Raw genomic sequence first — 72,089 nt, 5'->3', positions numbered from 1 at the left:
GTGGAACTTGGTAAGGAAACATTTATATAGTGTGCTGAAATTTTTTGTTACTTGTCACTATGGAAACTAATCCTTTGAGGGGCTTGTTCGGGGTATCTTCACCCCGACTAGAAGAGCATAGAGTTGCTCCTCAACCTGCTGAACTTATTGAAAATATTTACTTTGAGATTCCTTCGGGTATGATAGAGAAACTGCTATCTAATCCATTTGCAAAAGATGGACCATTGCATCCCGATTTACACCTTATCTTTGTGGATGAAGTTTGTGGATTATTTAAGCTTGCAGGTATTCTCGATGATGTTGTCAAAAGGAAGGTCTTCCCTTTATCTTTGAAGGGATATGCATTGACATGGTATAGGCTATGTGATGATACGGGATCTTGGAACTATAAACGATTGAAGTTGGAATTTCACCAGAAGTTCTATCCTATGCATCTTGTTCATCGTGATTGTAATTACATATATAATTTCTGGCCTCGCAAAGGAGAAAGCATCGCTCAAGCTTGGGGCAGGCTCAAATCAATGTTATATTCATGCCCCAATCATGAGCTCTCCAGAGAAATGATTATTCAAAAAAATTATGCTCGGCTTTCTCTCAATGATCGCAACATGCTTGATACTTCCTGTGCTGGTTCTTATATGCTGAAGACTATTGATTCAAATGGAACTTATTGGAAAGAATTAAACGCAACTCTGAAGATTGGGGTTCCGACAATGGTAAGGAGTCAGGTATGACACCTAAGTTTGATTGTGTTAAATCTTTTATGGATACCGATGCTTTTCTTGGATTTAGTGCTAAGTATGGACTTGACTCTGAGATAGTAGCTTCTTTCTATGAATCTTTTGCTACTCACGTTGATCTCCCTAAGGGGAAGTGGTTTAAATATAATCCTCCCGTTGAAGTAAAAGTAGTTGCACCTATTACAGTTGAAGAAAAGACTGTCACCTATAGTGATCCTATTGTTCCTACTACTTATGTTGAGAAACCTCCTTTTCCTGTTAGGATAAAGGATCATGCTAAAACTTTGACTGTTGTTCGTAAGAGTAATACTAGGACTTATACACCTCCTGAGCAAATCAAAGTTGAACCTAGTATTGATATGGTTAAAGATCTCTTGGATGATGATTTAGATGGGCATGTTATTTATTTCTATGGTGAGACTGCTAATATTGTTAGACCAGATACTAAGATACATAGACCTGTGGTAGGCATGCCTGTTATTTCTGTTAAAATAGGAGATCATTGTTATCATGGCTTATGTGATATGGGTGCTAGCGCTAGTGCAATACCCTATGAGTTATATAAAGAAATTATGCATGACATTGCACCCGTTGAATTGGAAGGTATTGATGTTACTATCAAACTTGCCAATAGAGATACTATTTCACCAATTGGGATTGTTAGAGATGTTGAAGTCTTGTGTGGGAAGGTTAAATACCCTGCTGATTTTCTTGTTCTTAGTTCCCCACAAGATGACTTTTGTCCCATTATTTTTGGTAGACCCTTCTTAAATACAGTTAATGCTAGGATTGATTGTGAAAAGGATACTGTTACAATTGGCTTAGAGGGCATGTCTCATGAGTTTAATTTTACTAAGTTTCGTAGACAACCTCGTGATAGAGAATCACCTAGTAAGGATGAGATTATTGGTCTTGCTTCTATTGCCGTACCTCCTACTGATCTATTAGAACAATATTTGCTAGACCATGAAAATGATATGTTTATGAAGGAAAGAAGGGAAATAGATAAAGTGTTCCTTCAACAGGAACCTATGCTGAAACACTACCTACCCGTTGAAATTCTTGGGGATCCCCCTCCACCCAAGGGTGATCCGTGTTTGAACTCAAACCATTACCTGATAATCTTAAGTATGCTTATCTTGATGAAAATAAAATATATCATGTTATTATTAGTGCTAACCTTTCAGAGCAAGAAGAAGAAAGATTATTGAAAACTCTGAAGAAGCACCGTGCTGCTATTGGATTACTCTGGATGATCTTAAGGGCATTAGTCCCATGTTATGCCAACACATAATTAATTTAGAGGACGGTGCCAAACCAGTTAGAGATCCTCAACGACGACTGAATTCCAAGATGAAAGAAGTGGTAAGAAAGGAGATACTAAAGCTCCTTGAGGCAGGTATAATTTATCCCGTTGGTGATAGTGATTGGGTAAGCCCTGTCCATTGTGTTCCTAAAAAGGGAGGTATTACTGTCGTTCCTAATGATAAAGATGAATTGGTCCCGCAAAGAATTATTACAGGTTATAGGATGGTAATTGATTTCCGTAAATTAAATAAAGCTACTAAGAAAGATCATTACCCTTTACCTTTTATCGATCAAATGCTAGAAAGACTATCCAAACACACACATTTTTGCTTTCTAGATGGTTATTCTGGTTTCTGCAGATACCTGTGTCAGCAAAGGATCAATCTAAAACTACTTTTACGTGCCCTTTCAGTACTTTTGCTTATAGACGTATGCCTTTTGGTTTATGTAATGCACCTGCTACCTTTCAAAGATGTATGATGGCTATATTCTCTGACTTTTGTGAAAAGATTTGTGAGGTATTCATGGATGATTTCTCCGTTTATGATCCTCTTTTGATGATTGCTTGAGCAACCTTGATCGAGTTTTGCAGATATGCGAAGACACTAGTCTCGTCTTGAATTGGGAAAAGTGCCACTTTATGGTTAATGGAGGCATTGTCTAGGGGCATAAGATTTCCGAGAGAGGTATTGAAGTTGATAAAGCTAAAGTTGATGCTATTGAAAAGATGCCATGTCCCAAGGACATAAAAGGTATAAGAAGTTTCCTTGGTCATGCCGGTTTTTATAGGAGGTTCATTAAGGACTTTTCTAGAATCTCTAGGCCTCTGACTAATTTATTGCAAAAAGATATTCCTTTTGTCTTTGATGATGATTGTGTAGAAGCATTTGAAATACTTAAGAAAGCTTTGATCACTGCACCTATTGTTCAGCCACCTGATTGGAATTTACCCTTTGAAATTATGTGTGATGCTAGTGATTATGTTGTAGGTGCTGTTCTAGGGCAAAGAGTTGATAAGAAATTGAAGTTATCCAGTATGCCAGTAAAACTCTTGATACTACCCAGAGAAATTATGCTACTACTGAAAAAGAGTTCTTAGCAGTTGTGTTTGCATGTGATAAGTTTAGACCTTATATAGTTGATTCCAAAGTTACTATTCACACTGATCATGCTGCTATTAAATATCTTATGGAAAAGAAAGATGCTAAGCCTAGACTCATTAGATGGGTTCTCTTGTTACAAAAATTTGATTTGCATATTATTGATAGAAAGGGAGCTGAGAACCCCGTTGTAGACAACTTGTATAGGTTAGAGAATGTTCTTGATGACCCACTGCCTATTGATGATAGCTTTCCTGATGAACAATTAGCGGTCGTTAATGCTTCTTGTACTGCTCCTTGGTATGCTGATTATGCTAATTACATTGTTGCTAAAATTATACCACCTAGTTTCACATAGCAGCAAAAGAAAAAGTTCTTTTATGATTTAAGACATTACTTCTGGGATGACCCACACCTTTATAAAGAAGGAGTAGATGGTGTTATTAGACGTTGTGTACCTGAGCATGAACAAGAACAGATCCTACGCAAGTGTCACTCTGAATCCTATGGAGGACACCACGCTGGAGATAGAACTGCACATAAGGTACTACAATCTGGTTTTTATTGACCTACTCTCTTCAAAGATGCTCGTAAGTTTGTCTTATCTTATGATGAATGTCAAAGAATTGGTAATATTGGTAGACGTCAAGAAATGCCTATGAATTATTCTCTTGTTATTGAACCATTTGATGTTTGGGGCTTTGATTATATGGGACCCTTTCCTGCCTCTAATGGTTATACACATATTTTAGTTGTTGTTGATTACGTTACTAAGTGGGTAGAAGCTATTCCAACTAGTAGTGCTGATCATAACACCTCTATTAAGATGCTTAAAGAAGTTATTTTTCGAGGTTTGGAGTCCCTAGATATCTTATGACTGATGGTGGTTCACATTTTATTCACGGTGCTTTCCTTAAGATGCTTGCTAAGTATGATGTTAATCATAGAATCGCATCTCCTTATCATCCGCAGTCTAGTGGTCAAGTAGAGTTGAGCAATAGAGAGCTCAAATTAATTTTGCAAAAGACTGTCAATAAATCTAGAAAGAATTGGTCCAAAAAACTTGATGATGCATTATGGGCCTATAGAACTGCATACAAAAATCCTATGGGTATGTCTCCGTATAAGATGGTTTATGGAAAAGCATGTCATTTACCTCTAGAACTTGAACATAAAGCATATTGGGCTATCAAAGAGCTCAACTATGACTTCAAACTTGCTGGTGAGAAGAGGTTATTTGATATTAGCTCACTTGATGAATGGAGATCTCAAGCCTATGAGAATGCCAAGCTATTCAAAGAAAAAGTCAAACACTGGCATGACAAAAGGATACAAAAGCGTGAGCTTAATGTAGGTGATTATGTGTTATTATTGAACTCTCGTTTAAGATTTTTTGCAGGAAAACTTCTCTCTAAATGGGAAGGTCCTTTTGTTATCGAGGAGGTCTATCGTTCCGGTGCCATAAAAATCGACAACTTCAAAGGCACAAGTCCGAGGGTGGTGAACGATCAAAGAATTAAACATTATATCTCAGGTAATCCTATCAATGTTGAAACTAATATTATTGAGACCGTAACCCTGGAGGAATACATAAGGGACACTTTCCAGAACGTTTCAGACTTCGAAAAGGAATAGGTATGTGGTACGGTAAGTAAACTGACTCCAAAATAATTCTAATGGCAATTTTTATCAGTTTTGGAATATTTAAGAATTTTAGAAAGAAAGAAGTAGTCCGGGAAGGACACGAGGCCTCCACGAGGGTGGAGGGCGCGCCCACCCTTCCTAGGCGCGCCCCCTGTCTCGTGGCCACCTCGTGTGCCTCCCGGACTCCGTTTTCTTGCACGTTACGTATTTTGGTCGGTAAAAATTCATTATATAAACTCCCGAAGGTTTTGACCATCATATCACGCAAATATCCTCTGTTTTCGTTTCGAGATTTTCCTGTTGCAGTTTAAGAGCAAGATGTCTTCTCAAGAGTCAGTCGGGGAGAGTCGGGTGTCTCACCCGACACCAGGTCCAGGAGCAAATAGCGATATCACTTTGGACCATCAACGGAGGATGAGATGGAGGCCGACTTGAAAAGGATAGATGCCATGGAGGAAGATCAAGAAGTCACCTCTCGTCTCCAAGCAAAATTCATGATGGGGGAACTACATAGCTCGGCTATTCCAAATTCGGTCATCCCTTCCAACTTTAGATTTCTTTCTTATGAAAATATGAAAAAGAGCGTCACTTGTTCACTACTAGGGAAAAGCCTAGCAGCAGTGCGGGTTTTGGGCCTCTCAGTAGCGCGGGGACAGGCGCTACTAATAAGGCGCTACAGCTAACGTATAGCAGTAGCGCCTGTTGTCCCACGCTACTGCTATACGTGAATAGCTGTAGCGCTGTTTAGAAAAGGGCGCTGCTGATATTATCTGCAGCGATGTTTACCAAAAAGCGCTACTGGTAATGCGGCGCTACTGCTAAATTTCCCCCCCTCGCTACTACTAGTTTTATTAGTTTTTTTCCTGCATATTTGTTTTTGTATTTGTTTTGTATTTGAATAGGCTTTATACAATAATCTTTAGCATATCATACACATACAAATGTAATCATAGCATATACATACAATTAGTCTCATCAAATCATGTCATCATCATAATCATCATCCAACACAAGGTGGTCTCTCGTCATCATCTCGAAAATAGCGATACAAGTCTCGATTACTTGCAAATACATCGTCATCCATCTAAACAATGGTATACGCGAGAAGAGCTATCACTTTGAGTACATGAGTTCGTATCCCTCTCTCGCATTAGCGTGAACCTAAACTAACTACTGCCTGTCGCTCGGAAACCGGAAACCGGTACACCTGGGCCTGACACTCCGGCCACTTGTCGTATATATACTCCTGGCGTAGCACTTCTTCGCCATCGATGATCTATGCACCTGCATCGTCACATGAGTCGATGATATGCAACATATATAGTTGAGCAACAGAAAGAGACAGACTTGGCAAAAATAGAAACAACATATCATAAGCATAAATAACAAAGTTCATCGTACCCAAAATGCCCTAACTAGAGTGATTTTCGCTAGTCGAGGAGGAGGACGGTTTAATTACATCACAAATAAAGTTTCACCGTGCATAACTCAAAGTTTTGTCATACAGAAAGTATGGACTAAACGGACACATTGTCATATATCGACAATCACTCCAACATGTCGTGCCATCCATCCATGTCAGGGAGATAGTCCCCGAGCTTAGTGAAAGGCTTCATGTCGAGACGCTGAGAGGCTACCCATGTTCGGACGTCTTCCCGCGACATTTGTCCTTCTTCGTAGAACATCCCTGTTTTTCCGACGACCTCCTTCATGATGATTTGGGCAAGTTCGCGCTGGATGTGATAGAACTCAGCTCGAAGTCGATGATCCTCGATATCTCCTATGTTCTTTGCCCATTGCAGAATATGGGCATCGCCGGATCTAGGTGACATGCGAAGGTTCTGGTGATCCCGTCTGTACTCCAGCATGTGGTGTAGGACATAGAATCCATCATTAAGAGAATTGTTCGGTTGCTGTATGCAGCAGAAGTCGGTCTTATGGCCGAAGGCGACCCTGCCACCCCTTCTCTTCTTGTCCCTGACCTCTCCACCCCTTGCTTGGTAGTAAAACATAGCACTGTCGAGAACATCCTTGATGTGGGTGTAATCCTTTTTATGAATGTTCTTCGACGAGTCCAAGTAAAGAGCGTGGGAGAATCGGGGGTATAGGATGATGAGGACGGCGCGCCCGCCGCTGCGCAAAATAAGTACACCTCAAATTACTTAGCCTCCACCGTGCAAATGAATGATTGAAATCGAAGGAAGGATAGCAGCGCGGATGAATTACACGGGATCATAAGGCACGAGAATCGCCCCCTTGTCCTTATTGGCGAGCATGAAATTGACGATGTATTCCCTCGCGTATACACGGTGCTCTGCGCAGACTCCCAAGAAGGCCTCGTGCATGTAGTACGGGTCAGCGACACAGATATGAGATATCTGCTCAAACCCGATATGTAGTTCATGTGCAAGGCATAAAGGCGGACAAACGTAAAATCCAGCTTCTTCACGTGAAACATGTCGAATATGTAATCGAATCGGAGGAAGAACTTATCCGCGGGGAACCTGTCGACGTATGACATTTGCCACGGAATGTTAACCATGTAGAGTGGGTATCCTGGATCTGTCGAGGCGATGAGGCCTCTCTCTACCCGCAGCACATCGTCATGAAGTCTCCTTAGATCGTCGAATCTGGCCTGTAGCGCTGTTGCAGGTAGGATTGGTTGACCGGGGATATGCCATTTATCCGCATCGGGGATATCTATACGGTCCTGAAGCCGAGGCTGCTGAGGCGGCTGGATCATAGACTCAACTTTTTTGCCTTTCCTCGCTCTCTTCCTAGACTTCTTTACTACCAGAAGGTCGTCCATAATACGTTGAGACGGCAATTCAGGCACCGACTCATGACGCTCAAACCCTGAGGAGGCGCCAGTATAGACATATTGTTCAGCGCCACCGTTGTCCTCATCCTCATCCATGGCGACGTCATCAGCGACTAATGGAGCCTCCTCCTTACCCCGTCCGCTATCACCCAACCCGACACTCGACGCTAATTGGATAGGTGGGGTGTTGATGTTCATACCTTGCTGAGGCTGCGTGCTCGTGGGTGTGCTCCCGACCGCCTCCAAACGAAGCAGACTCTTTGGCCACAACAGGACCCACCCATTGCAACAATCACCAAGCTGCCACGGTGTCTCCTCGTCATCCACCAGTAGTATTGGAGGAGGCAAATTCTCGTGGCCCGGTTCGACACTAGCCACGGAAACCTTGAAGACGTTCGGGGGGATCGGCCGGCTGTGGAACAATGGTTCCTTCGGCTCCATTATCGTTGCCTTCCCCACGTCCACCTTCTGGTCGCCGATGGTGTACAATATGGTGCACGGGGTTTCGTCGGCCTGCAAAGAAAAGTCTGGGATGTGAGACATCCGAAAGGCAACGAAAACGGGAGATTATACATTTATATTGAAGGGGGGCGGTGTGACAGATACCGTGAGGGCGTCGAGCTCAGCCAAAGAAGAAGCACCGCCGAGCACGTCCAATGCGGGAGCCGATGCGGGAGCAGGTGCTCCCAAGAAGTCAGCAAGGGGAAAGTCCTCTGCATTTGTTTTCTGGATTTTGCCTTGTCCAAGTGAAAACGCCTGTCACCAAAGAAGTAGACAAATCTGCAACCACCTGTTTTGTGGCAGCTACCGCTGTTGCGATTGTCTGAGATGATTTGTTCTCAACCTTCTTGTCGATGTTTTCTTCAGTTAACCTCCGTCTTTCCTTTCTCTCCTCTGTGGTCTCACGGTAGTACTTCTTCCACGTGGCGCCGTCTCTGACACCGTGCACGCGTCCATACGACGGTCGAGTATCCATCGGTTGTCGTTTCAATATGTTCAACGCCCGCTTGAATGGAGTGTCCCACTTGGGCCTCGCCAATGCCTCACATGGCGAGTCGCTTTCGGCCGCAATCCGGTGCTGCTCTCTCTGCAAAAGGCACAAGGATCGTTTACAAATATGACTAACGTGTGCAGTTGAATTGATCAAAAACTAAAATTACCAGCAGTCTCATGAACTCCGTAATGACCGGTGTTGTCTCGTAAACCTCTTCACTGGGTCCCAACGGTGCCGGGCCCTCAGGACGTCACGCTCCTGCTGGACGGTGAAATTCGCCAAGGGGTCTGGGATGCCCAGACTCGCGGTTTATGCGTCCTCCTTGGCCCATTTGGACCTCTTTCCGCCGTAACCACGGCTTCCGAGGTGGTGGCTCCCAATGTTCCTCTCTTGAAGCCCCTTCATGTACTTAGACTTTTTTTGGCAGCTTCGGCCTCGCAAGCCTCCTTGAATATTTGAAACTGCTCTTCCGTGATTGTCGGATTATCCTTTACAATCTCGGAGTAGGGTTCCTTCTTGTCGATGATCCTTGCTTTCACTCGAGTTTTCCAGGCGGCCAACGCGTCGCTAAACTTGGTCATGGCGTGTTTGTTTATCTTCTTCATTGTCGGGTCCTCGTCTGGATCTTCATAATCCTTCTCATTCCGGCCCGGGAACAAGAATATCTGGTGAAACTTCATTAGGAGGGAGCTCCTCATATTTTCTATCTTCTGTAGTTTCTCATCATTGATGGTGGCGGTTGTCCGTACGATGCAGCCCATTTGATTGCCGTAGCATCGACGCGCTTCCTCGGGCGTCTTTGGCTCAAAAATGCCGTCGTCCACCTCCGTGACCACCAGTCTAGTAGTCCTGAGTTTGTTAGGAAGCCGTTGCCTCTTTGCTTTCGGTTCTACACCGGCTCCACTCCCCGAGGCAGCACCGGTCTCAGTCTCAACGCCGGTCTCGATGCCGGTCTGAGTCTCAGCGCCTGTCTCGATGCCGGTCTGAGTCTCAGCGCCGGTCTCAGTCTCAGCACCGGTCTGCGTGTCGGTCTCAGTCCGCGATGCCACCGGTGGGCCCAGCAACAGCATCGGTTGATCGTCGGTAAGGCTAAAAAAATTGTCTATCGCCCGATAGACGTCGTCGCAATCACCAGAACCCTGTCCTTCATCATTGCTAGCCATGTTTCCTATGATTAAATCTAGTCAATTAATTCTAAACCTAATAAAATGAATAATGACATAAAAAAGGCCTATTGTTTTGCAGGAATGTTGACTCCTTCCTGGTGCGGCAAATCCCGGGCACTCGATATGTCCTAGTTTGTAGCACAAGTCATGCCAAAATTCACGGAAAATTTCGGCATGACCTTAGCTAAAAAGTGGACAAATCGAGAACCTGAAATTTGCCAGAACAGAAATGAATCAACATTCCGGCAAAACATAGGCCACTCAGCATCATTCCCTGGAAACAGTGTTCAAATATCCCTCTTCGACACCGCAACACATGTCCAAATATACACGAGCAACCACATGTCCAAATTTCACAAGCTAATTCAAAAACAAAGTGTAGAAGAAAATTCATTTAACTACTAATAGAACAAAATTCAGTTAACTTTAGTGCTCTATAATGATGAAAGGAAAAAAATTCAGTTAACTACTAATTTCATTCATTTAGGTTATTCATTTAACATCACCTAATTAACCTACTGTACCACTACTACTAGCAGCACTACTAACCTAATTAACCTAGCAAAACTCTAGTGCCCTAACTGAAAAACATTTAATTAACATCTACTAGTACCACTATTGCCCTAACCTAATTAACATCTACTAGTATCACTATATACTATACAAGCAGCATCTACCCTAATTAAACCCTACTGCCCTAACTAACTTTTGTTGTAAACCAAATTTTTTGCTCTAAACTAATTTTTGCTCTAACATCTACTACTTAACATCCTTTGCTCTAAACTAAATTTTTTGCTATAAACAAACTTTTGCTCTACTAATTTTTTCTCTAAAATGCAGAGAGAGAGGAGTCGGGGGGAGGGGTGGGGGACTTACAGAGAGGGGAGAGACGGTGCCGGGGAAGTGCTCGGTGACGGAGGCAGGGGCGGAGAGGGCGGGCTCGGGCACAGGCAATGGCGGTCCTGGGCGGGCTCGGGCGGCGGTGAGGTGGAGGGCACCGACGGTGACGTCGAGGGCGGCCTTGGGCGGCGGCGGTGTGGCTGAGAGCGGCCTCGGGCGGCGGCGGTGAGGATGACGACGGCCTCTGGGGGAGACGGTGAGGTTGCGGGCGTCCACGACGGCAGGAGACAGCGGTGAAGTGGGGCGACGGCGAATTGGAGAGACGGCGGCGAGGGCGAGAGATTTGGGGAAGAAGTATGGTGGCCGGGGGGCTGGGGGGGGGGACCGCTGTTTAAGTGAAACGTAACGGTAGCGCGTTTCCGAAACGCGCTATAGCTAAGTTAGCTACAGCGCGTTTCCTGAAACTCGCTACTGCTATTCCTTTCTCCTTTTCCCTTTTTTATTTACATTTTATTTTTTTCCTTTTTCCTTTTTCTATTTCTTTCATTTTCATTTACTTTTCTACTTGTTTTTCACTTTATTTTATTTCTGTTAGCAGCAGCGTCTTACACGTAAGCGCGCTACAGCTAAGGAGAGTAGCAGTAGCGCTGGGCCAGTATACGCGCTACTGCTAGGTTGGGCTAGCCATGTGCACCCAGTTCAAACATAGCAGCAGCGCATTTCGCTTGTACGTGCTACTGCTAAATTCATAGCAGTAGCGCGGTTTATTTACGCGCGCTGCTACTAAGTAGCAGTAGCGTTTGATTTTGTACAGCGCTACTGGTAACATTCTATGTATAAAGTTTTCCCTAGTAGTGATTCTCCAGAAGCTATGCATCATCCTTGGGTAAAGGGAGCTTTAGCCATTACGGGCAAGCTCCGCAAAGAAATTATGGACCTCAAACAACAAGTCAATAAGCTCGAGGAGGAGAATCGTATCCTGAGGGGCATCATTGCCAAGAAGATCATAACACCAACCGTGAAGAAGGAGGCATAATTACATGGGTATGGGCACTCCCCTTGGCAACTGCCAAGCTTGGGGGAGGTGCTCCGGTATCGTATCACCATCACACTCCTATCATTACCGTTTTACTTAGTTCGATCCTTTTAGTAGTATCTTGATCTAGTAGATTGAAGTCTTAGCATCAAGTAGTTTTGAGTTTTGCTTTCTGATCTCTTTATGTAATCGAGTCCGGGAGCTATCTATAACAAAGATTAGTGTTGAGTCAAGTGCTTTGCTATGTTGCTATGATCTTGAGAAAGTAGAAAGAATAAAAGAAGTTCATATTGATCTTATGGATAGTAATGACTTCACACATAGAAAGTATGAGGCATAAAAAAGTTGTTGAGAGTTGATAAACGTAGTTTTGGTCATCATTGCAATTAATAGGATGTAATAAGGAAAGAGAGGTTTCACAAACAAATATATTATCTTGGACATCTTTTATGATTGTGAAGCACTCATTAAGTATGACATGCTAAAAGAGTTGATGTTGGACAAGGAAGACAACGTAATGGTTTATGTTTTATCACATCTCAGTTAAAGTATATTGTCATTGACCTTCCAAACATGTTGAGCTTGCCTTTCCCTCTCATGCTAGCCAAATTCCTTGCACCAAGTGGAGATACTACTTGTGCTTCCAAGTATCCTTAAACCCAGTTTTGCCATGAGAGTCCACCATACCTACCTATGGATTGAGTAAGATCCTTCAAGTAAGTTGTCATGTTGCAGGCAATAAAAATTGCTATCTAAATATGTATGACTTATTAGTGCAGAGAAAATAAGCTTTATACGATCTTGTTGTGGAAGCTAAAAGCGATGCACTGCATAATAAAGGTCCACATACAAGTGGCAATATAGGGTGACGTTCTTTTGCATTAAGATTTTATGCATCCAACCCTAAAAGCACATGACAACCTCTGCTTCCCTCTGTGAAGGGACTATCTTTTACTTTACGTTTTTTTACTTTATGATTGAGTCAAGGTGATCTTCACCTTTCCCTTTTTCATTTTATCCTTTGGCAAGCTCCTCATGTTTGAAAGATCATGATATATATATCCAATTGGGTGTAAGTTAGCATGAACTATTATTGTTGACATCACCTAAAGGTGAATACGTTGGGAGGCAACATGATAAGCCCCTATCTTTCTCAGTGTTCGGCTGAAACTCCATAACCACAAGTATTGCATGAGTGTTAGCAATTATAGAAGACTACATGATAGTTGAGTATGTGGACTTACTGAAAAGCTCTATTCTTGACTCTTTCTGATGTTATGATAAATTGCAATTGCTGACTATGATTATAGTTTGTTAGCTTTCAATGAAGTTTCTGAACCATACTTGACATTGTGAATTCATTGTTACTTGAGCATAAGAAGTCATATGACAAAATCTATTTATGTTGTTGTTATAAGAATGATCATGATGCCCTCATGTCCGTATTTTATTTTTATCGACACCTCTATCTCTAAACATGTGGACCTATTTTTCGATATCGGCTTCCGCTTGAGGACAAGCGAGGTCTAAGCTTGGGGGAGTTGATACGTCCATTTTGCATCATGCTTTTATATCAATATTTATTGCATTATGGGTTCTTATTACACATTATATCTCAATACTTATGGCTATTCTCTCTTATTTTACAAGGTTTACCATGAAGAGGGGGAATGCCGGCAGCTGGAATTCTGGCTGGAAAATGAGCAAACATTGGAAACCTATTCTGCACTGCTCCAAAAATCCTGAAACTCCACGGAACTTATTTTTGGAATTAATAAGAATTATTGAGCAAAAGAAACACCTGAGGGGGCCCACACCCTGGACAGGAGGGTGGGGGCGCGCCCACCCCTACTGGGCGCGCCCCTTGTCTCCTGGGCCCCCTGGTGGCCCTCCGATATCCATCTTCTGCTATATGAAGGCTTTTACCTTGGAAAAAAATCATGGGCAAGCTTACGGGATGAAACTCCGCCGCCACGAGGCGGAACCTTGGCGGAACCAATCTAGAGCTCCGACAGAGCTGTTCTGCCGGGGACACTTCCCTCCGTGAGGGGGAAATCATCATCATCGTCATCACCAACGATCCTCTCATCGGGAGGGGGTCAATCTCCATCAACATCTTCACCAGCACCATCTCCTCTCAAACCCTAATTCATCTCTTGTATCCAATCTTGTATCAAAACCACAAATTGATACTTGTGGGTTGCTAGTAGTGTTGATTACTCCTTGTAGTTGATGCTAATTGGTTTACTTGGTGGAAGATCATATGTTCAGATCCTTAATGCATATTATTACTTCTCTGATTATGAACATGAATATGCTTTGTGAGTAGTTACGTTTGTTCCTGAGGACATGGGTGAAGTCTTGCTATTAGTAGTCATGTGAATTTGGTATTCGTTCGATATTTTGATGAGATGTATGTTGTCTTTCCTCTAGTGGTGTTATGTGAACGTCGACTACATGACACTTCACCATTATTTGGGCCTAGAGGAAGGCATTGGGAAGTAATAAGTAGATGATGGGTTGCTAGAGTGACAGAAGCTTAAACCCTAGTTTAAATGTGCTTTTAATTTGTCAGACATCCCTGACAACATAGATTCTGTGGTAGGATCTTGGGTTATGAAATTTGGTAAGGAAGAGAGATGCCTAGTGATGGTGGGTATTCTGCCATATGTTGGACCCTTTGGAAATTCCGTAATGGTATGATTTTTGATAATAACAAGATGGATGATCCTTCTACCCTAGTTAATCTTTTTCTGAAATGGCTTCATGATTTGAATATTTTGCAAAAAAAAAACATGGAAGAAGTGAGCTAATGGCGGCAGGAGTAATACGGGTTGGAAGAGTTGCAGAGGACGTATTCAGGGCAGCTCATGGTTGGCGTTTGGGTGTGAGAAGAATTACAACGGGATGAACTTGCTGGTGTTCTGCACTCTGGAGGCTGACTTCGTTCTGGAGCACACACCTGCGATACACCTCTTCTTTTGATGTCTCTCCTTTTGCTCATTTGTTTAGTGTTATGATGTAATATGGAAAATCTACCCCTTCGCTTTTAATACTTTGTTATGTTGGTTTCTGGTACCGGACCTATATATGAGCCCAGGCCTTAGGTCTTGAGTTTGCTGGAGAGAGAATTGTGAGGGAGGGAGGGGTGGCTCCTTCTCTTGTTTCTCTGTAGTGGACTGAGATGCATAGTTAAGATGCCCTTTATTTTGCTCTTCTAATACTTGGTGATTTCTAGTAATGAAACTCCGAGAGGGGAGCTCTCTTTTATCAAAAAAAATAAAGTGGTTGCATGAACTCTGCTTCTCTTGGTTTCATTTTGGGCTGAAGTGACTAATGGTGTGTTGATGCTAAAATTTCAAAGTAATTTTGCTCTGATTTGAAATATTTTCTCACTGAACCGAATCATGTGTCTATTTTCTTTGGCTGAGGAATTGATTGCTTTATTTTACTTATCTAGTGGTCTGCTTAGTACCAAATTGTTAGCTATCCCTATTTGTATGCCTCATGTCACTTTTTCTTGTACTGAATAATTGACGTTGCCTTTTATCCTGTAAGTCTTCTGAAAATGGTCAGCATTTTGTGTGTTTTATGCTTCTAACCTATGTTGAAGCTGACGATGAACAGAGGCATATTTTCCTCTTTGTTGACTTGCAAGTTGCATCTGATTTTTAGAGGACCTTGGGGTACTGCTCATCAAATTAAATGATTCCATCATATCCAGCTTCGCATACAAATGTTCTGTTATAATTGATTTTTCTTCATCAATCATATTATCTTGTTAGCTCGCCATTATAACAAGGAGTTGTAGTGTTCTCTTGAAAAAAACTGGTACTGACGCGCAACCTGAAAATCTTTCAGATTAATTGATCCAGTAGTGAGAAACATGTCTTGATTGGACCATACTAAGGAGCAAATTTGTTTAGAATGAGCATGGTCATGGAGATGTAAGGCAAGAGTAAGCTGAGAATTCGGACTAGTAGTTGGAACATCGACCCATGGGGCCTAGTTACCCAACACTGATGTTATTTCAGTAACTGAATGAAATAATCAGGGTCCTACTGTACTTTGTACCTTGTCAGTAAACCAGCATGTTAAATCAGATATAGACTCGTAGTTCACAAATTGATACCAACCAGAGTAGGAAAACAGAGTACTCCAATGGATCTTCTGATCAGCACGTGCTCATGCGTTCCTGGTTTCAATTTAATGGGACTTGTGTTTCGTCAGTTTGTTCTTTCACTTTCCAGCATTCATTGCAGGAAGGTTGCCACTGAAAGTTTCTTATTCTTGTAGCCCTCAAAGATAACTGCTGGGATGGTGGTACAATCTGATGCACTGAAAACAGAGGATGGAGTGTACGGGCCAACGTTGTCGTTTGCTTATCCCCCCCCCCCCCCCCCCCCCCCACTTCATCCAAGTGCATCTATGCAGTGTGATGCGTAGCCGAGTCTCTTGTGCTCTTTCCGATTGATTAATCCAAGTGGTCAAGTGCATCGTCGTTGCAAATCTGGCATCATCGTCAGTGAAGTGGCCACCGTACAGCCGTACCATACATGTAGATCTTCCAGGTCCCAATTGCATAGATGCTCGACAGCCACCGGGCAACCAGCAGCCGCTGGGCGTATCATATCATATACACGGTGAGACATGGACGTGGTTGGGGGCAGCAGACACCACTATCATCTATGGACGCAAGTGGACTGGATCGGGGGTGAACCCACCTTTCTACCCATGCATCCCGGATCATCTTTGCTTGGACAGTGCACAAACCTGCAATTTCTAGCGTGCTTGTTCAGGTTCCGATGTCATTGGAGACACTGAAACTTCATTAGCTGCACAGCATGCAGTGGAAAGCAGGAAAAACAGGATGCAGCAGGGAGTTTTCTCTCGTGTGTGCAATTCCTCTTCCCCATTCATCTGTGTTGTGGCAAGGTGATGTGGTCCGAGGAATTCAGCGAGAACCATGTGGCGAATGGGCTGGCGGCTGCAGGAGAATAGCAGATACGCCTACCGGCTGTGATCTCTGGACTGCTCACCTTTGCTGGCATGTTTGGTCTCCTTCTGAACCTCAACACATTTTTATTCGCAGCAAAAATCATGTGTGATAAATGGTCCACCACGACCTCTACTACTCTAGTCCTTTTTGGTCTACTTTCAGTTTGGGTACAGTCTTGCAATGGATCTTCCTTCTTGAGCCTCTTATTGGCAACTTGCAACAAGTACAGCATCTGCATGTGATTGTCTCTGTTTTTCCCTTTCAGATCCTGGCAACTCGTAACTTCCTGGCGTTCCGTTATCTTTGATAGTGGAATGCGGAGAAAGTGTTTGCCTTCGTATGGGAAGAAAAAACTGTAGTTTCTTGTTGTTCTTGTCAGATTCTAACACTGGTTCGTTCAATGAAAAGCGGATTTGAACCAGTTTCTCGTCACTTTCACATACATAATGTAGAACTGATGCATGCATCTTACTAGAAAACAAGATGGACTAACCGAAAAACGCTTTCGCCCCGCTTTATATATAAAGCCATAACCGTCAACAAGTCGATACAAACACACGCCACCCCAACACGCGCACACACCCAAGGCTAGATACATAGGCGCTGAGCGCAGGTACACCACCCCTATCGCTACAAGAGCTACCAGGGTCCTCAACCGTGAACACCATCGCGAAGAGACGAAGCCGCATACGACGAATTATGAGCTCCAAGGCGGCGCCTTCAAGAAGGTCACGACACCAGAGCGCCGCCACCTCCCGATCCTCGAATCAGGGTTTCCCCTGGAGCAACACAATGGGACCGCGGCGACGCCTTCAAGAAGGGAACGAACTCGCCGCCGCCGGCCTACACGAAGACAAAACAGGTTTTCATCCTGGCCAACACTCACCGCCCCTGGCAAGGTACGGACGCCGCACCACCACCACCGATCGACGCACCCCAGTCACCATGCCGCCCACACGGCCATGGCCACCGGGCAGCACCTGAGCCACGGGCTCCGCCCACGAGCACCGTGCTCCCACCTCCAGAGCCGCCGCTCCGGAATCCAAGACCACCCCAACCCCTTCAACCTAAGCCACCGACACTGCAGTCGGAAAAGCACACCCTTTTGGCAAGAACGGGGACCAGCCGGCCGAAGCAGGGCAGGGGAAGCCATCGGCGGCTGCCGGCCACGCCGCAGCCACCACGCTATTTCACGAACCGGGGCCAGGTCTCTGTCGCCACCTCTGGCAACAGCAAGACCCGGAGGAGCATCTCCAACGGCAGCCGAACACGCGGCGTGCTAAAAATCAATTTGCAGCGCGCCGATTGCCTGCTTTGGCGCGGCGGGGAGCGCTGGCTCCAGCGGCCGCGGTAAATTTGGCACGCGCGTAGCTCCAGTAGGTGCGCTAAAATACAGCGCGCACGCTCTCACACAAACAGTCTGGACTATGGTGCATATGCATAGATAGATAGATTACGATACATAGATATTTCACAATACATAGATAAAACGGTACATCGTATAAATAAATAAAAGAACTACGGTGCAACTAGATAAAAAAAACTACGGTGCAACTAGAACCTACTCCAAGTCGTCCTCATCATCATCATCATCATCATCATCATCCTTGGTGGTGTTGTCCAAGGTATCGAGCCAAATGTCATCCCAACGTTCATTGTCTGTCCCGAAGAACGACTTCCCACCGGCGTTGATGAGATCGCACTGCGATATGGCCAGTGCCTTGTGCCGACGCCTGTCCGCCTGCTCCGCGCGGCGCCTTGCTGTCCTCTCCGCCTAGAAGGCGTTCTCGGCGGCGACGTCCTCTGGGTGGCGCCGGCGCCACTCCGCCATGGCTCGCTCGTCCTCCTCGGTGATGAGAAGGCGGCGTTGTCGCCGACGGTGGTACTCAAGGTCCTGGTATATTATCAGACGAGGCGGAGGGGTGACGGACTGCGCCTGCTCGCGCGTGTAGACGTCGTGGAAGTTCATCTGCGCGTGAGGCCTCCCTATGAGCCACGCCACCGCGTCGTACGCGCGAGCGGCCTCGTGCGAGGTCTCGAACGTGCCGAGGCCGAGGCGGACATCGCCAGACCAGATCTCGGCGTAGTAGGCGCCGGAGGGGCGCTCGCGGACGCCGTGGTAGCCCGAAGATCCCCGGCGGCGCGACGGCATGGTGGCTCGGTGGGGGCGGGTTGGTGGCGGGGCGGGGAAGCGGCGACGAAGTGGTAGAGGAAGCGGCAGAGCATGCGTGGTAGTGTGGAGGGCGATGGGTAGCCGCGTGGCGAGCGCCGCAATTTATAGGCGTGCCGGAAGCGATGCGCCAAATCTAGTGCGCGGCTGCCCGCTTTCTCCCCCACGCGCGCAATCATTTCTAGCGCGCTCTACTTTCCTGCCTCCGCTGGAGCACGCGAAAACGTCACGCGCGAACTAAAAGGCCAGTTTACCACGCGCGCGTCTTTTGGCGCCGCTGTTGTTGATGCTCTAATCGAGTCACCCAGCCTCTTTCTTTCATGATACCATCTTAGTTTCAGTGGAAGCTGCAAAATACACCAGATTCAACAAAGCAATGCAGGTAGAATTACAAGTTAATATGCTGCAACTTTTGACGGTGTCTAGACCAAGGTTTTGGTTATTGAATGGTGCATTTTTACCCAGGGGAGTTGGTAAACGTGGTTACCATGATTACCATGAAATTTCAAGCAAATTTCACAAATTTCGAACGAATTTTGTAATTGAATTTTGAATTGAAATTCTTTCAGAAAAGATATGGATAGCACTTGAACTTATATTATAATAAAAGAACTACTAGCTAGTGGAATGTTGTCTACACGCGTGTTATCAAGTGCTGCCATACCTTACTATACATTGAGCGTTTGAATTCAAAAAATTCATTTTTTTTGCTTGAAATGCCCATTTATTGAGGGGGACCGAACTATACGGTAACCATGATAAATCTCGAAATTTCGAGCGGTAACCAAAACCATGGTCTAGACACTATATATAAGAACCTGACCTCAACATGCAAGAATCATCAGCCCTATTGAAATTTCTAAAAAGTACACCTGCGAAAGAAACCAATAATTGGCAGGGAGAGAGGATAAACCTGTCACACGACAGCTCTCCCTCCCGCGCCGCCTCCGCGCGCCGGCAGGGAGGGCTTCCGGCACGGCCACCCCCGAGTACTCCCTCCTCCCTCCTCCTCCCTCGCCGCCGCTAGAGGGCCTGGCCGGGCAAAGCTTTCCCGGGCCGGCGGTGGCGGGGCCATCTTGTTCCCCCGCGTTCAGAGGAGCGGCGCGGGCCCTTCTCTTCGGCTGGGGGCGCGACGTGGGCGTCGGGCGTCGCGGCGCGATGTTGCCTGGCGTGCTGGCGGCACTGGGTGGTGGCCACGTGGCCGGCGGTGCGGCCGGTGGTGGGTCATGCGGGGCCCTGCCGTGGCGGCGGATCTGGCGCGATGGGGCTCCTGCGGCGACGGCTACGGGCGGCTCGACCCGACGGCCCTGGGCGTCGGGCGGCGGCTGCTGACAGCGAGGGGACCGGCGCATCAGAGACTTGGTGGCGGTGGTGGTGGAGCGTTTCGGCCGGATCTGGCGATTTTCGGTGGGCGTCGCAGGTTGGGGCGCTGGCCCGGTGTGGCTGCTCCGGCTGCGGGCGAGGCGGCTCAGCCCTGTGGTGGAGGCTTCCATTCGTCGTGCCGGCACCACGGCGGCTCGACGGGTTGCCTGCGGCGGCGGCTGGATTTCTAGCGTCAGTTCGTTTGTGGGCAGCCTGGTTCAACCTTCGAGCCATCTTCGCGGCGCCAGCCGCTATCTTCGTCAAAGGGCTGGCCCTCCCCCGCTGCGGTCCATCACTCGTTTCGCACCCGGCAGTAGGACCGAGCTCATCTCACGCCCGGCAGCAGGACCGAGCTTGTCTCGCACCCGGCAGCAGGACCGAGCTCGTCTCGTGCCCGGCAGCAGGATCGAGCTCGTCTCGCGCCCGGTGCCGCAGAACGGGTCGATGAAGGCCAAGTTTGGCTGGCCTATTGGGTCTCGGCACTGGGGGCCGTCCATGTGCTTTGGTTGGGGTAGCGGCGGATTTTGGGTGAGGTGGTGTCAAGGTCTTGGATGCCGGGGCGGCGGCCCTGGTGGTGGTTCCGCGGTGCTCATGGGCAGAGCCCATGGCTTGGTGCTGCCCGATTGTCACGGCCGTGTGGGCGGCGTGGTAGCCGGGGTGTGGCGCTCGATGGCGGTGAGTGGTGGCCGAGGTGAAAACCTGCTCTATCTTCGGACGGATCGGCGGCGAAACTTGTTCCCTTCTTGAAGGCGTTGTCGCGTCTCTCATTGCGCGTCGTGCTGCTCTAGGAGAAACTCTGATCCTCGGATCAGGCGGTGGCGGCGCTCCGGTGTCAATCCCTTCCTGAAGGCGCCGCCTTGGAGCCCACGGTTTGTCATATGCGGCTTCACCTCTTAGTGTAATGCTTGGGTTGGTGTTGCTGCGCTCAGCGCTTATGTATCCTATCTTGGGTGCGTGTCAGCCTGTGTGCGTGTGTTGTGAGGGTGTGCTTATATCGGGTGATGTTGATCATTGCTTTATATATAAAGCGGGGTGAAAGCCTTTTTATAAAAGTACACCTGCCATTAAGGTTTTTTGTGCAGACTTTCAATTGCTAGCTAGTTGGAATCCTTGCATCTAATTATTATAGTTAAACTATCATCGTGCTTAATATAGACGACAATGAATCTAGTAGATCCAACAGTTCTGCGCGATCCATGCTGGACATCGGATTCTCATCTACACAAGTGCATGAATGAAAGATGCATGTGCCTGCCCTCTTCATTTATTTATTTATTTTGTTCTCTTTGGCTTTCGTGCAGTAATTTGGGCACCCTGCCTGAAGATGTTTCTATTGATATATGCTATGTCATCAGGAGAACAACTGAAACAGTGCATCCGGTATCATTTCCATGAGAACTCCAGGTTCACTGAAGTTGATATGTTCATGTAAGCATAGACTAGTTTACTTTACTGCTCATATTATATACTAAAGTGCTAAGATTTATTCTATCAGAATTGACTTTACTTTCGCGAGTGTTCGAACACATAAATGTGTAGAAAACTGAGTCATGGTGACGAGCGTCCGAACTAGTCGATCTTCTGATCAGCAGGTGCCGGTTTGTTCCTGATGCCATGTTACTGGTGTTGTTACTTCTTAGTTTGTTTTCTCACTTCCCAGCGTTAATTGCCAGGAGCTTTCAAGTGATACTAATTCTTGTAGAACTTGAAGACAGTTGCTGGAGTCATTGCCAGGAGCTTTCAAGTGATACTAATTCTTGTAGAACTTGAAGACAGCTGCTGGAGTCATCACCAGGAAGTGGGCTTTTTTTTGCGGGGCCAGGAAGTGGGCTTTTGATATACTTGAAGCTGCTCTTGCTAGTCATGGCCAAGAACACGATAGCGTACGTTGATCTGTTCTTTTCTTTTACAGAAAAGGCATGCGCCCGATTTTATAGATAAAGCCATAAGGCAGGTAGCGAACATCCATAAGTTCAGAACAAGCAAGTAGCAAGACCCTAACCAGGGTCCAAGACAGAAAGTTTAACATAGGTACATGGCTCCCTAGCTAATACGCGGCGCACAGGCCGGAAGGAACTCCCAGAAAATACTAGCCACCGAAACAAAAACCAGCTAAGCATCCTGCTCTTGTCTGGAAAGAATAGGCGCCGAGGCCCGAAAGATGAACGCAGACAGCGCCTCCTGGTCGTCCACCTTAGTCAATGATTTCCACTGCTGCAAGAAGGCACATGATTTAAACAAGCAGTCAGCAGGTTTAGCCGGAAAGATATGTTCAATAGTAAACTTGTTCCTAATCGTCCAAAGAGACCAGCAAATCGCTTCTAAGCCCACCCAAAAGATGCGTCTATTGAGGCCCGACAGGGTCTTAGCGAGAGCCCGGATGTCATAGAAAGAGGCAAGATCCCATGCAACGTGAAACCACTCTCTGACGCAACTCCACATAAGCTTAGCCAGAACACAGTGAAAGAAGATATGGTTCGTATCCTCCAAGGCACCACATAAAGAGCAAGATTGACACCCCGGGCCATTCCTCTTACGAATTTGGTCAGCCGAAGGCAGCCTACCCCTAAAAGCTTGCCAAAGAAAAATCTTAATTTTGGGAGGAATCCTAGCCTTCCAGACCTGGGTGAATTTATTAGTAGGGGTGCCACCAATGAGCCTAGCGTATAGAGATTTAACAGAAAAGCGACCAGACGAAGAATGAGGCCAGATCACCGAATCCATGTTCGTCGAGAGTGAGGGGAAGACGGAAATAAGGCGTTGCTAGTCTTCGAACTCTTCAGGAGACAGGGAACGACGAAAGGCCAAGTCCCAGCCATTAGCAGCTAGCTCCGCGATGGAGATATCCGGATCAGGGCAATAGGAGAATAAGGTGGGGAAGGTCACGGAGAGAGGTGAATCTCCACACCACCAGTCAAGCCAAAATCTAATGGACAAGCCATCACCAACAACAAACTTCACATGAGCCTGGAAAGGAGGCCTAACTTTCACCAAGGCCTTCCAAAATTGAGAGCTGCCACGTTCGCTGGCGAACATCGGGCTAGACATGGGGAAGTACTTAGCTTTTAGAATGTGGAACCAAAAGGACTGGACCCCACTACTCATAATCTTCCACCACCATTTGATTATAAGACATTGGTTCATGATGGTGGTGTTGATAATACCCAACCCTCCAAGGTTTTTGGGTCGACACATCAACTTCCATTTGACAAAGCCATACTTACGGTGGTTATCATCGGCGTTCCCGTAAAAAGCCCCACGGTGCTTGTCAAAGCCAGCGTGAATCCCTCCCGAAAGCAAGTAGAAGCCCATCAGGAACATAGGAAGGGAAGACAGGCAGGCATTGATCAAATCCACTTTGCCCGCATTGGTATTATATCGGCCACGCCAGGGCAAAACTTTGTTTCCCACCTTGGTTACCACCGGGGCAAAATCTCTCGCATGAAGGACATCCAGGGAGATAGGGAGGCCCAAATATTTGAAAGGAAATGATCCTAACTTACAGTTAAGGAGATGGGCCACCCTTAAGGCCTCACAATCATCCACACCGGTGACAATCACCTCACTTTTCACAAAATTAATTTTAAGGCCCGACATGGCTTCGAAGCAAAGGAGGATGAATTTAAGGTTTGCAAGGCAAGAATCATCCAACTCAACCATTATTATGGTGTCGTCCGCATACCGTAAATGAGTTACCCCTTCCGGAACAAGATTAGAAATAACCGGAGAAATATGCCCATGGTTGGCAGCTTTGGACAGAATACGTGATAGAGCGTCTGCAATGAAGTTAAACAGGATTGGAGAGGTTGGGTCACCTTGTCTAAGGACCCTACCATTGACAAAAAACTTACTGACTTGGCCATTAACAGATATTGTAGTATGGCCCCCCGAGACCATCTGCATAATTCAATGGACAAACGAGCCATCAAACCCTTTGGCCAAGAGGACATTCCTCAAAGGTCAGCTCACAGAGTCATAAGCTTTCTCAAAATCAAGCTTTAAGACCACGGCTTTAGATTTACGAATTTTGAGATCATGCACAATTTCATGGAGGCAAAGGATCCCATCCACAATGAATCGGCCTTTGATAAAGGCATTTTGGAAAGGACTAATGGTGCGATGAGCAATGGGGGGAAGACGAGTAGCGAACCCTTTAGCAGGAAGTTTAGCGAAGTTATTAATAAGAGCAATAGGCCGAAACTGCGAGATCAGATCCGCACCTTTATGAAGGAAATATGCCCTAGAGGCAATAATAAAGTTATTATGCATTTCCTTATTTCATGATAAATGTTTATTATTCATGCTAGAATTGTATTAACCAGAAACTTGATACATGTGTGAATACATAGACAAACAGAGTGTCACTAGTATGCCTCTACTTGACTAGCTCATTGAATCAAAGATGGTTAAGTTTCCTAGCCATAGACATGAGTTGTCATTTGATTAACGGGATCACATCATTAGGAGAATGATGTGATTGACTTGACCCATTCCGTTAGCTTAGCACTTGATCGTTTAGTATGTTGCTATTACTTTCTTCATGACTTATACATGTTCCTATAACTATGAGATTATGCAACTCCCGTTTACCAGAGGAACACTTTGTGTGCTACCAAACGTCACAACATAACTAGGTGATTATAAAGGTGCTCTACAGGTGTCTCCGAAGGTACTTGTTGGTTTGGCGTATTTCGAGATTAGGATTTGTCACTCCGATTGTCGGAGAGATATCTCTGGGCCCACTCGGTAATGCACATCACTATAAGCCTTGCAAGCATTGTAACTAATGACTTAGTTGCGGGATGATCTATTATGGAACGAGTAAAGAGACTTGCCGGTAATAAGATTGAACTAGGTATTGAGATACCGACGATCGAATCTCGGGCAAGTAACATACCGATGACAAAGGGAACAACATATGTTGTTATGCGGTTTGACCGATAAAGATCTTCGTAGAATATGTGGGAGCCAATATGAGCATCCAGGTTCCACTATTGGTTATTGACCGGAGACGTGTCTCGGTCATGTCTACATTGTTCTCAAACCCGTAGGGTCCGCACGCTTAAAGTTCGGTGACGATTGGTATAATGAGTTTATGTGTTTTGATGTACCGAAGGTAGTTCGGAGTCCCGGATGAGATCGGGGACATTACAAGGAGTCTCGAAATGGTCGAGACATAAAGATCGATATATTGGACGACTATATTCGGACTTCGGAAAGGTTCCGAGTGATTCGGGTATTTTTTGGAGTAACGGAGAGTTACGGGAATTTGTCGGGGAGTATATGGGCCTTATTGGGCCATACGGGAATAGAGGAGAGAGGTCAAAAGGAAGGAGGCGTGCGCCCCCCATCTGGTCCGAGGAGGAAGGAGGAGGCCCGCTTTTCCTTCTCCCTCTCCCCTTCTTTCCTTCTCTCCTACTCCGGAAAGGAAAGGGGAATCCTACTAGGACTTTGGGAGTCCTAGTAGGACTCCCCACACTTGACGCGCCCCCTCTAGGGCCGGCCTTTCCCTCCCTCCTTTATATACGGGGGCAGGGGGCACCTCTAGACACAACAATTGATCTCTTGATCTCTTAGCCGTGTGCGGTGCCCCCCTCCACCATATTTCACCTCGGTAATATCGTAGCGGTGCTTAGGCGAAGTCCTGTGTCGGTAGCATCATCAACACCGTCATCACGCCGTCGTGCTGACGGAAATCTCCCGCAAAGCTCTGCTGGATCGGAGTTCGTGGGACGTCATCGAGCTGAACGTGTGCTGAACTTGGAGGTGTCGTACGTTCGGTACTTGATCGGTCAGATCGTGAAGACGTATGACTACATCAACCGCGTTGTGCTAACGCTTCCGCTTTCTTTCTACAAGGGTACATGGACAACACTCTCCCCTCTCGTTGCTATGCATCACCATGATCTTGCGTGTGCGTAGGAATTTTTTTGAAATTACTACGTTCCCCAACAGTGGTATCAGAGCCTGATTTTATGCATAGATGTTATATGCACGAGTAGAACACAAGTAAGTTATGGGCGATACAAGTCATACTGCTTACCAGCATGTCATACTTTGGTTCGGCGGTATTATTGGATGAAGCGACCCGGACCGACCTTACACGTACGCTTATGCGAGACTGGTTCTACCGACGTGCTTTGCACATAGGTGGCTGGCGGGTGTTAATTTCTCCAACTTTAGTTGAACCGAGTGTGGTTACGCCCGGTCCTTGAGAAGGTAAAAACAGCTCTAACTTGACGAACTATCCTTGTGATTTTGATGCGTAGGTAAGAACGGTTCTTGCTCGGCCCGTAGCAGCCACGTAAAACTTGCAACAACAAAGTAGAGGACGTCTAACTTATTTTTGCAGGGCATGTTGTGATGTGATATGGTCAAGACATGATGCTAAATTTTATTGTATGAGATGATCATGTTTTGTAACCAAGTTATCGGCAACTGGCAGGAGCCATATGGTTGTTGCTTTATTGTATGCAATGCAATCGCCCTGTAATTGCTTTACTTTATCACTAAGCGGTAGCGATAGTCGTAGAAGCAATAGTTGGCGAGACGACAACGATGCTACGATGGAGATCAAGGTGTCGAGCCGGTGACGATGGTGATCATGACGGTGCTTCGGAGATGGAGATCACAAGCACAAGATGATGATGGCCATACATATCACTTATATTGATTGCATGTGATGTTTATCTTTTATGCATCTTATCTTGCTTTGATTGACGGTAGCATTATAAGATGATCTCTCACTAAATTTCAAGATAAAAGTGTTCTCCCTGAGTATGCACCGTTGCCAAAGTTCGTCGTGCCCAGACACCACGTGATGATCGGGTGTGATAAGCTCTACGTCCATCTACAACGGGTGCAAGCCAGTTTTGCACACGCAGAATACTCAGGCTAAACTTGACGAGCCTAGCATATGCAGATATGGCCTCGGAACACTAAGACCGAAAGGTCGAGCATTTATCATATAGTAGATATGATCAACATAGTGATGTTCACCATTGAAAACTACTCCATTTCACGTGATGATCGGTTATGGCTTAGTTGATTTGGATCATGTGATCACTTAGATGATTAGAGGGATGTCTATCTAAGTGGGAGTTCTTAAGTAATATGATTAATTGAACTTTAATTTATCATGAACTTAGTCCTGATAGTATTTTGCAAATTATGTTGTAGATCAATAGCTCGGGTTGTTGCTTCCCTATGTTTTATAAGTGTTCCTAGAGAAAACTATGTTGAAAGATGATAGTAGCAATGATGCGGACTAGGTCCGTGATCTGAGGTTTATCCTCATTGCTGCATAGAAAAATTATGTCCTTGATGCACCGCTAGGTGACAGACCTATTGCAGGAGCAGATGCAGACGTTATGAACGTTTGGCTAGCTCAATATGATGACTACTTGATAGTTTAGTGCACCATGCTTAACGACTTAGAATCGGGACTTCAAAGACGTTTTGAACGTCATGGACCATATGAGATGTTCCAGGAGTTGAAGTTAATATTTCAAGCAAATACCCAAATTGAGAGATATGAAGTCTCCAACAAGTTCTATAGCAAAAAGATGGAGGAGAATAGCTCAAGCAGTGAGCATGTGCTCATATTGTCTGGGTACTACAATCGCTTGAATCAAGTGGGAGTTAATCTTCCAGATAAAATAGTGATTGACAGAGTTCTCTAGTCACCATCACCAAGCTATTGGAACTTCGTGATGAACTATAGAATGCAAGGGATGACAAAAATGATTCCCGAGTTTTTCATGATGATGAAATCGATGAAGGTAGAAATCAAGAAAGAGCATCAAGTGTTGATGATTGACAAGACCACTAGTTTCAAGAAAAGGGCAAAGGGAAAGAAAGGAACTTCAAGTAGAATGGCAAGCAAGTTTTCACTCCCGTGAAGAAGACCAAAGCTGGACCAAAGCCTGAAACTGTGTGCTTCTACTGCAAAGGAAATGGTCACTGGAAGCGGAAATACCCTGAATATTTGGTGGATAAGTAGGATGGCAAAGTGAACAAGGGTATATTTGATATACAGGTTATTGATGTGTACCTTACTAGTGTTTATAGTAGCCCCTGAGTATTTGGTACTTGTTCGGTTGCTAAAAATTAGTAACTCGAAATAGGAGTTACAGAATAAACAGAGACTAATTGAGGGTGAAGTGACGATGTGTGTTGGAAGTAGTTTCAAGATTGATATGATCATCATCGCACACTCCCTATACTTTCGGGATTAGTATTAAACCTAAATAAATGTTATTTGGTGTTTGTGTTGAGCATGAATATGATTTGATCATGTTTTTTGCAATACGGTTATTAACTTAAAGTCAAAGAATAATTGTTGTTCTGTTTACATGAATAAAATCTTCAATGGTCATACACCCAGTGAAAATAGTTTGTTGGATCTCGATCGTAGTGATACACATAATCATAATATTGATGCCAACAAATGCAAAGTTAATAATGATAGTGCAACTTATTTGTGGCACTGCCGTTTGGGTCATATTAGTGTAAAGCACATGAAGAAACTCCATAAAGATAGATTTTTGGAATCACTTGGTTATGAATCATTTGATGCTTGCGAACTGTGCCTTTTGGGCAAGATGACTAAAACTCCGTTCTCCGGAACAATGGAACGAGCTACTGACTTGTTGGAAATAATACATACCGATGTATATGTGTTAGAATAAATCTGAGGCGCTCCGTCGATTTACCGAGGACCAAGCAATCACACAAGCACGACACCGAGATTTGTTAACGAGGTTCACCGATATGGCTACATCCCCGGGGCTTGACTACGGGCGCTCCTCCCCATGACACCGTCACAATACCGCACCCCGGCCGCCCGGGATCCGGCACACGCCGCCGGCTCCCCCGCGTGTCTGTGCTATTATGTTGGCATAGGTTACATCGTGTGTCTAGCCCCACTATATATGAGAGGCCTAGGATACAAGTGTCCTACTTGGACACGACTCCATATCCTATCTAAACACAATACAACTACAAGTCCAATTGTAACCTACCTTGTACACTATATTCGACACAACTCCAACAAACTCCACCTTGGCGAATATTCTCCACCATCCTGAATTTGTCCATGCGTCAAACTTCCATGTACATTGGACTTGAGCTTATCCTGTGAGTACCGCTACTACTTCAAAGACTCCATGTGACTCCACCTGCAACTTGTAGTCCCTTCTTTTCTTGATTACAGTCAACACTCGAGCAAAATTAAGTTCCTTGTTACTCTAGGTTGTGCTCCCAACTTCCAGAGTATCAGTCCAACACCATCACACACTGATCACTGACCTGCGCGAAAGTGAACAACTCACATATTGGGTGTCACACATAAGAGTTACCTGAACTCAAAGTCACCGCTCATTTCTTGACCGCCTGTCTAAAACTTGAAGGAATTTCACCGTTGCTTGTAGTCATCCTGAGTCAAAGTCGCAGTTGTCTCACCACATGTACGACCACCAGAGCCCTGGCCCGTCTCCATGCCCCGTGCATACCGCACGCCTCGCCGTTATTACTGCGTTGAGCCTCTGCTGTCCCGGTCGAGTCTCAAGGGTCGCAAAACCACACCACTCAACCCCCACTGTAGAGTACCACCGATCATCACCGGTCGATGACGAGTTTCACGCTTCCATGAAACCACTGGGCTCCAGTACGAATTGCATGTCACTCGCTTTTTTCCGCCGCTAAATAGGCTTCGACTCTCTCTGCACTTACGCCGTAGCCCCTCAATTCAGCTCCACCTTCAACATGACTCCATGGTGGTTGTACGTGCCACCCCGCGCCTCGTCGACTTCAAGCTCTCATGCGTACGCCGTCTTGAATCAACCCCGCGCCATAGCCTTGTCGAAGCCACACAAGCACTCAGGACTGTGCCACGTGTTTCCATGCCCCAGAAGTCGGTCACCATCAGCATCACGCTCCTATGTCGCTGTCGCTGATCCCACCACCATCTTCTGTTCCAATTGACTCACGTCGATCCGTCAGACTGCCAAGTCCAACCCCGCCGAACTCGGTCGACTGTATGACACACTCAAAGCTCCCAAATTGCCTTCCACGAAATTTTCATCCGTCACAAGATAATTCCATCTCAACTGACATGACTTCCTGCAATGCCTTCAAGCATCCCTGTTGTGCCAACAAATCTTTCACTCTTATCTGCCATAACCCAAGGTTTTCAGTTCCGTTGAACTTCCTGCAACTTAAACCTGGTACCCATTGGCGCCATGGTCCTTTGTACGGCTGACCATGTGAAAAATTATCTGAGCTTTTCTCACATGATTCCCCAAGTACACGAACAGAACCTCCGCATACTACTAGAAATTCCAACTAGCTAGTCTTCACCTGATCTGCTCTTGGCTCAACCCCGATGCTGCTGTTGCTTTGTCAACGCCCCTGTTTCAATGGATGCGTATCACCATATGGATATTTCCCTTTGCTTGAAACGATCTGCCTCTCTCCCTATCACATGAGGACTCGGTCCTCTTTTTTTTTCCAAAAACAAATCTCACAAACGAGCAGCACACGTCCCTCAAGTGGGCCTCGTCCACCAGCGTCACTCTTGGACTAGCACATGAATGCCACCGCGACGCGTTACTTCCTTGCCAACCGTGCCTACGCACAACCCTCATGCACCGTATGCTAAGGCTGCGCAGCACCGCCGCCTACATTCATACACTCATTCGGCGCCTGATCCGATTGATATCGCCGAGAGCCCGAGACTGAATCCTAATGCTCGTGTTATGTCACCGCAGGATGTACGCTCGCCCGACCGATCCGTCAAATCGATCGCCGCATGTCACGCCTCCTGCTTCCGAGTCAGACTCGCCGGCTCTGCTTCCAATTGCTTTTCCCAATCTCGTCAAGAACCACACCGCCATCGGCTGCATCTCAAACTTGATTTTTTTCTCTGGTCAACAATCCATAACCTCCGAACAACCTAGCTCATGATACCACTTGTTAGAATAAATCCGAGGCGCCCCGTCGATCTACCGAGGACCAAGCAATCACACAAGCACGACACCGAGATTTGTTAACGAGGTTCACCGATATGGCTACATCCCCGGGGCTTGACTACGGGCGCTCCTCCCCATGACACCATCACAATACCGCACCCCGGCCGCCCGGGCGCCGGCACACGCCGCCGGCTCCCCCGCGTGCATGTGCTATTATGTTGGCATAGGTTACATCGTGTGTCTAGCCCCGCTATATATGAGAGGCCTAGGATACAAGTGCCCTACTTGGACACGACTTCATATCCTATCTAAACACAATACAACTACAAGTTCAATTGTAACCTACCTTGTACACTATATTCGACACAACTCCAACAATACGGTCCAATGAGTGTTGATGCTCGTGGCGGGTATCGTTATTTTCTGACCTTCACAAATGATTTGAGCAGATATGAGTATATCTACTTAATGAAACATAAGTCTGAAACATTTGAAAAGTTCAAAGAATTTCAGAGTGAAGTGGAAAATCATTGTAACAAGAAAATAAAGTTTCTACGATCTGAACATGGAGACGAATATTTGAGTTACGAGTTTGGCCTTCATTTAAAAACAATGTGGAATAGTTTCACAGCTCACGCCGCATGGAACACCACAGCATAATGGTATGTCCAAACATCATAACCGCACTTTATTGGATATGGTGCGATCTATGATGTATCTTACCAATTTACCACTATCGTTTTGGGGTTATGCATTAGAGACAACTACATTCACTTTAAATAGGTCACCATCAAAATCCGTTGAGACGAAGCCTTTATGAACTATGGTTTGGCAAGAAACCAAAGTTGTCGTTTCTTAAAGTTTGGGGCAGCGATGCTTATGTGAAAAAGTTTCAATCTGATAAGCTCGAACCAAAATCGTAGAAGTGCGTCTTCATAGAATACCGAAAGAAAACTGTTGGGTACACCTTCTATCACAGATCCGATGGCAAAATATTGTTGCTAAGATGGATCCTTTCTAGAGAAGGATTTTCTCTCGAAAGAAGTGAGTAGGAGGAAAGTAGAACTTGATGAGATAACTGTACCTACTCCCTTATTGGAAAGTAGTTCATCACTAAAATCAGTTTCAGTGATTCCTACACCAAGTAGTGAGGAAGCTAATGATGATGATCATGAAACTCCAGATCAAGTTACTACAGAACCTCGTATGTCTTCCAGAGTACAGTCCGCACCAGAGTGGTACAGTAATCCTATTCTGGAGGTCATGCTACTTGACCATGGCGAACCTACGAACTATGAGGAACCGATGATGAGCCCAGATTCCGCAAAATGGCTTGAGACCATGAAATCTGAGATGGGATCCATGTATGAGAACAAATTGTGGACTTTGGTGGAGTTGCCCGATGATCGGCAAGCCATATTGTATAAATGGATCTTCAAGAGGAAGACATACACTGATAGTAATATTACTATCTACAAAGCTTGAATTGTCGCAAAAAGTTTGTCGACAAGTTCAAGATGTTGAATACGATGAGATTTTCTCACTCGTATCGATGCTTAAGTCTGTCCAGATCATGTTAGCAATTGCCACATTTATGAAATCTGGCAAATGGATGTCAAAACTGCATTCCTTAATAGATTTATTAAAGAAGAGTTGTATATGATGCAACCAGAAAGTTTTGTCAATCCTAAAGTTGCTAACTAAATTTGCAAGCTCCAGCGATCCATCTATGGACTAGTGCAAGCATCTCAGAGTTGGAATATACGCTTTGATGAGTTGATCAGAGCATATGGTTTTATACAGACTTTTGGTGAAGCCTGTATTTACAAGAAAGTGAGTGGGAGCACTACAGCCTTTCTGATAAGTATATATGAATAACATATTGTTGATCGGAAATGATGTAGAATTTTCTGTAAAGCATAACGGAGTGTTTGAAAGGAGTTTTTCAAAAGAATGACCTCGGTGAAGCTGCTTACACATTGAGCATCAAGATCTATAGAGATAGATCAAGACGCTTGATAAGATTTTTCAATGAGAACATACCTTGATAAGTTTTTGAAGTAGTTCAAAATGGAACAGTCAAAGAAGGAGTTCTTGCCTGTGTTGCAAAGGTGTGAAATTGAGTAAGACTCAAATCCCGACCACGGCAGAAAATAGAAAGATAATGAAAGTCATTCCCTATGCCTCAGTCATAGGTTCTATAAAGTATGCCATGTTGTGTACCAGACCTATTGTATACCTTGCTCTGAGTTTGGCAAGGGAGTACAATTTTGATCCAGGAGTAGATCACTGGACAGCGGTCAAGAATATCCTTAGTGAGGACTAAGGAGATGTTTCTCGATTATGGAGGTGATAAAAGAGTTCGTCGTAAAGAGTTACATCGATGCAAGCTTTTACACTAATCTAGATGACTCTAAGTCTCAATCTGGATACATATTGAAAGTGGGAGCAATTAACTAGAGTAGCTCCGTGCAGAGCATCGTAGACATAGAATATTTGCAAAATACATACGACTCTAAATTTGACAGACCCGTTGACTAAACTTCTCTCACGGGCAAAACATGATCATACCTTAGTACTCTTTGGGTGTTAATCACATAGCGATGTGAACTAGATTATTGACTCTAGTAAACCCTTTGGGTGTTGATCACATGACGGTGTGAACTATGGGCATTAATCAGATACAGATGTGAATATTGGTGTTAAATCACATGATGATGTGAACTAGATTATTGACTCTAGTGCAAGTGGAATACTGAAGGAAATATGCCCTAGAGGCAATAATAAAGTTATTATTTATTTCCTTATTTCCTGATAAATGTTTATTATTCATGCTAGAATTGTATTAACCGGAAACTTGATACATGTGTGAATACATAGACAAACAGAGTGTCACTAGTATGCCTCTACTTGACTAACTCGTTGAATCAAAGATGGTTAAGTTTCCTAGCCATAGACATGAGTTATCATTTGATTAACGGGATCACATCATTAGGAGAATGATGTGATTGACTTGACCCATTCCGTTAGCTTACCACTTGATCGTTTAGTATGTTGCTATTGCTTTCTTCATGACTTATACATGTTCCTATAACTATGAGATTATGCAACTCCTGTTTACCGGAGGAACACTTTGTGTGCTACCAAACGTCACAATGTAACTGGGTGATTATAAAGGTGCTCTACAGGTGCCTCTGAAGGTACTTGTTGGGTTGGAGTATTTCGAGATTAGGATTTGTCACTCAGATTGTCGGAGAGGTATCCCTGGGCCCACTCGGTAATGCACATCACTATAAGCCTTGCAAGCATTGTAACTAATGACTTAGTTGCGGGATGATGTATTACGGAACAAGTAAAGAGACTTGCCGGTAATAAGATTAAACTAGGTATTGAGATACCGACGATCGAATCTCAGGCAAGTAACATACCGATGACAAAGGGAACAATGTATGTTGTTATGCGGTTTGACCGATAAAGATCTTCGTAGAATACATGGGAGCCAATCTAAGCATCCAGGTTCCTCTATTGGTTATTGACCGGAGATGTGTCTCGGTCATGTCTACATTGTTCTCGAACCCGTAGGGTCCACACGCTTAAAGTTCGGTGACGATCGGTATTATGAGTTTATGTGTTTTGATGCACCGAAGGTAGTTCAGAGTCCTGGATGAGATCGGGGACATGACAAGGAGTCTCGAAATGGTTGAGATGTAAAGATCGATATATTGGACAACTATATTTGGACTTCGGAAAGGTTCCGAGTGATTCGGGTATTTTTCGGAGCACCGGAGAGTTACGGGAATTCGCCGGGGAGTATATGGGCCTTATTGGGCCATACGGGAATAGAGGAGAGAGGCCAAAAGGAAGGAGGCGCGCGCCCCCCGTCTGGTCCAAATTGGACAAGGGGTACAGCCCACTTTTCCTTCTCCCTCCCCCCCTCTTTCCTTCTCTCCTACTCCGCAAAGGAAAGGGGAATCCTACTAGGACTTGGGAGTCCTAGTAGGACTCCCCACACTTGGCGTGCCCCCTCTAGGGCTGGCCTCTCCCTCCCTCCTTTATATACGGGGGCTGGGGGGCACCTCTAGACACAACAATTGATCTCTTGATCTCTTAGCCGTGTGCGGTGCCCCCCTCCACCATATTCCACCTCGGTAATATCGTACCGGTGCTTAGGTGAAGTTCTGCGTCAGTAGCATCAGCAACACCGTCATCACGCCATCGTGTTGACGGAACTCTCCCGCAAAGCTCTGCTGGATCAGAGTTCGTGGGACGTCATCGAGCTGAACGTGTGCTGAACTCGGAGGTGTCGTATGTTCGGTACTTGATCGGTCGGATCGTGAAGACGTACGACTACATCAACCGCGTTGTGCTAACGCTTCCGCTTTCTTTCTACAAGGGTACGTGGACAACACTCTCCCCTCTCGTTGCTATGCATCACCATGATCTTGCGTGTGCGTAGGAAATTTTTTGAAATTACTATGTTTCCCAACACTTTAACCTTAGGAATGAGAGTTATGACAGCATAGTTAAGCCTGGAGATGTCCACCGTGCCCAAACAGAACCCTTGGATAATCCTACAAATGAGCCCCCGCAGCTGAGGCCGGAATTTTTTGGAAAAGGGTATAAAAAATCATCAGGTCCCGAAGCAGCCGTCATGTTGGACGAACTAACCACAGTCCAAATTTCCTCATCATATAGGGGAATCATGAGATCAACGTTTTCGGCATCAGAGATTTTGTTGTCGTTGTCCCAAAAGTCAGCAACAAAGGACAGACCAGCGTCAGGCTTGGTCGCAAGCAGAGAAGAGAAGAACCCCACAATATGATTCATAATAAGGGATTGGTCCGAAGTCCTAACTCCATTGATGATCGGGCTATCAATGAAGCATCTCCGCCTTCTACCATTAGCGATCACAAAAAATAGGCCATCATCGCATCCCCATTCAAAGTCCAGTTAAGGGATCCACGCTAGCGCGAGTAGATTTCAGCCTGCTGATGCAACTGCATCAAGGCCTCCTCCACATAGTATCAAACGAACCATTGAGAAGTAGAAAGCCCAAAATGATCCGCAGAAGAGTCCAAGGCCCTGAGTTGAGATTCAAGATCATCTTTCTCTTTGCACTGCTCCGAAGCCCTATTACGAGACCAGCCTCTTAGGAACTTGCGAAGCTCATAAGCACATTTGTGCCAGTCATCCATGGGTCCGAAAGATCGGCAGTTAGTATTAAGGAAAGAAGCGATCTTAGAAGCCAATAAGTCATTAAATCCCTCATCTAAGAGCCACGAGGCATCAAATTGAAAACGAGAGGAGGTCAGTGGAGAACTCAGCCCCGCATCCACCACTAGAGGAACATGATCAGACCCCACCGCATGTCTAGCTTTCAATGAGGCACAGGGGAAAAGGGAGTCCCATCTATCACACACAAAAACCCTTAGCAGCACCGACCAGACAGGGTTGGACTGATGGTTGGACCAAGTGAAACGGGCTCCCACCCTAGGAAGTTCACGGATCGCACAGTTGCTGATGAAGTCATTAAAGGCGTCAGCAAGGGGCCAGGAGAAATTGAGGTTATTTTTGTCAGCCGGAGAGTAAAGTCGCCGCCAATAAGAAACGACAAATTGCAAGACTCGATCTTAAGATAAAGCTCGTCAAGGAAGATAGAAGAGAGAGAATGATTAGCGGGGCCATAAACCACTATACATTCCCATAACGTATTTAACTGACGGTGATGAACCACCACGCTTGCCCAAAAAATGCCATGGTCAAAAGTAATAAAATCAAACACGTCTCATTTAGACCCGATCAGAGTACCCCTAGAATGTCCCGAGGCAGAAAGAGAGTGCCAATCGAACCTATCCATGTCTGCACCCTCAGATAATTCGGAGGGAGACAAGGAATCTTTAAAAGTTTCCACTAAACCTACAAAATCAACTTTTTTCCCACAAACCAAATCATGAATCTGGTCTCGCCGCCCCCTAGCGGCGAAACCTCTCACGTTCCAGAACAGGGCCTTCATTTATAAGAGAGATTTTTAATGCGAAGGCTAGGCCTGCAAGGGGCCAAACAGGATTTCGAACGCTTGACTGGACCCCTCTTCACTTGGGTGGGGGGAGGAGGCAACTGGCCACAACCATCAGCCTCCCCATGAACCCCCACCGGCCCTTGGGCAGCAACAACCCCAGCAGAGGCCGCAGCCTCCTTGGCTTTAGCAATAGCCGCTTGGGCGGCCTCGTTCGCCCTAATCACAGAAAGAAAACGAGAGGGAGAGCCCAGCCCCGGATCGACAACAACCCGACATCCGATAAAATGTGCAACAAATGATCATCCGAAAGAGGCAAAACTAAGCGAACCGGAGAAGAGAGTGGAGAGGACTTAGCAGGCGTACCTGAAGCAGGGAGGTCCCGAGCCACAGCACGTTTCTCCGCCCGCAGCGCCACCGACACGCCGGAGTCACGAACACGCCGACCCTTGCGTGTCGTGGATGCGGGAGACCGCACCACTGCAGAGCGAGTAACAGGCGACGCCAGATCTTGACCAGACCCCGGTGCCGCCCCCAAGTCCTTGTCCAGACGACGAGCCAAGCCCGTCATGGATTGCTTGGAACCGGAGGAGGCCCTGCTCTTAGCCGAGAACTTTTTGACTGAGACTTTCTTCTTTCTCTTAGATGCCGGCCCATCAGAAGGGGGAGGTGACGCAGGGAGGTCTTCGATCCTAGAAAACGATGGAGACTGGGGGCGAGCAGGGAGGTTGGAGCAGACGGCAGAGATAGGAGTACCCTTACTTGCATGGGTCCCAAGGGTGGCCTCATCCACCCCCAGTTTGGACCCCGCGTCTTCCTGAGCTTTACCAACAGGGGCATTTTCCTTGAACAAGTCTTGCATCACAGGCTCCATCCCATCCCACTCAGACTGGGTGAATCAAGGGTCAGAGCCACCACTTGGGTTAGCAGATTTATCCCCCTGCTTATCATCCTCAGGATCAGCAGATTTGGAGGGAGGAGGAGGAGGTGGGACCTGGAAAGCAACAACACCTTCCACCCGAACCCGTAGACGAACACCCTCAGCAGACGGGAACACATCAACAGATCCGCGCACACAAACAGGGTCAACACACCAGACATTCAACCGCATCGGGCCAACTTTCCCCAAGGAATCACAATTAACCTCCATAGGTTTACCAATGAGAGTCCCGAATGCCATCATGAATTCAACCGACCGAAAACCCACTAGAACATCATCCACTAACACCCATGTCTTGGCCAGAGGGCCAACAGCCTTCACCCCACATGTGGCTGCCTTGACAGACACAACCAATTGATTGAGTGGAAGAGTAAAGCTCGTGCAGGAGGCAATCATCCGGAGTCTTTCAAAGGGAACACCACAGCAAACTCGGACTCAGAGAGCTGACGCAACTGCCAATCCCACCCACCCTCATCCCACATTCGCAGCCCATCCAGCAAGGTTTGCGGGGAAATCTTCTGACCATGGACAGAGATGATAGCTGCGTTGGACAGAGATGGGACAGCCACCACCACCGGTGCGTCGCAATCCAGGGCGAAGAAAGAGCAACCGGGGAGACCGGTACCAAAATTAACAAAGGAGGGGGGCTTGGTGTGATTACGGCAATCGACGGTCAAGTGTCCATCAGAGTGACAGATCAGACAGAAGGGGGGATTGGTGCACCTGGATTGGAAATGGCCCGGACGATGGCACGCGAAGCAGGTGAGGGAGGGGGAGGGGTTCGGAGCAGCTGTGGGGTGGCGGGGAAGGGGAGGTGGGGGAGGAGGAAGGAGGCCATCACCAACATTAGCAAACGAGGAGCCCAGACCAGAAGGAGGGCCACGACGATCTCTACCTTGCACAAAAGAAGGACCAGATCCAAAGCGCAGGGGATTACGGGATCTAGCACCGGCCGCAAAGGCCCGCGGAGGCTGCCGCACTGGAGCCACCGAGCCACGGACTGGAGCCGGACGCGGAGTCGACGAGGACGAACCACCACCATCGGAGGCAGCAGCAGCCTCCCACGGATCCGGGGGCACCGCAGCCTCGCCCCAGATCCAGGCATGGCCGCCCCCGATCCCACAGCCGACGGCGCCAGATCCACTCCATCCCATGCTTCACGATCGCGCACCACCTCATGAGAGGCACGGCCGGCCTCCAACTTGGACTGCAACTCAGCCTCATAGGCCAGATCTGCACTGGATCCCGGCGAGGCCTCACGCCGACGCTTACTGCCTGAGAGAGCCTCACTGGAAGAGCCCCTGGATTTATCCATGGTCAGGGCCTCCGCAAAGGAAAGGAGGAGGGGGGGAGGAGATGGATTTAAGGAAGCGGCGGATGGGGCGACGAGCATTGCGGACATCAGCGGCGGAAGCAGGAAACCTAGCAGGGCGACAGAACCACGCCGCACCCATATAAATCCCGAACTGGCTAGGCCCAACTGAGCCGAGCCAAGCACCTAGGCCGAGAGAGGGCGAGGGGATGAGGCAGAGACCACCACCATCTGCCCCTGGGCCCCAGAGAAAAGGGGGGAAAGTTGACAGCAGAGGAGAGCGCAGGCGGCCCACCAGGCCCAACCCGGTCCAACCCAGACACAGACAGGCCCACCAAGCCCAGCGGTCCCAAGGAAGCCTACAGCCGAGCCGATCAGAGGGTTTGACCCCCAGCCAGCCCCCCGCCCGCCGACGCCGCGTTCGCCACCGGCCGCGGCTCTGACCGGGACGATGACGGAGCAGCACCACCAAGCGGAGAGCCCAAGTCAGCAACTGCAGATCCAACAGAGAACGGAGGAGATCCAAGGATGCCTGCAGAGGGAGATGGCGGAGGACACCAACCAGATTTGTGTCGGCGACGCCCGACATGCTGCCAGCCCGAAGATCCCGCCATCGACAGCACCGGCCTCCCCCGACCCCCCGGAGCAAACTTCCGCACCCGGGACGGCTGCCCGCCGGCAGGCGCCGCCGCCCCCCTGAGGACCGGAGCCGTATCCTCCAGATTCGAGGACAACACATCCTCGTCCCCCAGGGCCCAAAACCTGGACCCAGAGAAATCCGCCATCGAGCCAGGACGGCCAGCCACGAGCGGAGAGCCATGGAGACCCACCAGCAGGCCAGGAGCAGGGAGAGATGGCGAGGGAGAGAGGGGAGGGGGAGGGGGGACGGGCAGAGGGGCGGCGAGGGCAGGGAGCGGGAAGGGGAGGGAAAGGGGAAGGAGGGGGGGAGAGGAGCGATCATGAGGTGTCTTGATATGTTCTAAGTCCTCCATTGTACTAGTCTCTTGACAAATGCATCAGGAACCCATCTGTACACTAAAATAATCTTCAAGGTGGAAAAATGCCCAGCTGATGGTTCTTCTGTCTCCAATATGTGAAGTTGCTATGTTTTTTTGCCCCTCCTACTAGGGCTATGATTGATGAATGACCAACCAAGTACCAAGCAAGTGAGTTTACAAATTTTCTTTTTTCAGAAGACGGTTACGCCCGGTCTCTGCTTTAATCAATGCATGCATCCATCTTTATTAATTATTCCACAAAAGATTGACAAGAACATACATCAATCCACCCAAAGCCACCACTTACACCTACAGACTCGATAATATGGAGTGCTCTCACTGCCCATATCAAAAGCCGGTGTCGTCGTTGATCTATCCACATAATGTATCGGGACCAACATCCGGTGCATCCTACCTAAAGCGTACACCACATGCACATGTTTTAGGAGCCGCCATCATCACCAGACCACAAATCCATCTTCTGGAGAGAGATCCGGATCACCCTTGCCAATCCGGACATCCATTGACACCACCACGACGCTGTTGGGGAACGTAGCAGAAATTCAAAATTTTCTACGCATCACCAAGATCAATCTATGGAGATTCTAGCAACAAGAGCGAGAGGTAGTGCATCTTCATACCCTTGAAGGTTGCTAAGCGGAAGCGTTACAAGAACGCGGTTGATGGAGTCGTACTCGCGGCGATTCAAATCGCGGAAGATCCGATCTAGTGTCGAACGGACGGCGCCTCCGCGTTCAACACACGTACAGCCCGGGGACGTCTCCTCCTTCTTGATCCAGCAAGGGGAGAGGAGAAGTTGAGGGAGAGCTCCGGCAGCACGACGGCGTGGTGGTGGAGCTTGCAGTTCTCTGGCAGGGCTTCGCCAAGCACTACTGAGGAGGAGGTGGAGTTTGAGAGGGGGAGGGCTGCGCCAGGGGCAAGGGTGAAGCTCCCATGCGCCTCCCCATTATATATAGGGGTGGAGGGGCTGGTTTCTTTCCCTCCAAGTCCATTGGGGCGTTGGCAAAAGTGGGAGGAAAGAAATCCCATCATTTCCTTCCCCACCGATTGTTATCCCCCCTTTTTAGGGATCTTGATCTTATCCTTTCGGGATATGATCTTATTCCTTCTAAGGGGGGATCTTGGTGCGCCTTGACCAGGGGTGTGGGGCCTTGCCCCCACTACCCACGTTCATGTGGGTCCCCCCATGCAGGTGGGCCTCACTCCGGAACCTTCTAGAACCTTCCCGGTACAATACCGAAAAATCCCGAACATTTTCCGGTGGCCAAAATAGGACTTCCCATATATAAATCTTTACCTCCGGACCATTCCGGAACTCCTCGTGACGTCCGGGATCTCATCCGGGACTCCGAACAACATTCGGTAACTGCACACTAATTCCCATAACAACTCTAGCGTCACCGAACCTTAAGTGTGTAGACCCTACGGGTTCGGGAATCATGCAGACATGACCGAGACAGCTCTCTGGCCAATAACCAACAGCGGGATCTGGATACCCATGTTGGCTCCCACATGTTCCACGATGATCTCATCGGATGAACCACGATGTCAAGGATTCAAGCAATCCCGTATACAATTCCCTTTGTCAATCGGTACGTTACTTGCCCGAGATTCGATCGTCGGTATCCCAATACCTCGTTCAATCTCGTTACCGGCAAGTCACTTTACTCGTTCCGTAATGCATGATCCCGTGACTAACTACTTAGTCACATTGAGCTCATTATGATGATGCATTACCGAGTGGGCCCAGAGATACCTCTCCGTCACACGGAGTGACAAATCCCAGTCTCGATTCGTGCCAACCCAACAGACACTTTCGGAGATACCCGTAGTGCACCTTTATAGCCACCCAGTTACGTTGTGACGTTTGGCACACCCAAAGCATTCCTACGGTATCCGGGAGTTGCACAATCTCATGGTCTAAGGAAATGATACTTGACATTAGAAAAGCTTTTAGCAAACGAACTACACGATCTTGTGCTATGCTTAGGATTGGGTCTTGTCCATCACATCATTCTCCTAATGATGTGATCCTGTTATCAATGACATCCAATGTCCATGGTCAGGAAACCATAACCATCTATTGATCAACGAGCTAGTCAACTAGAGGCTCACTAGGGACATGTTGTGGTCTATGTATTCACACATGTATTACGGTTTCCAGTTAATACAATTATAGCATGAACAATAGACAATTATCATGAAGAAGGAAATATAATAATAACCATTTTATTATTGCCTCTAGGGCATATTTCCAACAGTCTCCCACTTGCACTAGAGTCATTAATCTAGTTCACATCACTATGTTATTTTAATGAATCCAACACCCATTGGGTTTGATCATATCTCGACTGTGAGAGAGGTTATTAGTCAACGGGTCTGAATCTTTCAGATCCGTGTGTGCTTTACAAATCTTTATGTCATCTCCTAGATGCAGCTACCACGCGCTATTTAGAACTATTCCAAATAACTGCTCTACTATACGAATCCGGTCTACTACTCAGAGTCATCCAGATTAGTGTCAAAGTTTGCATCGGTGTAACCCTTTACGACGAACTTTTTTACCACCTCCATAATCGAGAAAATTCCTTAGTCCACTAGTTACTAAGGATAACCTTGACCGCTGTCCTGTGATCCTTTCCTGGATCACACTTGTACCCCTTGACTGACTCATGGCAAGGCACACTTTAGGTGCGGTACACAGCATAGCATATTGTGGAGCCTACCTCTAAAGCATAGGGGACGACCTTCGTCCTTTCTCTCTCTTCTACCGTGGTCAGGTCTTGAGTCTTACTCAATACTCACACCTTATAACACAGCCAGGAACTCCTTCTTTGCCGATCTATTTTGAACTCCTTCAAAATCTTGTCACGGTGCATACTCATTTGAAAGTACTATCAAGCGATTTTGATCTATCCTTATAGATCTTGATGCTCAATGTTCAAGTAGCTTAATCCAGGTTTTCCATTGAAAAACACTTTTCAAATAACCCTATATGCTTTCCAGAAATTCTACATCATTTCAGATCAACAATATGTCAACAACATATACTCATCAAAAATGCTATAGTGATCCCACTCACTTCTTTGGAAATACAAGTTTCTCATAAACTTTGTATAAACCCAAAATCTTTGATCATCTCATCAAAGCGTATATTCCAACTCCGAGATGCTTACTCGAGTCCTTAAAGGATTATGGAGCTTTGCATACTTGTTAGCATCTTTTAGGATTGACAAAAATTTCTGGTTGTATCACATACAACCTTTCCTCAAGAAAATCATTGAGGAAACAATGTTTTGACATCCTATCTGCAAGATTTCATAAATAATGCAGGAACTGCTAATATAATTTCAACAGACTCTTAGCATCGCTACGAGTGAGAAAGTCTCATCGTAGTCAACTCCTTGAACTTGTCGGAAAACATCTTAGCAACAAGTCGAGCTTCCTTAATGGTGACACTTACCATCATTGTCCGTCTTCCCTATTAAAATCCATCTGTACCCAACAGCCTTACGACCATCAAGTAGTTCTTCTAAAGACTACACTTTGTTTTATACATGGATCCTCTCTCGGATTTTATGGCCTCGAGCCATTTGTCGGAATCCGGGCCCACCATCGCTTCTCCATAGCTCGTAGGTTCATTGTTGTCTAGCAACATGACCTCCAAGACAGGATTACCGTACCACTCTGAAGCAGTACGCATCCTTGTCGACCTACGAGGTTTGGTAGTGACTTGATCCGAAGTTTCATGATCACTATCATCAGCTTCCACTTCAATAGGTGTAGGCGCCACAGGAACAACTTCCTGTGCCCTGCTACAGATTGGTTGAAGTGATGGTTCAATAACCTCATCAAGTCTCCACCATCCTCCCACTCAATTCTTTCAAGAGAAACTTTTCCTCGAGAAAGGACCCGTTTCTAGAAACAATCACTTTTGCTTCCGGATCTGAAATAGGAGGTATACCCAACTGTTTTGGGTGTCCTATGAAGATGCATTTATCCGCTTTGGGTTTGAGCTTATCAGGCTAAAACTTTTCCACATAAGCTTCGCAGCCCCAAACTTTTAAGAAATGACAGCTTAGGTTTCTCTAAACCATAGTTCATACGCTGTCATCTCAACGGAATTACGTGGTGCCCTATTTGAAGTGAATGCGGTTGTCTCTAATGCCTAACCCATAAACGATAGTGGTAATTCGATAAGAGACATCATGGTATGCACCATATCCAATAGGGTGCAGCTATGATGTTCGGACACACCATCACACTATGGTGTTCCAGGCGGTATTAGTTGTGAAACAATTTCCACAATGTCTTAATTGTGTACCAAACTCGTAACTCAGATATTCATCTCTATGATCATATCATAGACATTTTATCCTCTTGTCACGATGATCTTCAACTTCACTCTGAAATTACTTGAACCTTTCAATAATTCAGACTTGTGTTTCATCAAGTAAATATACTTAGAATCTACTCAAATCATCTGTGAAGTAAGAGCATAACGATATTCACTGCGTGCCTCAGCACTCATTGGATTGCACACATCAAATGTATTACTTCCAACAAGTTGCTCTCTTGTTCCATCTCACTGAAAACGAGGCCTTTCAGTCATCTTGCCATGTGGTATGATTTGCATGTCTCAAGTGATTCAAAATCAAGTGAGTCCAAACGATCCATCTGCATGGAGTTTCTTCATGCATATATACCAATAGACATGGTTCGCATGTCTCAATCTTTTCAAAAACGAGTGAGTCCAAAGATCCATCAACATGGAGCTTCTTCATGCGTTTTATACCAATATGACTCAAATGGCAGTGCCACAAGTATGTGGTACTATCATTACTCTTTTGGCACGAACATGTGTATCACTACGATCAAGATTCAATAAACCATTCATTTTAGGTGCAAGACCATTGAAGGTATTATTCAAATAAACAGAGTAACCATTATTCTCCTTAAATGAATAACCGTATTGCGATAAACATAATCCAATCATGTCTATGCTCAACGCAAACACCAAATAACAATTATTTAGGTTTAACACCAATCCCGATGGTAGAGGGAGCGTGCGATGTTTGATAACATCAACCTTGGAAATACTTCCAACACATATCGTCACCTCGCCTTTAGCTAGTCTCCGTTTATTCCGTAGCCTTTTATTTAGAGTTACTAACACTTAGCAACCGAACCGGTATCTATTACCATGGTGCTACTAGGAGTACTAGTAAAGTACACATTAATATAATGTATATCCAATATACTTCTGTCGACCTTGCCAGCCTTCTCATCTACCACGTATCTAGGGTAGTTCAGCTTCAGTGACCGTTCCCCTCATTACAGAAGCACTTAGTCTCGGGTTTTGGTTCAACCTTGGGTTTCTTCACTAGAGCAGCAACTGATTTGCCATTTCATGAAGTATCCCTTCTTGCCCTTGCCCTTCTTGAAACTAGTGGTTTCACTAACCATCAACAATTGATGCTCCTACTTGATTTCTACTTTCACGGTGTCAAACATCGCGAATTTCTCAAGGATCATCATTTTATCCCTGATATGTTATAGTTCATCACGAAGCTCTAATAGCTTGGTGGCAGTGACTATGGAGAACCATCACTATCTCATCTGGAGGATTAACTCCCACTCGATTCAAGTGATTGTAGTACTCAGACAATCTGAGCACATGCTCAATGATTTAGCTTTTCTCCCTTAGTTTGCAGGTTAAAAACTTGTCGGAGGTCTCATACCTCCTGACGTGGGCACGAGCCTGAAATCCCAATTTCAGCTCTTGGAACATCTCATACGTTCTGCTACATTTCAAAATTGTCTTCGGTGCCTCAATTCTAAACCGTTTAACATTACACACTGAACTATCACGTAGTCATCAAAACGTGTATGTCAGATGTTTGCAACATCCACAAACGATGCTCGAGGTTCAGCACATCGAGCGGTGCATTAAGGACATAAGCCTTCTGTGCAGCAATGAGGACAATCCTCAGTATACGGACCCAGTTCGCATAATTGGTACTGTCAACTTTCAACTAAATTTTCTCTAGGAACATATCTTAAGCAGTAGAACTAAAGCGTAAGCTACGACATAATTTGCAAAGACCATTTGACTATGTTCATGATAATTAAGTTCATCTGATTATTTAATGAACTCCCACTTAGATAGACATCCCTCTAGTCATCTAAGTGATACATGATCCGAGTCAACTAGGCCGTGTCCGATCATCACGTGAGACGGACTAGTCATCATCAGTGAACATCTTCATATTGATCGTATCTGCTATACGACTCATGTTCGACCTTTCGGTCTCTTGTGTTCCGAGGCCATGTCTGTACATGCTAGACTCGTCAAGTCAACCTAAGTGTTTTGCATGTGTAAATCTGGCTTACACCCGTTGTATGCGAACGTTAGAATCTATCACACCCGATCATCACGTGGTGCTTCGAAACAACGAACCTTCACAACGGTGCACAGTTAGGGGGAACACTTTCTTGAAATTTTATGAGGGATCATCTTATTTATGCTACCGTTGTTCTAAGAAAATAAAATGTAAACATGACAAACATCACATTCAAATCATAGAGTGACATGATATGGCTAATATCATCTCGCGCCTTTGATCTTCATCTTTGAGGCGCGGCATGATCACCTTCGTCACCGGCATGACACCATGATCTCCATCATCGTGTCTTCATGAAGTTGTCTCGCCAACTATTACTTCTACTACTATGGCTAACGGTTAGCAATAAAGTAAAGTAATTACATGGCGTTTTCAATGACACGCAGGTCATACAATAAATTAAGACAACTCCTATGGCTCCTGCCGGTTGTCATACTCATCGGCATGCAAGTCGTGATTCCTATTACAAGAACATGATCAATCTCATACATCACATATATCATTCATCACATTCTTTTGGCCATATCACATCACATAGCATACCCTGCAAAAACAAGTTAGACGTCCTCTAATTGTTGTTGCATGTTTTACATGGCTGCTATGGGTTTCTAGGAAGAACGTTTCTTACCTACGCAAAAGCCACAACAGTGATATGCCAATTGCTATTTACCCTTCATAAGGACCCTTTTCATCGAATCTGATCCGATTAAAGTGGGAGAGACTGGCACCCGCTAGCCACCTTATGCAACAAGTGCATGTCAATCGGTGGAACCTGTCTCACGTAAGCGTACGTGTAAGGTCGGTCCGGACCGCTTCATCCCATGATGCCGCCAAATCAAGATAAGACTAGTAATGGTAAGCATATTGAACAAATCAACGCCCACAACTACTTGTGTTCTACTCGTGCAAAGAATCTACACAATAGACCTAGCTCATGATGCCATTGTTGGGGAACGTAGCAGAAATTCAAAATTTTCTACGCATCACCAAGATCAATCTATGGAGATTCTAGCAACAAGAGAGAGAGGGAGTGCATCTTCATACCCTTGAAGGTTGCTAAGCGGAAGCATTACAAGAACGCGGTTGATGGAGTCATACTCGCGGCGATTCAAATCGCGGAAGATCCGATCTAGCGTCGAACGGACGGCGCCTCCGCGTTCAACACACGTACAGCCCGGGGATGTCTCCTCCTTCTTGATCCAGCAAGGGGAGAGGAGAAGTTGAGGGAGAGCTCCGGCAGCACGACGGCGTGGTGGTGGAGCTTGCAGTTCTCTGGCAGGGCTTCGCCAAGCACTACTGAGGAGGAGGTGGAGTTTGAGAGGGGGAGGGCTGCGCCAGGGGCAAGGGTGAAGCTCCCATGCGCCTCCCCATTATATATAGGGGTTGAGGGGGCTGGTTTCTTGCCCTCCAAGTCCATTGGGGCGTTGGCAAAGGTGGGAGGAAAGAAATCCCATCATTTCCTTCCCCACTGATTGTTATCCCCCCTTTTTAGGGATCTTGATCTTATCCTTTCAGGATATGATCTTATTCCTTCTAAGGGGGATCTTGGTGCGCCTTGACCAGGGGTGTGGGGCCTTGCCTCCACTACCCACGTTCATGTGGGTCCCCCCATGCAGGTGGGCCCCACTCCGGAACCTTCTAGAACCTTCCCGGTACAATACCGAAAAATCCCGAACATTTTCCGGTGGCCAAAATAGGACTTCCCATATATAAATCTTTACCTCCGGACCATTCCGGAACTCCTCGTGACGTCCGGGATCTCATCCGGGACTCCGAACAACATTCGGTAACTGCACACTAATTCCCATAACAACTCTAGCGTCACCGAACCTTAAGTGTGTAGACCCTACGGGTTCGGGAATCATGCAGACATGACCGAGACAGCTCTCTGGCCAATAACCAACAGCGGGATCTGGATACCCATGTTGGCTCCCACATGTTCCACGATGATCTCATCGGATGAACCACGATGTCAAGGATTCAAGCAATCCCGTATACAATTCCCTTTGTCAATCGGTACGTTACTTGCCCGAGATTCGATCGTCGGTATCCCAATACCTCGTTCAATCTCGTTACCGGCAAGTCACTTTACTCGTTCCGTAATGCATGATCCCGTGACTAACTACTTAGTCACATTGAGCTCATTATGATGATGCATTACCGAGTGGGCCCAGAGATACCTCTCCGTCACACGGAGTGACAAATCCCAGTCTCGATTCGTGCCAACCCAACAGACACTTTCGGAGATACCCGTAGTGCACCTTTATAGCCACCCAGTTACGTTGTGACGTTTGGCACACCCAAAGCATTCCTACGGTATCCGGGAGTTGCACAATCTCATGGTCTAAGGAAATGATACTTGACATTAGAAAAGCTTTTAGCAAACGAACTACACGATCGTGTGCTATGCTTAGGATTGGGTCTTGTCCATCACATCATTCTCCTAATGATGTGATCCTGTTATCAATGACATCCAATGTCCATGGTCAGGAAACTATAACCATCTATTGATCAACGAGCTAGTCAACTAGAGGCTCACTAGGGACATGTTGTGGTCTATGTATTCACACATGTATTACGGTTTCCAATTAATACAATTATAGCATGAACAATAGACAATTATCATGAACAAGGAAATATAATAATAACCATTTTATTATTGCCTCTAGGGCATATTTCTAACAGGCGCCACCGCCCTGCACTCGTCCGTCTAAACGCGAAGACTCTGGAAGATCTGTCGTGCGTAGCACCTGTCGGCCAGGCATGACTTGATAGCTCCACCGAAGCTCCGTGCAGAGGAAGCGGGTCCACCTCATGCCTCTGTCTTCCAGCGCTGCTCCACAAACGATTCTCCCAAGAGAGAAATGGCACAGTAGTACCGCCATTGTCCGATCTGAAAAACCAGATCCTAGGTTTCCCCCGAAGCAGCACGAGTGCGTCGACAACAGTTACACGACGGTGCCTTCATCAAGGTAACGGCGCAAAACGCCGCCATCGCCCGCCAACGGCTCGGTTTTCACCGGCAACTATGTCTCCCCGACTCGTAGCCGGGACTGGATGACGAATCTCGAGATCCGACCACCCAGCCACGGGCCGACCATCTCTGGCGGAAGAGATGGCCACCACCGCCGGCTGCACCAGGCAGAACAGATTGACTCGAGGTGCCGCCGACGCTACCACTAGGCCCTCCACGCTGTCGTCGACGATCCAAAGGCAGATGGCGCGCTGCCGCCCGGACAGGACTTGCCGCTGCGCCACAGATCGGATCGGGTGTGTCTCCATACGAATTGGGACTGCGCACAACCCCAGAGACACGGGAGAGAGGTGATGTCCTCCGCCACTGTCGTGGGCCCCCGAGAGGAGGGAGAGGAGGAGGGAGTGCGGGCTGGCAGCAGCTAGGTTTTTGGGTGCCGCCCGAGTCGCCCTATCGGGAGGTGACGCGGAGTGAGTTTACAAATGGTGATGCAATTTGGGATCATCTACTTTCTATATACATTGAGATCACTAACTCTCTTTCTTTTTTGGAGTGGCTATTTGTCATGTATATTACCTGAAAAAATACCTTTCAATTAGTAGTACTCCCTCTTTTTTTTAGTTTGCGTATAAAATTTGGTTAAAGTCAAACTTTGTAAATTTTGGCTAGCTTTATAGGAAAAAATGTCAACATCCATACTATGAAATCAATAATATTAGATACATGATGAAATTAATTTTCATAACATATAACTTTAGTATTGGAGATGTTATATTTTTTTTCATAAAGTTAGTCAAACTTTACAGAGTCTGAAGTTAGACTTTGACCAAATCTTAGATGCGGACTAAAAAAACGGAGAGAGTACATCATAAAACATCCAACGGCTCCGGATTCATCTTCCTCATCAAGCTCGCCCCGCCGTGTTCATCTTCTTCCTCACGCAGCCACCGGCTGACCCAGGGCAACCGCCTGCCTCCATCCCCCGCAGCCAGCAGCTACCGCCGGCCCCGCCCTCCCCCACCGCCATGCTGGCCGTCGCCCCAAGCAATCATCCTCCTATATGCTGGTTCTCGAAATCGTCTACTTTTGGTAGCCCAAAATGGTGTAGATTGTCTGCAACATGGCCGGCACAATGATGAGCGCAACCACGGCGGCGAGCGAGACGGATACCCAGGGAGACGGGAGGAAGTGCAGTATCAAGTCCCCACACCATCTGCGCGCCCGCCTCCTCCTGTGCCGCGCCACCGCGCGGATCATCTCGCCGTACTCTTCGGGCATGGGCACCCCAGCCGCCTCCAAGACCATGTCACGGAAGAAATCCACCACCTCCTCGTCCGTGCACTTTACGCTGCCGAGGATCCACCGGCGGCGAAGCAGCGCCGCGTCCTGCGGGCACCGTATCAGGCCCTCCATGCGCTTGACGTGCACCGTCACGCAGGCGCCGTGCGCCCAGTGGAAGTGCTTCTCGAAGGCCAGCATGGAATGGAGCAGCGCCGCGGTGTAGGCGAGGATGTGGAAGCTGGGGATGGTCATCACCGCCATCGGGCTCGCCGCCGCGCTCCGGAACTCCATGTTGAGGTCCCCGCCGTGCCTCTCCGCCCCGTCCAGAGAGGGCTTCCGGAACCACACCGCCGCCCGATGCAGCTCTCTGGCGCAAGGCATGATCCACCCCGACTGATCCGATTCCTCCTTGGCCTCGAGAAGCTTCAGTGGCACCGAGAGGACGCCGTACTTGTTCTCCGGGACGCGCGACCAGTGGAAGAGGTGTAGGATGTGATAGAATTTCGCGTCCGTCGTCTCCCGGAGCAACAAGTCGACCTTGCCGCGCGCCCTGGTCGGGCAGATGCAGTCGAAGCAGCCGAGCATCAGCTCCTCGACGGAGCGGAGCTTCAGGCCGCGGCAAGAGGCGGCGAGCAGCTTGACGACGGCGAAGGGGATCTGGTTCTCCAGCACGAGCAGATCGAGCTTGATCTCGTCGGCGTACTGCGCCACGGCCGTGTACAGTACGAATCGCTCCCTGGTGACCACGAGCGCCGCCGCCCGTTCCCCCCAACCGCCGGCCTTGCCGAACATGAGGCTGAAGACGAGGAGGAAGCTGCTGTCGAGGAGGAGCATCTTCACGAACTTCTCCTCGTCCCGGAGCCAATCCGCGGCGACCGCGTCCGCGTCGTCCGCGAACTCGTCGCGGAAGCAGCCGCGCGCCGCCCCGAGCGCCGCGACGTACTGCTCGACGTCGAGCCCGCACTGGTCCTGCAGGTACCGCAGGAACGGCAGCTTGGCCTCGTCGTCGAAGGCGAGGCCACGGTCGCCGCGGTGGTACGGGCCGATGGCCACCGCGCGCACCGCGTGTAGCGCCTTCAGGTCGGCGCGCCGGGAGCGCGGCCGGAGGATGGTGGCCGCGCGCTCGTCGAGGTACCACAGCATCGGCGTTCGGCCGACGAGGTCGTTCAGGACGGCGGCGCTCCGTGACGCCGAGGTCAGCTCCCGCAGCCATTCCGTGTGGATCTCGCCTCCGCGGCCGCTCTGATTGATGCCAGTGGTTGGACTTGGAGCGATGTCAATGAGGTGGCCATCGTTTCTGATGCTCAGCTCAGAGGTTGCGCTCATTGTGAATTTTTGGTTGGGTCATCGCTCCGTGTTCATCTGGAGAATTATGGTATGTAAACCTGACTTGGAGAATTTCACAGAAACAGCCGTGCAGCATCCACACTGAAAATTCTTCGGCCAACCAGAACCAGGCCGTCAATTTGGCGGGTCATGGACGTGGTCCTCGACAGCAGACACTACTACTATCACAGGCATGCAAGCGGGTTCAGCCAACTGTCCATCATGTGCACTAACCTCCAAATTATATTGCTGTGTTCAAGAACAACAACAAAATAAAGCCTCCAAATTGCTTGGTAGCAATGCATGTCCTATAGCACCGGCTACGTACTGCTCCCTTCGTTTAAAAAAGTTTGTTCCTCATATGAATCATTCATTTAAGAAACAAGTTTCGGACAAGCTTTTTCAGACAGAGAGAGTACCAATTTAGATGACGGTTCAACACTAGGATATTTGTAGGCATTTTCTCCTATTTTTATCGGTTGTGGCATTTTGTCTTGTACTCCCTCCGCCCGAAAATACTTGTCATCAAAACGAATAAAAGGGGATGTATCTAGATGTATTTTAGTTTTAGATACATCCTTTTTTGTCCATTTTGATGACAAGTATTTTCGGACGGAGGGAGTAACTATTAATATTTTTTTGCTGAAGCTTGTTACTTACAACTTATTAATAACGGAAATGTTATCTGGCTGACGTTCCCTGTGAGGCCAACCCCAGCGAATGCCTCTTCACCGCCGCACGCATCTTGACGCACGTCTGATGCCGCGTAGATCAGCTCACCTGTGCAGAAATGGCTAGCGGCCGTGATCTCTGCACTGCTCACCCGTGCTGGCATGTTTGGTCTCCTTCTGAACCTCAACACATTTTTATTCGCAGCAAAAATCGTGTGCGCTAAATGACGCACACCACGACCTCTATATATTACTCTAGTCCTTTTTGTCTATTTTCATTCTGGATATAGTTTTGCCTTTTATTGGCAACTTGCAGCAGGTATATCATCTGCATGTGTTTTCTTATTTCCCTTTCAAGTTCCTGGCAACTTGTAACTTGTAACTTGCAAAGTTCCAACTTGTAACCCGGAGAAATTGTTCGCTTTGTATGAAAAGAAAAACCTGTAGTTTCTTGCTGTTCCTGTCAGAGTTTAACACTGGTTTGTTTTCAACGAAAAGCAGATTTGAAGTTACTAGCAACAAGTACAGAATGTAGTAGAACTGGTTCATGCATCTTATTAGAAAGAAGACGGACTGATTGAGTCGCCCTATCTCTTTCTCTCATGATACCATGTTAGTTGCAGCGGAAGCTGCAAAACGCGCCGACACAGGTACAGTTACAAGTCAATATACTGAAACTTTCAACGGTGTCTAGAGAACATGAAAGAATCATCAGCCCTGTTTAAATTCCAAAAAGGTACACCTGCCATTAAGGTTTCTTGTGCAGACTTTCAGTTGCTAGCTAGCTAGTTGGGATCATTTTTTAATTGTTATAGTCCAGCAGATTCCCTATCTGTTGTCAAACCATCACGGCGCTTAATATAGATGACAGTGGATCTGGTATATCCAACAGTTCTGCACGATCCAGTCTGGACATTGGATTCTCATCTGCACAATGCCTGTGCCCTCTTCTTTATTTATTTATTTATTTGTTCTCTTTAGCTTTTGTGCAGTAACTTGGGCACCCTTCCTGGAGATGCTTCTATTGATATACTCTGAAGATGCTTTTGTGCAGTAATTCAGCAGTGTTGGATAATGGGCAACTGCATTCACAGGAGGGCCAAAGGCCAATACATATACATGTGTAAGGTAAAGTACAAGAGACCCCTTATACAATGGAGATAAACCGAAAAGGGCTATACCACTACCGGAATAATTGGCTACCCCGACGGCCTACTCTATGCCGACGGCCTTTTGTCGGGGCCGTCGGCATAGACGGAGCTATGCCGGCGGCCTAGGGAAAACCGTAGGCGTAGAAAGGCCGTCGGCATACCTCAGACTATGCCGACGGCAGCCGTAGGCATAGAAAAGCCGTCGGCATATCTCTGACTATGCCGACAGCAGCCGTCGGTAAAGTGTGGCCGTCGGCATATAGGTGGCCCTGGTGGCCCGGCCTCAGACGGCAGCCTAACACTGTCAAATATATGCCGACGGCCCTCACGGCGGCCGTCGGCATATGTTTTATCTGGGTTTTTTTTGGAACTGCCACATGGCAATACTATGCCGACGGCCTTGCCGTAGGCATATATATTATCTGTTTTTTATCTTTTAAATTGTTTTTATTTTAAAAGTGATTAATTTAAATCTGTTTTTTATTTATGTATTATAAGCGCCAAAAATGTTTCTGTGTTACAAAAAATAAGTATGTGATTCTGAAAAAATAAACATTGTAAAACACATTTGTGTAATTAAAAAAACATATGTTGCATTTTAAAAATGTTCAGGCATTTTGAAATATTGTTAATGATATTTTTTAAATGTTTACGCAATGTACAAAAAATTTCAGGTAGTTTAAAAATGTTCCGTACCATCCGAAAATGTCTAACACGTATTTCAAAAAAGTTTCAAAACTCATATTTGGAACAATGTTAATTATACTTACAATTTTTTTAAAAATACTAAATTTCTAGCACATTTAATAATTTTTAAACATACGATTAACATGTTCTCAAATACAAGTTTTTGAAACTTTATTCAAATAAGTGGATAAACTTTTTTGGATTGTACGACACATTTTTTTAAACAACGCTAACAATTTTTCACATTGTATAAACATTTTTAAAAATGTCATCAATAGTTTTTCGAATGCCTGAACATTTTTAAAATGCAACATATGGTTGTTTTAATTACACAAATGTGTTTTATGATGTTTATTTTTTTAATGTCGCGTACCTATTTTTCTGTAAGACATATTTTTCAATTGTCGCAAACACAAGAATATAATTTATTTTCTTACATAGAACAAGAAGGAATAGCAACATGAAAAATGTTTATCCCATCTAGACATGTTGTGTTGTTGTAGCCTAGTGGTAATCTTAGTTAATGTTGACCACAAGGTCACATGGTCGAGGCACGATGCTCCCTTTTTTGTGTGACAGTTAAAAAAATACTTTTTGGTCCATATTATATGATATACAAATTAGTCATGTTACTTAAACATGAATCATCATCCCTCTTGTGGTTGTCCACCTTCCCTTACACAGTCCACAGGTTCGAAACCCCACCATCTATTTTTCTTTAATTTTATTTTAGGCGTTTATATATAACATAAATAAAAAATGCAAGGGCTTATCTGCATATCTGCAATGTGACATTGGCTGACAGTGGGCCCTGGCCACGCTGGCATGCCACATAGGCCATAGATACATCTGCATATGTACGGATGGTTCTTCGCGTGTCTACGAGTGTGGTCGGTGGCCTTTGGGGCTAGCTATGCCACCAAATCTTGTGATGGGTCCTCTTACATGCCACGAAGTATGGTGGCAACTTCAAACACCTAGCGCGGGCTCCGAAGTGTGACCCCCTTCACGGACGGCGCTACCGTCGACACTTGGAGGGGGGAAACGTCTGCGTCGGGTTGACGTAGAGGGAATCTTGTGGTGGGTAGGGCTCAGACCTTGTTCTGGAGTCTTCACATAGGCTGACCCCATCACAACGAGGTGGAGAAGTCCATTGGTCAAAGGGCTTCTCTGCATATCTACAATGTGACATTGGCTGACAGTGGGCCCTGGCCACGCTGGCATGCCACATAGGCCATAGATACATCTGCATATGTACGGTTCGTTCTTCGCGTGTCTACGAGTGTGGTCGGTGGCCTTCGGGGGCTAGCTATGCCACCAAATCTTGTGATGGGTCCTCTTACATGCCATAAAGTGTGGTGGCAACTTCAAACACCTAACGCTGGGCTCCGAAGTGTGACCCCCTTCACGGACGGAGCTACCGCCGACACTTGGAGGGGGGAAACGTCTGCGTCGGGTTGACGTAGAGGGAATCTTGTGGCGGGTAGGGCCCGGACCTTGTTCTAGAGACTTCACATGGGCTGAACCCATCACAACGAGGTGGAGAAGTCCATTGGTCAAAGGGCTTCTCTGCGTATCTACAATGTGACATTGGCTGACAGTGGGCCCTGGCCCCGCTGGCATGCCACATAGACCATAGATACATCTGCATATGTACGGATTGTTCTTCGCGTGTCTACAAGTGTGGTCGGTGGCCTTCGGGGGCTAGCTATGCCACCAAATCTTGTGATGGGTCCTCTTACATGCCACGAAGTGTGGTGGCAACTTCAAACACCTAGCGCGGGGCTCCGAAGAGGCAATACGCAGCTCGGGGGTGTGGTGCCATGCATATCTCCAATTTCTTGCATTAAAACCCTATGGGTGCACTAAATGTCTCAAATATTGCAAGCGGGCCCGAAAAATGCCATATCCTGGCACATGTCATGCAATGGCCCCCTCTGAGAGCACGAGAACTTTTGAGGTCAGCAGAACAACGGGCAACACACTTCCTTCACAAACCGGACACGTTCTCTCTTGATAGCCAAATACTACCCCGGAGATGGTGTAGTTTACAAGCGACCTCCAGCCAGGCTTCTGCGAAACGTGCTCAAAATTTCACCACACCCTACAAGGACCATATGACGACACTGTGCCAGGTCCCAAGTATTTCCAGCATCATGTGATTTTTGTTTGATTTTAACGGCTGGATCCGGCATGCCGCCAAGGTACATTCACCTCCCTGTGGTGGGGCATGCCCCTCCTTGGGTTGCACTAGGCTTACACATACCGCAAAGACATCATATATGATTTGACAAACCACCTCTGGACATCATTTCAGGTGGCCGCCGTGCAGATCTGCAATTTCCCGCATTGAAACCCTATGGATGCAGTAAATGTCTCAATATTGAGAGCACGAGAAGTTTCGAGGTCAACGGAGCAACGGGCAACACACTTCCTTCACAAATCGGACACGTTCTCTCTCAATAGCTAGATACTACCTCAGAGATGGTGTAGTTTACAAGCAACCTCCGGTCAGGCTTCTGCGAAACGTGCTCAAAATTTCACCATACTCTACAAGGGCCATATGACGACACCGTGCCAGGTCCCGAGTATTTCCTGCATCGTATGATTTTTGTTTGATTTTAACAGCTGGATCCGGCATGCCGCCGAGGTACATTCCCCTCCCTGTGGTGGGGTCCGCCCCTCCTTGGGTTGCACTAGGCCTACACATACCACAAAGAAATCATATATGATTTGACAAAACCACTTCTGGACATCATTTCAGGTGGCCGCCGTGCAGATCTGCAATTTCCCGCATAGTCGTCATACCGAACGCACCATTCCTCGATCCATTCCCTCCCCACCTCACCTCACCATCTCCTCCTCGCCGCCCTCCTCTCCCCTCACGGATCGTCCTCGGTCGGTCCAAGATGGTAGAAGAAATTAGAAGAAAAACAAAAGAGAAAGAACACAATTGTATGAGATTGGTTCCTATTGGTGGAAACATTTGTGCCACGGATCGATGACGTGGCGCATATCCATCCATCTATCCATCTAGCTGTCCACCTCACATCCATCCATCCATCCATCTAGAGGAAAGGAAAAAAAAGAAAAAGATAAACGATCCCACCCGACCCCTACCTCGCTCTCTCCCCACGAATCGAACCTCTCTGTCTCTCGCGACTCCTCTCCCCCCCCCCACGAATCTCTCTCCCTCGCCGCCGCCACCACCCACGCCGGCCAGTTCCGGTGAGCTCCAGCGGCGCGCAGCACGCCCCCGAGCTCCCCTAGGTCCGCTCCACCTTCCGCCCCATCCAGAATCGGCGCTCACGCCCTCCGCCGTCCCCATGGCTAGCTAGGGTTTCGGCCGCCACCCCTAACATCGCCGGAATCAGGCACATCCGGTGATGGCGAGGCCAGAGCTCGACGGATCCGTTACCGGTGTGGCGCAGGTATGTCCTTCCCCTCTTTCCTTGCCCGAATCCACCCCCACCTCACCTCCTCCTTTCCTTCCCTTGTTGCAGGTCACCTTGGAGTGGTCTGGACGGCGACGACGGCAGGAGGGCACCGTCCTTCCTGCTCGAGGAGGCAGAGGACGAGGGGCGGACCTAGCTGGCGGCCCTGTCCTACTCAAGGAGGCGGGGCCTGCCGAGCTCAAGCACGGCCACAACGACCCAGCTTGGCAGGTAGCACCTCCATCTCTTCCGCCTCCTTCCTCTGCTCACTATTGCTGCTGCAAATCCTCCACCTCCATCTCCTCGGGGAGGAGGTTCAGATTTGTTTGGCATCTTCAACTCGAAACCACACGCACATGCTCTGTTTGGCATGTTCAGTGCAAGCACGGAGGTGCCCTCATCAATCTAAACTATAAACCTGTAACTCTAGCAGCAAATTTATGGAGTTTTAATTTGAGGAGACTACATGAGGAAAAAGACTCATCTTTTTTGCTGTATGTAATCTGGCAGTTCGTGGTCGAACCACTTTGATGCAGAACGAAATCGCTATCTTTCTTGTTTAAAATGTCCAGAAAGCTTTTGTCCAAGGGGTCTAGCTACTGTAATTTTTATTTATATATATTGATTGATTGTGGCCTGTTTGTTCGGTTGGTTGACTCATTCGTCCTCATGTACAGTACAGTAGTTTTGGCAAAAAAGAAAATGGGGAAAGGAGTATCAGCACGCGAGGAGCAAAGCTCTTTGCTATCTTGGCTTTACTGGTAAGCTACATGTTAAATTAGATGTGATTTACTAGACTAGATTGTACTGCCTCTGACCCATAATATAAGAGTGTTTCTGAAACCACACTAGTGTCAAAAAATGCTCTTATATTATTATTATGGACGGAGGAGGTACATTAATAAACGAGACCAACAAGTATGGATATATAAACGAGACCAACAATTTATATTCCTTGCTGTTTATGTATTTTATTTAGGTGTGAACTTTAATTCCTGATTACGTGCAATTATCAATCTGGCAATGTATGGATGGTTTGGTACAGTTTGACATGGATGAGTATAGGTACACATGTGCTCCACAGTTTTAGTTCTTCTTCTTGTGTTGTTGCACTTCGTTTAGAGATACAACAACATTAGTTAGGTCCATGGATGGATGGACCAACACATACAGCTAGCAGTGCTAGCAACAACAACAAAATAACCTTGTGATTGATTCTGTTGACGCTAGCATGCTCTGTTAGTTTTAGAGCCCAAGCACACACACACACAGGCAACTTGATTGCTTTCTGTAGATACTAGCAGCATGTGTGTCTCCTATACTAGCTTGCTTAATTTCTGTACTAGATCAACAACACTAGCTCTTACTTGTTTGTTAGATTCGGAGCAGCAGGCATCCTCCGTTGACGATGACGACAACCAGGGCATCCACCGGCACGACGACGCCCCACACATGGTCCAACTCAGCTACAACCTCCTCTACCGCGTGACGGCGACTGTGGTTGTGTGCGCCATCGACTACAACCTCCTCTCATGTGAATCCGTCTCCTACCTCTAGCTCCCTCTCTTGTGCTGCTATATTAGTACCTTGCTCTGTTTCATGTGCATGGGTGATTTTGTTTGTGCTTGCCGTGCCTGTGTCATGGAAAAGATCATTCCTATTTACAAGTAATGATGATTTGGAGCAGCACACTTGTTAAATTCTGCTCTTGTATTAGACCCCATTTGTGGTTACTGTGATGTGCATTGATTCAGCCTCCTAGTACTGCAGATCATGCATGCTAATAATTTATAATGGCCTTGTTAGTTACTGCAGCTAGGCTATGTTAATTGTTGGTGTTTAATCTAGCTAGCATGTTTGTACCATCAGGATTGCATCAAATTATAGCTAGCTAGCCTGTTTGAAATCTGATTTTTTTTGCTTGGTATGCTGCTGGTCTGAATCTACTTACACGCTTGACTGAATTTAACTTGGTGCTATTGCTGTCAGATACTAGTACGCAATCACCTGGACATTGCTGCATTGTTTGCCAATTAGTTTGCTTGCTTCCTTGTTGCCACAAAAAAAATCTGAATCTTTTGTGTGTGTAATTCAGTTTTATCGTTATGTATGCAATCTGATCTAGACTTTCGATTTTGACTTACAGTTACGTCTAGATTAGAACTATGTATGTGCTTTCAGAGAACATGCCTTTCTCTTTTAGGGAGTTTAACATTTTAGCATTGGTCAACTCCTCTTCTTTGCTTACAACCAGCATCACATGAACCATATGTGTACACTGACATGTTCCTTAATTAGCACTCGGTCTATTTGTCAAGGAGTTCAAGATGCTCCAAAATACCTTTTTGCTTTGTTTAGTTGATTTTCATATTACCTCATGATCAAGTCCTACATACTCCTACTCTGTATCTACTAAATCATCACAGGAGCTATTTGTGTCCAGTTTAAATACCTACTCTGTACCTAGTGGAAAAACTATGTTATGATTCTATACCCTGTGCCCTTTGCTGTGGGCTATGTTGTTATATTCCTGCATGTCCATTCCAGACATTGTTGTATTGCTCATACCCTTGTATATGAGCTCTACCAAACACTAGTACTATACTGAGCGGACAAACAACGTTTTTTCTTGTGTAACTTGTATATTCATGAGGATTATTATTGGGCTATAACATGACCAACCCTGGCCTTTTTGGCTAATGTATCAACTATGAAATTACTAGCCTTTTTGGCTAGTATAATTTTTTTGGCTTCTGGTCAGCAAGTATGCCGACGGCATTGCCCTCGGCATAGCCCAGGAGCAACCAGGGCGCGCCACGTGGCAGGGATATGCCTACGGCAAAACCGTCGGCATAGATGTCTATGCCGACGGCTTTGCCGTAGGCATATCCCTGCCGCCAGGAGAAGCCAGAGGACGACACGTGGCGCAGGTGTGCCGACGGCTAGGCCGTCGGCATAGATTTCCAGCCGTCGGCATACCTGCGCCATGTGTCTTCCCCTGGTTCGCTAGCGCTTTTGACGGCGCCGTCCGTTGCCGTCAGACGGAAAACAACGCCGACGGCTAAACTATGGCGACGGTTGTCCCACGGCCGTCGGCATACGGACCTATGCCGACGGCTATACTACGCCGACGGTCTGACACATCTACGCTGACGTGATCTACACCGACGGCGCTATGCCGACGGCAGCCGTAGGCATAGATCTATGCCGACGGCAGATGACCTATGCCGACGGCCCTGGGCCGTAGGCATAGCCCGCGAGTCCGGTAGTGTACATATCTAACACCCCCCCTCAAACTCATGGTGGATCAACAACACTGAGTTTGGAGAGAAGAAAACTATGCTGCGCGCGAGTCTGAGCCTTCGTGAAGAAGTCCGCCAACTGTAACTCAGAGGGCACATAGTGAAGAGCGAGAGTCTGATCCTGCACAGCAGCATGCACAAAGTGGGCATCCACACCGATGTGCTTGGTGAGCTCATGCTTCACCGGGTCACGCGCAATACTGATAGCGCCAGTACTGTCTGATAATAAGGGAGTCGAGGTAGTAGCAGACACACCAAAATCCTCAAGTAGCCATCGTAACCAGATCACCTCAGCCGTCAGCATAGCCATGGCTCGCAACTCAGCCTCTGTACTCGAGCGAGAAACCGCAGTCTGTTTCTTGGTCTTCCAGGCAATAAGAGAGCCACCAAGAAAGACACAATAAGCAGACAGCGAGCGTCGATCAGAGGGATCACTAGACCAAGTAGCATCAGAGTAGGCCTGGAGCTCAAGAGAGCTGGAGCGGGGAAAGAAAAGGCGCTGAGAGATCGTTCCATGAAGATACCGTAGAACATGGAGGAGATGGCTATAGTGGACAGAGGTGGGGGCTGAAACGAACTGACTCAGAATGTGGACGGGATAGGAGATGTCAGGACGCGTAACAAGACTGCCAACAAGGTAACGATAGCGAGTGGGATTAGGGAGAGGGTCACCATTAGAGGCACGAAGCTGAATGTTGAGCTCCATGGGAGTCACAACTGTGCGCTCGTCACCGAGAGCAATGCGAGCAAGAAGGTCCTGAATATATTTTTCTTGGGTGATGTAGAAGCCATCAGAGGTCGAGATCTCAATCCCAAGAAAATAGCGAAGTGGACCAAGACTAGTCATGAGAAACTGGTCGCGAAGGCGAGCCTTAACAAAGGCAATGTAATCAGAGTCGTCACCATTGATGATCATGTCATCAACATAGAGAAGGAGAAGAGTCCGACCACGAGGAGACGTGTGAACAAACAACGCGGGATCATGATCACTGGGCAAGAAACCAGCGACGGTCACCACAGAGGCGAAGCACTCAAACCAGGTGCGAGGGGCCTATTTGAGACCATATAGGGAGCAGCGAAGTCGACAGACCATACCATCAGGAGGATAGTACCCCGGTGGTGGCTGCATATAAACCTCCTAAAGCAACTCACCATTGAGAAAAGCGTCATTCTGAACATCAAGTTGAGAGATAGACCACTGACGAACAGAAGCCACAGCAAGAAGAGTGCGAACAGTAGTCATGTGGGCCACAGGAGCGAATGTCTCATCATAATCGCGCCCCTACTCCTGCTGAAAACCATGGGCCACAAGACGAGCTTTGTATCGCTCAAGAGAACCATCGGAGCGAGTCTTAAGCTTATAGACCCACTTGCATGTGATGGGACGGACACCAGAAGGGAGGTTAACCAGATCCCATGTGCTAGAGCGCTCAAGGGCAGCAAGCTCTTCGGCCATCGCAAGCTGCCATTCAGGCTGAGTCATGGCTGTGCGATAGGAAGTGGGCTCACTCATAACAAAGAGACCGTACCGATCAGGGGAGTAGCGATCAGGCGGGGGGCGAGGCCGAGCACGGAGGTTGTGAACCGGGGGAGGTGTGAGAGGAGGTGCACTAGAGGTGGAAGGCTCGTCAGAGGAGACATCCTCAGTACGAGATCGATGAGTATAGTGGAGAGGAAACGGTGAGAGAGGACGACGGACTGGAGAGGATGGGGGAGAGGTGGAGGAGGAGGATGGAGAAGACGGGGTGATGGTGAATGAGAAGGAATGAGAGGTGCCGGAGGAAGAGGTGACACATGAGGCACATAGCAGGGTGTATCGGGAAGGAGAAGGAAAGAAAGGTCGTCCACAGAGAAACTCGAGGAAGAAGAACGTGGGTAGTAAGAACGAGACTCGTCAAAAGTCACATCACGCGAGATGCGTAAGCGACGACCCAACGGATCCCAACATCGATAACCCTTGTGCTCATCATTGTAGCCAAGGAAAACACACTCAACCGACTGAGCAGTCAGTTTGGTGTGTTCTCGGGGGGCAAGAAGAACATAGCAGATGCATCCAAACATACGAAGAGCTGAGTAGTCAGGAGAGCGACTAGTGAGACACTCCATAGGAATGCCACCCTGCAGAGCAGCCGATGGCTGAATGTTGATGAGATAGGTGGATGCGGAAACAGCCTCAGCCCAAAAATGGGGTGGATGGGAAGCAGCTATCATCAGCGCATGAGCCGTCTCAAGCAAATGATGATGCTTTCGCTCGGCAACGCCATTCTGAGCATGAGCACCAGGACAGGAGAACTGGGCAAGAGTACCCTGTTCCGCGAGAAAACCACGCAACAACTGAGAGATATACTCTCCAGCGGAGTCAGCACGAAAAGTACGAATGGGCGTGGCAAGCTGGGTGTGAACCATGGCAGCAAAACATTTGTATATAGGGAGAACCTCGCTACGAGATCTCATGAAGTAGAGCCAAATGTAGCGAGAGAAATCATCAATAAACAAAACATAGTAGCGATGACCACCTTTCGAATCAAAGGGAGCAGGACCCCAGACGTCAGAATGAAATAAGTCAAAAGGGCGCTGAGATACAGACTCGCTAGTAGGATAAGGTAACTCACTAGTAGGATAAGGTAACTGAGTCTGTTTGCCAAGTCTGCAACCATTATAATGTAAGGAGACATCTCCAGATACAGACCCTAAGAGGCACTGACGAACTAAGGAAGACAAGCGAGAGCCACATATGTGACCAAGTCGATGATGCCACTGCTGGAAGGACGCAGACGAAGAGGCAGCAAGAGCATGAGAGCTGGCAGAAGTGGTGGCAGCGGAAGGAACACAAAGCCAGTCAACCTCCCAAAGGTCCGCTGACTCATGGCGTCGGGGGCCAGCACCAACCAAAACCTTGGTGCGACGATCCTGAATGGAGCAAGAGTCGGTATCGAGAATGACACGACAACCAGAATCAGTAAGTTGGGCAGCGGAAAAAAGATTCATGGTAAGGCGAGGAACATGTGAAACACTCGGAACAGAAAAAGATGGAGTGGAAAGAATACCACGACTAGCAACAGGAAGAGATGTGTCATCGGCAGTAAGAACATTAACAGGCGAATCAAGAGGCCGGAGAGAAGACAACGCGGAAGAATCAGAAGACATATGAAAGGAGGCTCCAGAATCCAGAACCCACGAAGATGTACCTGACTGTGTAGATGCCTGTGATGGTGAGGAGGAGGATGCAGTCACAGCAGCAACAGAGCCAGTCGACGAGGAGCCTGAGGAAGCAAGAAGATGCTTGAGGGGAACAATGTCCTGGTCAGTGAGTGACAGAGTCGAGGAAGACACAGGAGGCCCGCTGGAGGAGGAGCTCCTCTGGTCTCACTTCTTCTGGCGACAATCAGACTCTGGGTGACTTGGCCGGGAGCAGTAACCACAGGCGGTGTCACGGTGCGACGTGCCCTTCTCAGCATAAGGAGGACGACTCACCCCCCCTGGAGGAGTAGGCAGGAGAGGCGGAGAAGTGAGGCGAGCAGACAACACAGGAGCCCGGGCAGCCAATACTGACGGAACCAAAAGCAACCCAGCAGAGTGAAGGCGGGTCTCCTCGGCACGAAGCTCAGCAAGTATCTCTGAGATAGGAACACGCCCACGAGCAAGCAAGTGAGCACGGCGAGGCTCAAACTCAGAGCGGAGACGAGATAAGAACTCATGGACCCTCTGAAACTCCAAGTCAGACCTCGTAGTTTGGCAACAACGGCAAGTGCCACAAACAACTGTTGGCAATGAGTCAAGCTGACGCCGGATAGCAGAGCACTATGAATAGAACTCATCAACAGACGAGTCACCCTGCTGAAGAGCATGCTCCTGACGCACCACAGAAAGGTATAGAGCATCGCCAGAGGGCTGATAGCGCTGACAAAGATAGGACCACATCGATGCAACAGTGCCAAGGCCCATGAACTCCAAAGCAAACTGAGGGAGGACACTTGCAGTGAGGACAGCAGCATCTCGAGCATCATCATTGCACCACTGAGTGTAAGCAGACAGATCATCCCGGTAGACAGAAAGAGCATCAGAATATGCGGATACCTGCTGATCATAGGCATCAACTGCATCATCATCAAGAGCCTTGGCTGCATCCCGATCAGCCTGAGAAGCATCAGTAGCAAGCACCGGCGGTATCGGCGGAACAGGAGCCACCGGAGCAACAGGGCAGGGCGGACAGGGGACCTCGCCAGAGAGAACACACCAAAGGAGGAGCCCGCGCATATGGATACGCATGAATCCCACAAACTCAGCATAATTTGTGCCATCGAAGATCACCGAGCATCGAGAAACAGCCACATAGCCAGACAAAGACATGCTGATTGTCTCACTCTGTCTTTTTTTAAGGAAGTCAACGGACCCAGGCAGCCCGATCTGGATCGAGCAAGGGGCTCTCGATGCGGAACGGGCAGAGGCTCAACCGAGCCAGGAGAGAGAGCAGAGGCTCAATCGAGCCAGGAGAGATAGCAGAGGCTGGGCCGGTCAACAGCGGCCAGAGCCGATCGGCCGGACAGGCAACCGGCGGAACAGGGGCAGCGACGGGCGGACGGAGACATGCGGGAGCGCTCAAGCTAGAGGGAGGGAGCGCTGCCTGGCTGGGGGACCGCACGCGGGAACCGGAGCAGAGAAGCAGCCGGGCGCAGCGTCAGCTGGACGGGACGGGAGCAGCTTCTTCCCGACTGCCAGGGGCGGCAAAGCGACTGAAGAGAGGAAGGCGAGGACGAAACCTGACAGCAGGCACGCGGATCCGGCGAGACAGAGGAGAGGACGGCCAGGAGCGGCCGGAATCGAGCCGGAGACGAGGCTAGGAGCGGGGAGCACGGAGTTGCATCGTGCGAGAGAGCGAGGCTAACCTAGCATTTGATACCATGTTGGATAATGGCCAACTGCAGCCGAAGGCCAATACATATACATGTGTAGGGTAAAGTGCAAGAGACCCCTTATACAATGGCGATAAACCGAAAAGGGCTATACACATCTAACAAGCAGAACAGCTGCAGCAGTGTATCTGAGATCATTTCCATCAGCAGTCCAGGTTCACTGAAGTTGTTGTGTTCATGCAAACTTAAGCTTACAATAATTTACTGCTGATACTATATGCTAGTGGGGACTAGTAAGCAGGATTTAGCTTGTCGGGGACCTCGGAATGGACTTTCTTTTCATAAATAGACTGACAGATACATGTCCAGATCGAACAGACTGATAGTTTGACTCAATTGTTTTGTTCAGTCAGTCCAAGTTCTGAAATTCATGATGTGTCTCTTGAGCAGTCCAGCTCCTGAAATTCAGGCAAACACCAACCACAAGAATGAAATAAAGGAGGACATAAAGAAGATTCAGGGAACCACACCGTGTTCTGACTGCGATTTCAGATCAAAACACTGCTGCAGAGGCAGAGCAGGATGAAACCTAAATTTACCGTCAGATCGCCTCGTGTCTATAAACAAACAATGTCCAGATGCTTGCAATTTTCCATCTGCGGCATGGGAGTGTGGGCAAGCAAATTCGATAAAAACAAGTGCTAGGTTCAGATTTGGATCTCAAAGAGTATCTAACTGGACCCCTTGCTCATCCCTGGCATGGAATTCAAGCAACTTGCATGCTGCTAGCCTGCAAGCGGTTGTATCATGTTCCTGCCCCTGCTGTCTAAATCATTCAGATCCTTCCAGCAAGCAACCATGCAGTGCAGGGCATCATCCCCGGTTCTCTTTAAAAGACAACACTGACCGAACAGGATATTGAGAAACCATGGACGATAGAACGAACCCAATATTGATTCCAACGATAACACCGGCCGGCTGCCTCATTTCCCTCAAGGACAGCATGGGACTGGGGTTGGCATGTGACTATCCCATAATGTAGATTGTAGGGCAATGTTCCTGCAAATTCTCTCGTTCTGAAGTTTTGTAAACAAGTATCTTTGCAACCAACCGGACAACGTTCTTGTTGGGAGATCACCCAATTCGTACTTCTTTTTATGCAAAATACAAGAAACATCACCCACTTTTTTTTTAGAACGAAGACGCCAGATGCGTCCGGTTTTAAATTAATAAAGCCCCAACGGCAGCGTACCAAACCAAGTCTTAATACATCACCAAAAGCCCTGGCAGCTAGAGCACGAAAGTTCAGAAGAAACTAACAAGTCGCCAATCGAGATTACAGGGCAGAGCCCGTACAAAGCATGCAGGCTCGTCAGGCAACAAAAGAAGCGAAATCACTCCCTAGCCATCGCATACACTTGCATCAGTCGTTGTTGGGCGGTCTTGATCAGCTCAGCATCCTTGCGCCTCCCCAACGGACTCCACTGCTGCAATAGAAGGTTGCATTTGAAGATGATATTAGCCGGATGATTTGGAAAGCACCCTTCTATAGTGAACTTGTTCCTAGTAAGCCATAAGGCCCAGAGGAGTGCCCCACCACAACTCCACATAACCCGAAAAGCTGGGCCCTTAATCACGTCAAGAAGGTTGAAGAGCTCCGAAGCCGAGCGCGGGTCCCAGAGGACACCAGCCGCGGTCCGGACGGCACTCCACGCAAACCTTGCTAAAGGGCACCAGAAGAATACATGATTGGCATCCTCCGGTTCCCCGCATAACGCACACGGACCCGTGGCCGGCCCATGCCGTTTGGCTACGTTCAGGAAAGCGGGAAGCCTATCACGACACAATTGCCATATGAAAAGTTTGATCTTCAAAGGCATTCGCGCTTTCCACAAACCTGCAATCACCGGCTGTGTCGGCCCTCGGCACAGCTTGCAATATAAGGATTTTACCGAGAATTTCCCCGAGTTAGTGAGCGCCCAGCTCACCGTGTCCGGTTGATCCGAAAGACCCACCGGTTCGATTAATTGCATCAAAGCCGCGAGACTTGCCTGCTCGGGTCCGTTGAGCTCTCGCTTGAACTGAATCTCAGGTGGCGTCGCGGCAAGCACGTGTAAGCAACAACTTGCTGCCAATTTGCCAGCACAATGGAACCAAACTCGTTCTCAAAGAGGAACTGAACTTACTTTTAAGAAGGAACTGTTTCTTAAGCGAACCTTTTATGGATTTCCCGCCATGTGTCTCTCTAGAAACAAGAAAAGTTTGTCTTCTAGCTTTTGCATCGGAGATGCGCACAACGTACATGTGCACACATGCAAACTCGGGCGGAGCCCAAAAACCTAGCCGCCGCCCCGAACTCCCTCCTCCCCTCCCTCTGCTGCCGCCAGGTGACGCCGCCAGGCTAAGCCCGGAACCGACGGTGGTGACGGGGGATCTCCTCTCTCACGCGTCTCCGGGGTGGTACGGGGCCCCTAGGCGTGTGGTGGTGCGACCGATCTGGGTTCTGCGGCGCAGCGGGTATCTGCGACCGGTGGCGGCTGGCAACGGCCGGCCTTTTCGGGCGGCAGCAGCGGCGGCGGTCGGCGGCGACGGCCAGCTAGGTTGTGGTGACGTGCAATCTGCGTTCAGATCGGCGGCGGCGGCGTGGAGGGCCTGGTGGTCTCGTCGGCGGCACCTCTTCCGTCAGAGGTGGTCGACTCTGAGGCTGGGTGTTCGGATCTCTGGATCCGTCATCCAGTACTGGCTGCGAGTCGGGGAGACATAGTTGCGGGTGAAAACCGAGTCGACAGCGGACGAGGGCGGCGTTCTGCGTCGTTACCTTGATGAAGGCATCATCATTTGACTTATGTCGACCCACTCGTACTGCTCTAGGGAAACCCTAGGATCTGGTCTCCCAGATCAGACGATGGCGGCACTGCGATGTCGGTCCTCTCTTGGGAGCATCGTTTGTGGAGCAGCGCTGGAAGTCAGAGGCAAGAGGTGGAGCGGCTTCGTCTTGCACGGAGCTTCAGTGGAGATGTCAAGTCATGTCTGACCGACATGTGCTACGCTTTGTCATGTCTGGTCGGCAGGTGCTACGCATGACAGATCTTCCAGAGACTTCAAGTTGTGTCGGCTAGTGGTACTTGGCCGCATGGTGCTGAGGTGTACTGGTGGTGACCGCGACGTGCTCAGCAGTTCGTGCGCAGGGAGGTGGTGCTGTTGGGTGCCGTGGTGGCGTCGACGGAAGACCGGGCAAGGATGATGCGTCAGTACAGTTCTGAAGATGAAGTGGTGGCAATTGGCGGCCTCTCCGAGCGCGCCGGACCGGTGTGTGCCCCATACCCGGCAAGTGGCTTGGTTGGGGCATCATGTCTTAGATGTTAGGCTTGGTTGCGAGGTCTGTGGTATTAGGCTCGGACAATCAGCGTCCCTTCATCAGCTGGATAGGAGTAGCGACAGTTGTCGACTAGAGGTGGCTTCAGACTTACTATTGTATTTTTTATAAAATCTTTTGTGAATAATTAATAAAGTAAATGTATGCATCGCTTAGATGCAGAGGCCGGGGGTGATCCTCCTTCTATAAAAAAATATACACACATGCAAAACGGAAACAAGTTTTAGTTACTAGATGAACAAGAAGAAAAAACTCATAGTGCCATTCGAAGGTTCGTGATGGCAAAATGCATGGACTAAATCGCCAACGATGGTGAGAGGTGGAACGAGTGTTATGCCGTTGGGTTCAAGTGGGTATTGCTTAGCTACGAATCTAATAAAAATCACGCTTGAACCCGTCAAATCCCAATGCACAAGCCACCTCTAGGGATGCTTCAAACCTCTCGTCACACGATCCCTCCCCAACTCAGCAATCTCCTCATCTTTGGTCTGGGCGCGGATTCTCTACCTTGACGAAGCAAAGGCACCGAAGAACAGTGCATCTACCTTAGTTGGAGAGCCATTGGATCAAAAACCAAGCATCCAGATCAGATGAAGCACTGTAGCATGCGACTATTCACATGGTTCTGTTTAGATCACTGTTTAACGGGTACTGTTTAGGTACTGTTCCATGGTCCTGTTGGATCAGATCTGGGTGGCACGTTCTTAATCCAACGGCCGAAAGTCTGGGAAAGGTAGAGGCACTGTTCCTCTCTGCCTTCGCTTCGGCATGGTAGAGAATCCACAACCCTTTGGTCTCCCCTCTTCATCCGTCACTCCGACGCAAGATACCAGCAACAAACCAATAATGGCAACCGGCAAGCCTGAAGTGAGATCACGTCACCACATCTTCTCCCTCTTAATTCTACTCCCTTCGTTCCTAAATACTCCCTCCGTCCGAAAATACTTGTCGGAGAAATGAATGTATCTAGACGTATTTTATTTCTATATGCATCCATTTTTAGCCATTTCTCCGACGAGTATTTCCAGACGGAGGGAGTATTTCTCTTTCTACTGATTTCAACAAGTGACTACATATGGAGCAAAATGAGTGAATCTACACTATAATATATTTATATACATCCGTATGTGCTAGTCCATTTGAAACATCTAAAAAAATAAATATTTAGGAATGAAGGAAGTACATACTATGTTTTCTCTGAGAGTTTGAGTGCTATATTGTTGTTAGTAGTGTAAGGCCAACACTCTGCGCCGGCGCGCCGGGCTGAAACTTTCGGCCGGTCGGACGTGCACCCCCCGATTAACTTAAACGCAGCCGTTCAATTGCCTCCTCTATCCAAACAAACAGCTTCCTTCTAAAAGGCGACTCTGATCCAGCGAGGCACGGCTCACCTTGCGGCCGCCATCGAAGCACCTGCCGTCAGCGTCACGAATCTAGGCGCTCGAAGCTCCCCAGACTTGCCTCGCCATCGAAGCTCGCCGCCGTTGTCGGTCGCCGTCGTTGCCGGTCGCTTTTTTGAGCTGCTGGTTCCAGCTCCGCTACACGCCGGTAGCAGCTCCCCCACACTTCCTCCTTGACCTTTGCAGCAATCATGGGTAGCCGCCGCCGGCCGCGGCACCGCTGCTCGTCGGTGACAGCTCCTCCGCCATTGGGCCCCCCCGGTTGCAACGTTGATGGAGGCGACAGAGTAACTCGCAAAAACCACTATATGTGGTTCCAGCAAAAATTGTGTCGGTTGTAGCATTTCATGTCACTAGTTGTAGCTCGCCGTGCGCCAGTCGTAGCCTGATCTTCTCTGGTTCCAGCAAAAAGAGACGGTTGTAACAAAATGGTGTTGTGGGTTCCAGCAGGTGGTCGTCGTCATTGTAGCATTCTCGACGTTGCCGCCTCTGGTTTTGTGGCCGTTGCGCCACCATGGTGATCGCGGACACCGCCCATAGTAGCAAAACATTATGTCATTTCCAGCATCTAGCGAGAGCGGTTGCAGCATCTGTGGGCACGTGGTCTCCATGGACACCACGGTCACCGCCGTAGTAACAAAAACATATGCCCGTTGTAGCACTTTGAATCGCCGGTCGTAGCATATTTGGACGCCGGACGCACCAACACTCGCACGCGGTTCCAGCATGGCCGGGCAATGGTTCCAGCATGGCTCCGCCGTCGTAGCTTGTCGGCATCGCTGGTCATAGTAAA

General features: G+C 47.5%; 1 protein-coding gene and 1 pseudogene across 1 annotated transcript; both read right to left on the bottom strand.

Moving 5' to 3' along the window:
• Positions 1–18,209: 18,209 nt before the first annotated feature.
• Positions 18,210–18,916, bottom strand: LOC123067841 (uncharacterized; annotated as a pseudogene).
• A 31,731-nt stretch (positions 18,917–50,647) lies between these two features.
• On the bottom strand, positions 50,648–52,562 carry LOC123066413 (uncharacterized). The gene has a single exon (XM_044489501.1). The coding sequence runs from the start codon at positions 52,420–52,422 to the stop codon at positions 50,896–50,898; it is 1,527 nt and encodes a 508-aa protein (XP_044345436.1). The 5' UTR covers positions 52,423–52,562; the 3' UTR covers positions 50,648–50,895.
• Between the last annotated feature and the right edge of the window lie 19,527 nt (positions 52,563–72,089).

The sequence above is a fragment of the Triticum aestivum genome, chromosome 3B, assembly GCF_018294505.1.
Source record: "Triticum aestivum cultivar Chinese Spring chromosome 3B, IWGSC CS RefSeq v2.1, whole genome shotgun sequence".
Classification (NCBI taxonomy): domain Eukaryota; kingdom Viridiplantae; phylum Streptophyta; class Magnoliopsida; order Poales; family Poaceae; genus Triticum; species Triticum aestivum.
Note: the sequence above shows the minus strand (reverse complement) of the source record. Positions and strands in the feature narration are given on the sequence as shown.

Coding starts and splice junctions, on each gene's coding strand:
- LOC123066413 (XM_044489501.1), bottom strand. CDS start 52,422: ATGAGCGCAACCTCTGAGCTGAGCATCAGAAACGATGGCCACCTCATT.